Source organism: Muntiacus reevesi, chromosome X (genome assembly GCF_963930625.1).
Source record: "Muntiacus reevesi chromosome X, mMunRee1.1, whole genome shotgun sequence".
In the NCBI taxonomy this organism is placed as follows: domain Eukaryota; kingdom Metazoa; phylum Chordata; class Mammalia; order Artiodactyla; family Cervidae; genus Muntiacus; species Muntiacus reevesi.
Window position 1 is genome coordinate 80127943 of NC_089271.1, and position 72089 is coordinate 80200031.

Consider the following 72089-nt stretch of genomic DNA (forward strand, 5'->3'; position numbering starts at 1 on the left):
CCATTACATAAATATTCAGTTTCCTTTGATCTTCTGATGTCAGAACTAACAATCAACCTAATTACAAGAGGTAAATGCTTTAGTAATAGTGAGAAAATATTTCCGTTACAATGGGAAAACACTGTAGTTTTAGAGGAAAAAAACAGTTCAGTACCTTAAACTAGTCAGTCAGACAGACCTCTTGTTAGATAGTTTTCATATTTTAACAAATGAGAGAAGATGCTTCGAAGCAATCAAATGAGTCAGATAGTGCATATATTTTAAAGCATACATGAATCTATATTTCTCAAGATATAAGACTGTTGCCATTCATGTAATGAAAAGCACAGCAGATTAGGACTTCAAGATAAAATGAGGGCTGTCCAATTAAATTTCAATCTCAAATTAACAATGAGTAATTTTCTAAATAATTTTCTAAGTTTCTTTTATATTGATATAATATTCAAATTTAGCTAAGTATCCTGTGCTTTTATTTGCTATATCTGGCAACCTTGCAGTAGCAAGGATTCACAGATCCCTTAATTTGGCTTCAACTGCACTAATGTACATCTGAATATTTGCTTCTTAATATCAATTGTTATACTTTTTAGCCCTAGAATTTCCATTTTGTTTTTGTTATAGATTTTGTTTCTCTAATTCTCTAGTCTATTTTCTTGGAAACATCAGCTATAACTCTTTTTAAGCTTGTGTCTAGTAACTTCAATATTCTGTTATTTCATTCTATTTTCTGTCTTGTTTTGTGCTATTGGTTTTCAATTATCTGACCTTACTTTCTGGCAACAACTTTTTAAATGCTAAATACAGTGTTCTGTGTATATATGTAATTTCTTATGTGTATTAAAAATCATTAAAATTTTGGTTGATGATGCTATTTCATTCCGCAAAGATTTGTATTTTTCCGAGCTGGCAAATAAAGTTAGAAAAGATAGCTTTGATTCTTAGAATGCTGTTCTATAGGTGTTTGATTCTAAATTTAGGATGAAGGCCTTCCTAGACTTCAAAAGAATAAAGTCTTTAATTCCAATTCTGGTTTCCTCAGACCACACAGTTGCCAAATTCTCCCTAAATATTTTGGGTCTTAAGAGCTATATGCAGGGCAGAAGAAGAGACGCAGAAGTACAGAACAGACTTTTGAACTCTGTGGGAGAAGGTGAGGGTGGGATGTTTCGAAAGAACAGCATGTATATTATCTGTGGTGAAACAGACCACCAGCCTAGGTGAGAAGCATGAGTCAAGTGCTCGGGCCTGGTGGGCTGGGAAGACCCAGAGGAATCGGGTGGAGAGGGAGGTGGGATGGGGGACCGGGATGGGGAATACGTGTAACTCTATGGCTGATTCATATCAATGTATGACAAAACTCACTGAAAAATAAAAAAAATAAAAATAAAATATGTTCAGTCTAATAAAAACTCATCTCCTAAAAAAAAAAAAATTATATACCCAAAATTGTGGGGTATGTTGTAAAATTGTGTACCTTGTATTTCTCAGAAACTCTTGTCACAGCTGCAGTTTTGCATGTATTTATGTGACTGATATCTATTTCCCAAATTATACAGTCAGCTTTTCCAGAAGAGCAGGGTTTTTGTTGATTACAATTTACCTCAATGCTTGAAATAAAATAGTTACTCAATATATAGCAGTAGAAAAAATTAAACAATGTGATAAGAAAATAAAGAAATGAGGCAAGCACTTTGGGAGACAAGAAATACAGAAACAGCATGTTATTATCTTTATTATTTGGAGCCCATAGGATTCCACCAGGTCATCATAAAAAGAAAAACTGCTCAAGTTCTAGAGTTAACACAAGAAGACTAAATAAATTACAGGAAGACAATTCATATAGATGAATATAGGGTTAGATATTTCTTCATCTGGGGATAAGTTCATTCCTAGAATATTGGGACATAGAGGGTATGTATTCTAGTACTGAGGATGCAAACTATTAGAGTGTGACTCTGAAAGAACCGATTAGAAGGTAAAGCATCTTTGGTGAGTATTAATCTCTCCCCAAGACTCAGAAATTCTTGCTCTTTGACTAAAAACATATACCCTAGTATTATACTCTTTTCTCAGTTATCTGAAATTCCAGCAGTATATAGATTTTCTTAAATAGTTTACATTATTTTTAGGGAATAAAGGCCAAGTTAGATAAATTAGTTGACTAATGCCTTTTGCTGATTGTTAAGAGGTATATTTTAAGTGCTGCACTCAAGGAGCTACAATTTCAAATGACTAGTATATTTGCTAGAGTTTAGATGCAGGAAAAAACAAAATGGACTAGGATGGACAGGGAAATTTTCACGGAAGATGAAAAATACAATAGAAATGAGAAGATATTTTAAGAGAGGAATGATATAAACAAAGACCTAATTCTATTAAGAGCTCATGACATCCATAGTTTAAGTAAAAATGCTAGTTTTTTCATATTTAGTCAGTTTTTCATATTATTTCTGATTCTAGACACTCAAAGAGAAAACAGGGAAATAATTCGATTTCTTCTATAACAAAAGAGTGTTGACAAGTGTTAAAAGTTCAATTAAACTCTAGAATAGCAGATATGGATTCAGAAATGAGAAATAAATGTACCTATTTCCTTCCAGAAAAAGTCAAAAATCGATACAAAAAAAATCTCTTCAAAAAAGAAAAATGTCATTTTGTCAATATCTGAGAACCAAGAGTCTTTGTTGTAGTTGCTGCTATGGAATATACTATATTTTAGTAAACTACATTAACAACTCATCCAGATAGCACAGTCCAAGGATAAATATGTTCCTGCTGATACCCTCCTTTATATATTGAAAATATTTATTTCATTCTAACCTAACTTCTCTGTTGAACTATCTCCATTCCTGTACTACTCTTACTTCTATGATGGAATTAACTTAGCTCCCCATTTATATTTCCAATGGCTTTTTCAACTAATTTTTCCATAATAATAAAACAATATGGCAAACCATAAACATTACACAGAATGGAATTACACTTTGAAAAGATGTAAGAGTACTAAAAATATAAAATTAAGATGTGTGTGTTCAGTATCTCAGTCATGTCCAACTCTTTGCCATCCCATGGACGAATTAAAGACTGCCAGGCTTCTCTGGCCTTGGACTCCTCCAGGCAAGAATACTGGAGTGGATTGCCATTTCCTTCTCCAGGGGATCTTCCCAACCCAGGGGTCAAATCCATGTATCTTGCATCCCCTGCAATAACAGGCAGATTCTTTACCACTGGGCCACCTGGGAAGCAGCAAAATTAAGATATTTTATTTAAATGTAAGCTGTTGATTTAGTTATAAGGCTCTAGCTCTCCTTTTCTTCTTAAATTGGTCTAAGTATCTCAATAAAAGTTTATTTAAATATTATCTAATTAAGTCTAAAAGATGCTTACATGTTCTCTTAAAAAATTAAAGATATTAAATATTTCTCAACATTATAACAACTAACATTATCTTACTTTTCTCAAAAATTGTCTCCTTAAACTTAGATAAATTAAGATCCTAATTTTTTCCCCAAAGAATCTGAAATACTTTTGCTATTTTTGCCATTACCTTGTGTGTAAATAGGTTTTTATGAATAAGTTGCACTTAAATTTCTGCAAGATTTCTTCTATATCATTTTAGTAAAACTTTTGAAATCATCTGTCAAAAGTAGGGGAACTTTGTGTAGAAATATGGCTTTTAAAGAAAAGGCATTATTTATTTTGGTGCTATCAATTGGTCAGCACTTTCCAATTAAAAAAAAAATGCATTTGCCTGTATATTTGTGGAGCACCTATTATGCCAGGCATGGATGTGGTAGTCGTTTGAGAGGAATAACCCAGTAACAACATAGTCTTCTTTAAAGGTCACAAGCATTGTAGGGACCATTAGAACCCTGCATACATCTTTCACTTTGGATGCCTAGAAATACTTTTTCTTACATAGCTTTAGTAGTTTCATGTGTGATACACCTGATTTAATTTTGAAAATAAATATTTTCAAATATATTAATGACATCTGCTAAGATAGGTAATAGTTTGCCTGTGGAGAAAGTAACTGACAACAGGGCATCAGTCAGACTCTCCTGCCCCACTCTCTCACCATCTCTTACTTTATGTTCTGTAAACAATGATATTGCTGACCTTGGTAGCACTGGGCCTGCACACCCACTTGGCCATGGGCCACTATTTTGTATCTCTTAATATATCAGTAGTCTTTGAAGACTCCCTGCTGCTACTGCCCAGAGGAAAGAAATATGTTTGCAGTCCCCACAGCTCCTCGAGTCTTCTTCCAGATTCCCTGGTTGTACCTTATCTACTTTGGGTTTAGTAAACAGTGTGAGTACCAAGACATTGCCCATGCTGTCTCAATTTTAACAGCTACAGTGCCACAATTGAGGAAACCCCTCCCAGGATGATTGATTATTCTCTGCGTACCATCCAAGATTAGAAACATTTGCTAGCATATGAGGGTATCTATACATCCATAAAATAAAATAGTAGTCACCTTTACTGGTAACACAATACCTGGCAGATAATAAAAGATCGTAAATAAATAACAAAATAACAAACTCTTGCCACTTCTCCAAAATTTACAGAAAGCGATTGAGCTTTACTAGGAAGTCAACCTTTGCATCTTTGATTATGATAGAAACGGGAGTGATAAAAGAGCTACTTTGATATTACACAGATTAAAAATGTTGGCTGGTTAATCTGATAATGAAAATCAAAAAACAAAAGAAAGAAAATGGCTTGCAACTATGCTGTTCACTTACATATCAACACTCATATATTTTATAATATGATCTCTATTGCTAAACATACGAGAGCAATTATCTCGTCATTGTTGTTCATTCAGTTAAACACTTACCTTTTTAATTTTTTAATAATATTATTTATTTATTTATTTTTGGCTGTTCTGGGTCTTCATTGTTGCCAGGCTTTTCTCTAGTTATGGTGAGTGGTGGGGAGCTACTCTCTAGTTGTGATGCACGGACTTCTCATTGCAGAGGTTTCTCCAGTTGCAGAGCATGGGCTTTAGGACATGCAGGCTTCAGTAGTTGTGGCTCCAGTCTCTAGAGCACAGCTCAATACTCTTGTCACACAGGCCTAGTTGCTCTGAAGCATGTGGGATTCTCCCAGATCAGGGATCAAATCCATGTCTCCGGGATTGGACAGCAAAATCTTATTACATGTATTTTTCTGCACAGGTAAAACATTACAGGCCATACAAGTAAACCAGAAAAAAAAAGTGAACTGATATTTGGCTTATAAGGGTTTATTATGCTCCAGCCTTTAAAGCATAATGTATGGAGGGGAAAAACAAATTTTCCTTATATACTGTAAAAAGAGTAAGAAGCAAAATAAAATATTGTCAACTTTAAAAAAATAATGTCGAAATGTATTTTATTTCCCATTTTTTCTTACTATAGCATACTACAGAGCTTCTTTTCTAATGGATTTTCCTGGAAACTTTTGTTAAGCATTTCATCCAGCCTGAGCAACTTGAATAATTTTATTCTGCAATTCCATGCCTTCAGATTCATGTAAACACTTGTAAATTGGTCTTCTCATCTTCCCTTGCTTAAAAATTTCCTCCATGACAACTGTCTCCTGAGATCAATCTGCATTTGGGGGTATTTTAATTAGGGGCATTAAGCTAGTGTTTGAAACTACCCTCAATTAAACTTTGCCTAATATTAAAAATAAATGGTTTTATTGAACACCTTACATGTGTTAGAAAATCAATACTGATAGTGATAATGGAAACATATTTATTAAGTTTTCTGATGAGAAGTTTAAAATTAAATTCATTCATTGCCACAACTAGAAAAAACTAAGCAATAACAGTTAATAAAAGAAATGTAGCATTATTCACTGACGCTTTTATAGTAAAGGAATAATTTTATATTCAATTAATTACAACTTAAAAGTAACTTTTACAACAGAGAAAATCATAAATTGCTAAAAAATTGTAATATATCAAACTAGTGCTGTAATTTTTAATATGTACATAATATATAATAATAAGATTCTAGTAAGATGTGTAATTATACTACAATTATGAGATTAAAATGACATTTTTAGACTATAAAGCATTTTAATCTGCTCCCTTATTTGTCTTGACTGATAAATTACCATGTTCTAGATATCTAAAATATTGGGAGATAAAAAAGATTACTTGTAGTTTTTTTTTAAATGTATATTGTATGTCTTAGTAAATTCTGTATTCTATCATGATCTTAGCATCATGGTCGCAGGCTTCATAAACCTCATGGGTCATTTAGAGGTCTGTAAATTAGCAATTTTATCAGACACAAATAGCCTTTGCCTACATTCAAAGGTTTAAAACTATAAAAATAAGAGGATGAAACTTACAGTTTCTAACTATTAATATTCAATAATAATGCATTTCGGTGGTTGTCAATATCACCTTGTTTCCAGTCTTTCTCAAAGCTTAAGGGAATTGTTTCAGAAGCTTTATCTCATTTTGCATTCAACTGCCAATTTTCATCTTATCTAAGCAGAACATAATTTTCAAAATTATCATATGGAAAATAATATTGCTTTAATATATGAAAACCATGCAAAGGATGAACAGCCAGTGAACAGGAAATGTGAGGCAACAATATGAGAAGGGAGATATCAGCCTGAGTGTTTGAAAAATAACAAATTAAAATGTCACTTGACTCTTCACTATATTCTCTCTCTATCACTATGTTCCTTCCCTAAACCTTTCTCACGAATTGTGCAAGCTTATGGGAATCAAAGCGAATTACAAGGTGGCTGCTATACTTCCCTAACCACAGACCTTGCATGATTTCCACGGACCACGCAGAAGCTCGCCGGCTGCAACGGACATTGCAGAAGCATGGCCGTGAAGAGCTACCCCTTGCCCAAAGTCAGGGGTAGTGACCGAGAGCGCCAGGCTGCAACAGCGCAGGAGTGGCGGCTGAGAGGAGCTTCCCCACGTCCGAGGTAAGGGGCGGCGGCCTAGAGGAGCTTTCCCATGCAGGGTGTCAGGGGCGGTAGCGAAGAGGAACTACCCCACCACAGAGGTCAGGGGCCCCGCGCGAGAGGAGCTACCTCACCTCCAAGTAGCGGTTGCTGTGCGGGCGCAGGAGGGCTGAGGAGCTACTCCACGTTCAAGGTCAGGAGGGGGGGGGGGCATGAGAAGATACCCCTCGTCCAAGGTAAGGAACAGTGGCTGTGCTTTGCTGGAGCAGCCCTGAGGAGATACACCACGTCCAAGGTAAAAGAAACCCAAGTAAAACGGTAAGTGTTGCAAGAGGGCATCAAAGAGCAGACACACTAAAACCACAATAACAGAAAAGTAGCCAATCTGATCACAGGACCACAGTCTTGTCTAACTCAATGAAACTAAGCCATGCCATGTGGGGCCACCCAAAATGGTCAGGTCATGGTGGAGATGTCTGACAGAATGTGGTCCACTGGAGAAGGGAATGGCAAAATACTTCAGTATTCTTGCCTTGAGAACCCCATGAACAGTATGAGAAGGCAAAATGATAGGATACTGAAAGAGGAACTCCCCAGGTCAGTAGGTGCCCAATATGCTACTGGAGATTAGTGGAGAAATAACTCCAGAAATAATGAAGGGATGGAGCCAAAGCAAAAACAATATCCAGTTGTGGATGGCATTGATGATAGAAGCAAGGTCCGATGCTGCAAAGAGCAGTATTGCATAGGAACCTGGAATGTTAGGTCCATGAATCAAGGCAAATTGGAAGTGGTCAAACAGGAGATGGCAAGAGCGAATGTTGACATTTGAGGAATCAATGAACTAAAATGGACTGGAAAGGGTGAATTTAACTCAGATGACCATAATATCTACTACTATGGGCAGGAATCCCTTAGAAGAAATGGAGTAGCCATCATAGTCAACAAAAGAGTACAAAGTGCAGTACTTGGATGCAATCTCAAAAACGACAGAATGATCCCTATTCGTTTCCAAGGTCAACCACTCAATATCACAGTAATCCAAGCCTATGCCCCAACCAGTAATGCGGAAAAAGCTGAAGTTGAACGGTTCTATGAAGACCTACAAGACCTTTTAGAACTAACATCCAAAAAAGATGTCTTTTTCATTATAAGGGACTGGAATGAAAAAGTAGGAAGTCAAGAAACACCTGGAGTAACAGGAAAGTTTGGCCTTGGAGTACGGAATGAAGCAGAGCAAAAGCTAATAGAGTTTTGCCAAGAGAATACACTGGTCATAGTAAACACCCTCTTCCAGCAACACAAGAGAAGACTTTATACATGGACATCACCAGATGGTCAACACCAAAATCAGATTGATTATATTATTTGCAGGCAAAGATGGAGAAGCTCTATAGAGTCAGCAAAAACAAGACCAGGAGCTGACTCTGGCTCAGATCATGAACTCCTTTCTGCCAAATTCAGACTTAAACTGAAGAAGGTAGGGATAACCACTAGATCATTCAGGTATGACCTAAATCAAATCCCTTATGACTATACAGTGGAAGTGAGAAATAGATTTAAGGGACTAGATCTGATAGACAGAGAGCCTGATGAACTATGGACAGAGGTTCGTGACATTGTACAGGAGACAGGGATCAAGACCATCCCCATGGAAAAGAAATGCAAAAAGGCTAAATGGTTGTCTGAGGAGGCCTTACAAATATCTGTGAGAAGAACAGAAGCAAAAAGCAAAGGATGAAAGGAAAGATATTCCCATTTGAATGCAGAGTTCAAAAGAATAGCCAGGAGAGATAAGAAAGCCTTCCTCAATGATCAATGCAAAGAAATAAAGGAAAACAACAGAATGGGAAAGACTAGAGATCTCTTCAAGAAAATTAGAGAGAGACCAAGGGAACATTTCAGGCAAAGATGGGTTCTATAAAGGACAGAAATGGTATGGACCTAATAGAAGCAGAAGACATTAAGAAGAGGTGGCAAGAATACACAGAGGACTGTACAAAAAAGATCTTTATGATCCAGATAATCACAATGGTGTGAGCACTCACCTAGAGCTCTTCCTGGAATGTGAAGTCAAGTGGGCCTTAGAAAGCATCATTAGGAGCAAAGCTAGTGGATGTGATGGAATTCCAGTTGAGCTATTTCAAATCCTGAAAGATGATGCTGTGAAAGTGCTACACTCAATATGCCAGCAAATTTGGAAAACCTAGCAGTGGCCACAGAACTGGAAAAGGTCCGTTTTCATTCCAATCCCTAAGAAAGGCAATCCCAAAGAGTACTCAAACTACTGCACAATTGCACTCATCTCACACACTAGTAAAGTAATGCTCAAAATTCTCCAAGCCAGGCTTCAGCAATATGTGTACCATGAACTTCCAGATGTTCAAGCTGGTTTTAGAAAAGGCAGAGGAACCAGAGATCAAATTGCCAATACCCGCTGGATCATCAAAAATGCAAGAGAGTTCCAGAAAAACATTTATTTCTGCTTTATTGACTATGCCAAAGCCTTCAACTGTGTGGATCACAATAAACTGTGGAAAATTCTGAAGGAGGTGGGAATACCAGACCATGTGACCTGCCTCTTGAGGAACCTGTATGCAGGTCAGGAAGCAACAGTTAGAACTGGACATGGAACAAAAGAGTGGTTTCAAATAGGAAAAGGAGGACATCAAGGCTGTATGTTGTCACCCTGCTTATTTAACTTATCTGCAGAGCACATCACTAGAAACGCTGGGCTGGAAGAAGCACTAGCTAGAATCAAGGTTGCTGGGAGAAATATCAATAACCTCAGATATGCAGATAACACCACCCTTATGGAAGAAAGTGAAGAGGAATGAAGATCCTCTTGATGACAGTGAAAGAGGAGAGTGAAAAAGTTGGCTTAAAGCTTAACATTCAGAAAACTAAGATCATGGCATCTAGTCCCATCACCTCATGGGAAATAGATGGGGAAACAGTGGAAGCAGTGTCAGACTTTATTTTTGGGGCTCCAGAATCACTGCAGATAGTGACTGCAGCCATGAAATTAAAAGATGCTTACTCCTTAGAAGGAAAGTTATGACCCATCTAGATAGCATATTAAAAAGCAGAGACATTACTTTGCCAACAAAGGTCTGTCTGGTCAAGGCTATGGTTTTTCCAGTGGTCGTGTACGGATATGAGAGTTGAACTGTGAAGACAGCTGAGGGCCAAAAAAATTGATGCTTTTGAACTGTGTTGGAGAAGACTATTGAGTTTCCCTTGGACTGCAAGGAGATCCAACCAGTCCATCCTAAAGAAGATTAGTCCTCAGTGTTCATTGGAAGAACTGATGTTGAAGCTGAAACTCCAATACTTTGGCCAACTCACGCGAAGAGTTGACTCGGAAAGTTCCCTGATGTTGGGAGGGATTGGGCGCAGGAGGAGAAGGGGAAGACAGAGGATCAGATGGCTGGTTGGCAACACCAACTCGATGGGCATGAGTTTGAGTAAACTCTGGGAGTTTGTGATGGACAGGGAGGCCTGGCATGCTGCGATTCATGGGGTCGCAAAGAGTCGGACACGACTGAGTGACTGAACTGTACTGAACTGTACATATATACTATCCCATCTAATCCTTAAAACATTCCTTTGAAGCAAAGCATATTATATAGAAATTATAATGTATTTTTTGTATCATTGTGTATTATAGCATAATTGTGTACTATGCATTACACTATACAGTATACTATACATTATACAGTATACTATATTATTGTATACTTTTATTCTAAATTTCCTAAAGAATAAGCTGAGTTTGGCAATTCCAAATTCAGTGCTGTTCAATGCAAAATGTGTTATTTTTCTTTTATACTAAAATTGCTCAATGTTTATTCTAGAGTTTATGGTAACAGAAACATTAATATGTAGAGTAAGTAATAGCTTCTGTTAAAATAATACAATAATGGTTTTCTATCTATAGTTCTTTTGTTCCTTTATGTAAATTTTTCTTAAGTATTTTATTCTTTCCATTCCAATGGTGGATGGGATTGTTTCTTTACTTTCTCTTTCTGTTTTTTTCATTGTTAATATATACTAATGCAAGGGATTTCTGTGTACTAATTTTATATTCTGTAAATTTGCTATATTTATTGATTAGCTCTAGTAGTTTTCTGTGGTACATTTAGGGTTTTCTAAGTAGAGCATCATGTCGTCTGCAAACAGTAAGAGTTTTACTTCTTTTTTTTTTTTTTTTCCAATCTGGATTCATTTTATTTCTTTTTCTTCTCTAATTGCTGTGGCTAGGACTTCTGAAACTATGTTTAATAATAGTGATGAGAATGAGCACCCTTGTCTTATTCTTGATTTAAGAGGAAATGCTCTCAATTTTTCGCCATTGTGAATAATGTTTGCTGTGGGTTTGTCATTTATAGCATTTATTATGTTGAGGTATGTTCCTTCTATGCCTGCATTCTGGAGAGGGTTTTATCACAAATGGGTGTTGAATTTTGTCAAAGGTTTTCTCTACATCTATTGAGATAATCATATAGTTTTTATCTTTCAGTTTGTTAATACAGTGAATCACATTTATTGATTTGTTAGTAATGAAGAATCCTTGCATCCCTGGAATAAAGCCCACTTGGTCATGATGTATGATCTTTGTAATATGTTGTTGGATTCTGTTTGCTAGAAATTTGTTGAGAATTTTTGCATCTATTTTCATCAGTGATATTGGCCTGTAGTTTTCTTTCTTTCTGACATCTTTCTCACGTTTTGGTTTTAGGGTGATGGTGGCCACATAGAATTAGTTTAGGGGTTTCCTTTCCTCTGCAATTTTATGGAAGAGTTTGAGTAGGATAGGTGTTAGCTCTTCTCTAAATTTTTCATAGAATTCACCTGTGAAGCCATCTGGTCCTGGGCTTTGTTGGAAGATTTTTGATTACAGTTTCGATTTCCATGCTTGTGATGAGTCTGTTAAGATTTTCTATTTCTTCCTGGTTCAGTTTTGGAACCTTATACTTTTCTAAGAATTTGCCCATTTCTTCCAAATTGTCCACTTTATTGGCATATAATTGCTCATAGAATTCTCTTCTGGTCTCTTATATTTCTGTGTTGCCTGTTGTGATATCTCCATTTTCATTTCTGATTTTATTGATTTGATTCTTCTCCCACTTTTTCATAATGAGTCTGGCTCATAGTTTTTCTATTTTATTTATCTTCTCAAAGAACCAGTTTTTAGTTTTGTTGATCTTTGCTATAGTCTTGTTCATTTCTTTTTCAGTTATTTCTGCCCTGGTTTTTATGATTTCTTTCCTCTTACTAACTTTGGGGTTCTTCTGTTCTTCATTTTCTGTTCTTCATTCAATATGATAAGACAGCTTTCAATGCAAAGGTGTAAAGTTAGGTTGTTTATTAGATGTTTCTCTGGTGATGAGATATCAAAGATGACACAAACAGATGTAGAAATAATACCATGTTCGTGCATTGGAAGAATCAAAATAGTGAAAATGAGTATGCTACCCAAAGCAATCTGTAGATTCAGTGCAATCCCTATCAACCTACCGATGATATTTTTTCACAGAACTAAAACAAATAAGTTCACAGTTTGTATGGAAACTCAAAAAAAAAATCTCAGATAGCCAAAGCAATCATGTTAAAGAAGAAGGAAGATGGAGGAATCAACTTTCCTGACTTCAGACTATACTATTAAGCTACAGTCATCAAGACAGTATGGTACTCGCATAAAGACAGAAATATAGATCAATGGAACAAAATAGAAAGTCCAGAGATCAATGCACATACATATGGACAACTTGTCTTTGTCAAAGGATGAATAAATATACAATGGATAAAAGACGATCTCTTTAATAACTGGTGCTTGGAAAACTCGTCAACCACCTATAAAAGAATGAAACTAGAAAACTTTCTAAAACCATACACAAAAATAAGCTCAAAATGGATTAAATATATAAAGGTAAGATCAGAAACAATAAAACTCAGAGGAAAACATAAACAGAACACTGTTTGATATAAATCACAGCAAGATCCTCTATGATGCATCTCCCAGAGTAATGGAAATAAAAACAAAATTAAACAAATGGAACCTAACTAAACTTAAAAGCTTTTTTCACAGTAAAGGGAACTATAAGAAAGGTGAGAAAACAGCCTTCAAGATGGAGAAAAATAATAGCAAATGAAGCAACTGACAGAATTAATCTCCAAAATATACAAGTAGCTCAGGTAGCTAAATATCAAAAAAATGAACAACCTAATCAAGAAGTGGGTCAAATAACTAAACAGACATTTCTCCAAAGAAGGCATACAGATGGCTAATAAACAAATGAAAAGGTACTCAACATCACTCATTATTAGAGAAATTCAAATTAAAACCATAATGAGGTACCATCTCACACCAGTCAGAATGGCTGCCATGAAAAAGTCTACAAACAATAAATGCTGGAGAGGGTATGGAGAAAAGGGAACCCTCTTACACTGTTGGTGGGAATGCAAACTCGTATAGCCACTATGAAGAACACTGTGGAGATGCCTTAAAAACCTGAAAATCTAACTGTCATATGACCCAGCAATACCACTGGTTGGCATGCATACTGAGGGAATCAGAATTGTAAGAGACATATGTATTCCAATGTTCATTGCAGTACTGTGAACGATAGCTAGGACATAGAGACAACCTAGATATCCATCGGCAGACAAATGTATAAGGAAGTTGTGGTTCATATACACAGTGAGATATTACTCAGCTATTAAAAAAGAACACATTTGAGTCAGTTATAATGAAGAGGATGAAACTGGAGCCTATTATACAGAGTGAAGTAAGTCAGAAAGGTTAATACCAATACAGTATATTAACTCATGTATATGGAATTAAGATAGACAGTAATAACCATACTATATGCAAGGCAGCAAAAAGACACAGATGTAAAAACAGACTTTTGGCTATGTGAGAATGTGAGAGTGGGATGATTTGAGAGAATCATTTGAGCTTTGAAACATGTATATTACCATATGTAAAATATGATAAGACAGCTTTCAATGCAAAGAAATAGGGGAAAACAATAGAAGCGGAAAAACTAGAGATCTCTTCAAGAAAATTAGAGATACCAAGGGAACATTTCATGCAAAATGGGCAAAATAAAGGACAGAAATGGTACAGATTTAAGAGAAGCAGAAGATATTAAGAAGAGGTGGCAAGGATACGCAGAAACTATACAAAAAAATGATCCTTATGGCCCATATAACCACGATGGTGTGATCATTCATCTAGAGCCAGATATCCTGGACTGCAAAATTAAGTGGGCCTTAGGAAGCATCATTATAAACAAAACTAATGGAGCTGATAAAATTCGAGTCAAGTTATTTCAAATCCTAAAATATTTTGATGTGAAAATGCTGCACTCAAGTAAGATTAGATCTCAATTACAGGAAAAAAAATTGTTAAAAATTCAAACATATGGAGGCTAAATAACACGCTTCTGAATAACCAACAAATCATAGAAGAAATCAAAACAGAAATCAAAGAAATCAAAAAAGAAATCAAAATATGTATAGAAATGAATGAAAATGAAAACACAACAACCCAAAACCTATGGGACACTGTAAAAGCAGTGCTAAGGGGAAGGTTCATAGCATTTCAGGCTTACATCAAGAAACAAGAAAAAACCCAAATAAATAACCTAACTGTACACCTAAAGCAATTAGAGAAGGAAGAAATGAAGAACCCCAGGGTTAGCAAAAGGAAAGAAATCTTAAAAATTAGGGTAGAAATAAATGCAAAAGAAACTAAAGAGACCATAGCAAAAATCAACAAAGCTAAAAGCTGGTTTTTGAAAAAATAAACAAAATTGACAAACCATTAGCAAGACTCATTAAGAAACAAACAGAGAAGAATCAAATTAACAAAACTAGAAAGGAAAATGGAGAGATTATAACAGACAACACTGAAATACAAAGGATCATAAAAGACTACTACCAGCAGCTCTATGCCAATAAAATGGACAACTTGGATGAAATGGACAAATTCTTAGAAAAGTATAACTTTCCAAAACTGAACCAGGAAGAAATAGAAGATCTTAACAGAACCATCACAAGCAAGGAAATCGAAACTGTAATCAAAAATCTTCCAGCAAACAAAAGCCCAGGACCAGATGGCTTCACAGCTGAATTCTACCAAAAATTTAGAGAAGAGCTAACACCTATCTTACTCAAACTCTTCCAGAAAATTGCAGATGAAGGTAAACTTCCAAACTCATTCTATGAGGCCACCATCACCCTAATTCCAAAACCAGACAAAGATGCCAGAAAGAAAGAAAACTACAGGTCAATATCACCGATGAACATAGATGCAAAAATCCTTAACAAAATTCTAGCTAATAGAATCCAACAACATGTTAAAAAAATCATACACCATGACCAAGTGGGCTTTATCCCAGGAATGCAAGGATTCTTTAAAATCTGCAAATCAATCAATGTAATACACCACATTAACAAATTGGAAGATAAAAACCATATGATTATCTCAATAGATGCAGAGAAAGCCTTTGACAAATTTCAGCACTCATTTATGATTAAAACTCTCCAGAAAGCAGGAATAGAAGGAACATGGCTCAACATAATAAAGGCTATATATGACAAATCCACAGCAAGCATCACCCTCAATGGTGAAAAATTGTAAGCATTTCCCCTAAAATCAGGAACAAGACAAGGGTGCCGACTCTCACCACTGCTATTCAACATAGTGTTGGAAGTTTTGGCCACAGCAATCAGAGCAGAAAAAGAAGTTAAAGGAATCCAGATAGGAAAAGAAGAAGTGAAACTCTCACTGTTTGCAGATGACATGATCCTCTACATAGAAAACCCTAAACACTCTTCTAAAAAATTACTAGAGCTAATCAATGAATATAGTAAAGTTGCAGGATATAAAATTAACACACAGAAATACCTTGTATTCCTATATACTAACAATGAAAAAACAGAAAGAGAAATTAAGGAAACAATACCATTCACCACTGCAACAAAAAGAATAAAATATTTAGGAGCATATCTACCTAAAGAAACAAAAGACCTATACATAGAAAACTATAAAACACTGATGAGAGAAATCAAAGAGGACACAAACAGATGGAGAAACATACTGTGTTCATGGATTGGAAGAATCAATATTGTCAAAATGGCTATTCTACCCAAAGCAATCTATAGATTCAATGCAATCCCTATCAAGTTACCAACGGTATTTTTCACAGAACTAGAACAAATAATTTCACAATTTGTATGGAAATACAAAAAACCTCGAATAGTCAAAGTAATCTTGAGAAAGAAGAATGGAACTGGAGGAATCAACCTGCCTGACTTCAGACTATACTACAAAGACACAGTTATCAAGACAGTGTGGTACTGGCACAAAGACAGAAATGTAGACTAATGGAACAGAATAGAAAGCCCAGAGATAAATCCACGAACCTATGGACACCTTATCTTTGACAAAGAAGGCAAAGATATACAGTGGAAAAAAGACAACCTCTTTAACAAGTGGTGCTGGGAAAACTGGTCAACCACTTGTAAAAGAATGAAAATGGAACACTTTCTAACACCATACACAAAAATAAACTCAAAATGGATTAAAGATCTAAATGTAAGACCAGAAACTATAAAACTCCTAGAGGAGAACATAGGCAAAACACTCTCCGACATAAATCACTGCAAGATCTTCTATGACCCACCTCCCTGAATATTGGAAATAAAAACAAAAATAAACAAATGGGACCTAACAAAGCTTAAAAGTTTTTGCACAACAAAGGAAACTATAAGTAAGGTGAAAAGACAGCCCTCAGATTGGGAGAAAATAAGAGCAAATGAGGAAACAGACAAAGGATTAATCTCAATAATAAGCAAGCAACTCCTGCAGCTCAATTCAAGAAAAATAAACGACAAAATCAAAAAATGGGCCAAAGAACTAAACAGACATTCCTCCAAAGAAGACATACAGATGGCTAAGAAACACATAAAAAGATGCTCAACATCACTCATTAATAGAGAAATGCAAATGAAAACCACAATGAGGTACCATTACACACCAGTCAGGATGGCTGCTATCCAAAAGTCTACAAGCAATAAATGCTGGAGAGGGTGTGGAGAAAAGTGAACCCCCTTACACTGTTGGTGGGAATGCAAACTAGTACAGCCACTATGGAAAACAGTGTGGAGATTTCTTAAAAAACTGGAAATAGAACTGCCATATGACCCAGCAATACCACTTCTGGGCATACACACTGAGGAAACCAGATCTGAAAGAGACACGTGCACCCCAATGTTCATTGCAGCACTGTTTTTAATTGCCAGGACATGGAAGCAACCTAGATACCCATCAGCAGACGAATGGATAAGGAAGCTGTGGTACATATACACCATGGAATATTACTCAGCCATTTAAAAAATTCATTCGAATCAGTTCTAATGAGATGGATGAAACTGGAGCCTATGACACAGAGTGAAGTAAGCCAGAAAGATAAAGAACATTACAGTATACCAGCACATATATATGGAATTTAGAAAGATGGTAATGATAACCCTATATGCAAAACAGAAAAAGAGACACAGAAGTACAGAACAGACTTTTGAACTCTGTGGGAGAAGGTGAGGGTGGGATGTTTCGAAAGAACAGCATGTATATTATCTATGGTGAAACAGATCACCAGCCCAGGTGGGATGCATGAGTCAAGTGCTCGGGTCTGGTGCACTGGGAAGACCCAGAGGAATCGGGTGGAGAGGGAGGTGGGAGGGGGGAATCGGGATGGGGAATACGTGTAACTCTATGGCTGATTCATATCAATGTATGACAAAACCCACTGAAAAAACAAACAAACAAACAAACAAACCACACTAAGAAATTTATGACAAACATAATTAAAATTTATACAACTTTTTGTAAGACAAATATAAATTTTTAATATAAATTTATTTATATTAATGGAGACTAAAGAAAAAAAAGAAGAAAATGCTGCACTCAACATGCCAGCAAGTTTGGAAAACTCAGCACTGGCCACAGGGCTGGAAAAGCTCAAATTTCATTTCAATCCCCAAAATGAGCAATGCCAAAAAATTATTCAGACCACCACCAATTGCACTCATCTCATATGCTAGCAAAGTAATGTTCAAAATTGTCCAAGCCAATCTTCAGCAGTACATGAACTATGAAGTTCCATATGTTCAAGCTGGATTTAGAAAAGGCAGAGGAACCAGAGATCATATTGCCAACATCTGTTGGATAATAGAAAAAGCAAGTAAATTCTAGAAAATCATCTATTTCTGCTTTATTGATTACAACAAGGCCTTTGACTGTGTAGATCACAGCAAATTGTAGAAATCTTAAAGAGATGGGAATATCATCTTACCTTACCTGCCTCCTGAGAAATATGTGTGCAGGTCAAGAAGCAACAGTTAGAACCAGATATGGAACAACAGGCTGATTCCAGATAGGGAAAGGAGTAAGTCAAAGCTGTATATTGTCACCCTGTTTATTTAACTTGCATGCAGAGTACATCATGCAAAATGCTGGGCTGGATGAATCACAAGCTGGAATTAAGATTGCTGGGAGCAATAACAATAACCTCATATGCATAGATAACAACTCCCTTATGAAAGAAAGTGAGGAGGAAAAAAAAGAGCCTCTTGATGAAAGTGAAAGAGGAGAGTAAAAACCTGGCTTAAAACTCTACATTCAAAAAAGGAAGATCATGGCATCCAGTCCCTTCACTTCATGGCAAATTAGATGGGGAAACAATGGAAACAGTGAAAGTCTTTATTTTCTTGGGCTCCAAAATAATTTCAGAAATTAAATAACTCCATGAAATTAAAAGACATTTGCTTCTTAGAAGAAAAACTATGACCAACCTAAACAGCAAATTAAAAAGCAGAAACATTACTTTGTCAACAAATGTCTGTCTAGTCAAAGCTATGGTTTTCCAGTAGTCATGTATGGATGTGAGACTTGGACTATAAAGAAAACTGAGTGCCAAATAATTGATGCTTTTGAACTGTGGTGTTGGAGATGACTCTTGAGAGTCCCTTGGATTTCAAGGAGATCAAACCAGCCAACTCTAAAGGAAATCAGTCCTGAATATTCGTTGGAATGACTGAGACTGAGCTGAATCTCCAATAATTTGACCACCTGATGCAAAGAACTGACTCATTGGAAGAGACCCTGATGCTGTGAAAGATTGAAGGCAGTGGGAGATGGGAGCGACAGAGGATGAGATGGTTGGATGGCATCACCAACTCAACGGGCATGAGTTTGAGCAAGCTCCAGGAGTTGGTGATGGACAGGGAAGCCTGGTGTACTTCAGTGCATGAGATCACAAAGACTTGGACATGACTGCGACTGAACTGAACTGAAAATAGATGACCAATACAAATTTGACTCTTGAAACAGGGCACCCGAAGCCAGTACTCTGGGACAACACAGTGGGATGGGATGTGGAAGGAGGTGGGCAGGGGATTCAGGATGGGAAGACACATGTGTACCCATGGCTGATTCATGTCAATGTGTAACAAAAACCACAACAATATTGCAAAGTAATTATCTTCCAATTAAAATAAGTAAATTAATTTCAAAAATAATACAATACTATCAGAAAAGAGTAATTTGCTTAGTTAATATTCACTTTGTGATTTCAAATTATCTGGCGAGTTCTTTAAAGTCTCCTGAGCTGAAAAACCATCAAATGCTGACCATACACAAATTTGTATATCCTGCGTGGCCCTCATCTATAAGATCAATAAAATAGATACTCTTATTCAAATTACCTGTACTTCTCCAGTTAAACACCTAAGAATCATCTCTAGCTTAATTGTCAAAAACAATCAACTAATTGCCTCTGCTTATCAAACACCATGCTTCCCCTGATTTATTCCCTATAATCAGGGTAAGCCTACAACTCATCGTTCAAACAGAGGTACTTTTGAGATTGAGAGAGGGAAGGTTAATAATCTATCTCAGTAAAAGGTAACTTTTTATTCATTTCTAAAGCTTAAACTATTGAAATCACTTCTGTGAACTTTTAATTTCATATCCTGTGTTCAGTCTGTCAGCAAATATTGTCAGTTCTGTATCAGAATTAGATTATTTTTCACTACTTCCAGAATAACACATGCTGTAATATAATCCATTTTCTGTACCTTCTCTAAAATATCCTTGCCTCCACACACAGCTCTCTAAAATATATTTTAAGCACAGCATCTGATATAATCCTTTTAAAATATAAATCATGATCATGTCATTCAAAATACTCTTATAGTGTCCCATAATATTCAAACATAAGCAGATTTTATAAAGTGGACACAGTCCTACACTAGCTGCTCCTCTTCCAACCTATTGTCTCTTTGACATCAGTTGCTGCTACTCTCTTACTTGCTTGCTCCTCTTCAGTCATATTGCTCCCTTGCTTCTCTTTGAATATTTCAGGTCTTAGATTCCCTGTGCTGTTTCCTCTCTCTACAACTTTCACCACTCATTCAAATCTGTGTCCCAGTGAAACTTTCTAAGTGTCCTTTCAAATCCCTATTCAAAATTGCATTTGTGACAATTAGGCATTCTACATGTTTTACTCATCTGTTCACCATCTACAACTAACTACTACAATGATAACTCCATAAAGATGTGAGTTTTTGTCTATTTTCTCCCTACTGCCAAGACCCAAAACAATGCTTACAATCACAAAATATTTTTAAAGAAGTAATTAATTGACAAGCTTTATATTCAAATTAAATAATATCTGCACCAGCAAATAAGTGTGGGTTAAAAATTATAGATATGAAATTGAATTTTAGTATAATTATATTTTTATTTTATTAAGTGATGAAGACAGTACCTACACTATGTCATGTGACTGCTTTTCTCTTCTGCCTGGTAAAATGGAATTTTTTTTTCCCCATTTTAAGTAATAAAAATATCCATTCATATACAACTTCAAACTCAATTCTTGCATAGGTAAGTTCTACAATGTAAATAATACAGAATACCAATACAGATTTACTTACTTTCTCTCTTGTGATTTTTTTCCTATTTAGAAAGAACTACATAGTATATATGTGTGGCTCTTTTTTAGCTTCTATTTATTTGGAATTGATAAAGAAACTCACTAATCACTGCAGCATTGTGATTAACTGAATTCAGGTATGAGTTAATGTGTTCTCCCTTGGACAGCAAGGAGAACAACCCAGTCAATCCTTAAGGAAATCAATCCTGAATATTCATTGGAAGGGCTGATGCTGAAACTGAAGCTTCAATGTTTAGGCCACCTGATGTGAAGAGCCAAATTATTGGAAAAGACCCTGATGCTGGGAAAGGTTGAAGGCAGGAGAAAGGGACAACAGAGGATGAGATAGTAGGATGGCATCACTGACTCAATGGGCATGAGTTTGAGCAAATTCTGGGAGATGGTGAAAGACAGGGAAGCATGGGGTGCTGCAGTACATGGGATTGCAAAGAATTGTATATACTGAGTGACTGAAAGCAACAACAAATGTGTAAATATAGTGCTACATGATAAGGAATTTCTAGCAGCTTCATAACGAGTGCATATGTGTTAGTATCTTCTGAACTTGGTCTGATATATAAAACTGTAACATTATACTAAACAAATGTTTCTCAGTTAGTTTTCAAATAGGACAAACTCCCTATGACAATGTTTTTCAATAAAAATTTTAAAAATGGGCATTTAACAAGGTTCACAGAATCCAACAACATATTAAAAAGATCATACATCATGACCAAGTGGGCTTTATCCCAGGAATGCAAGGATTCTTTAATATCCGCAAATCAATCAATGTAATATACCACATTAACATTTGAAAGATAAAAATCATATGATTATCTCAATAGTTGCAGAGAAAGCCTTTGACAAAATTCAACATCCATTTATGATAAAAACTCTCCAGAAAGCAGGAATAGAAGGAACACACTTCAACATAATAAAAGCCATATATGGCAAACCCACAGCAAACATTATCCTCAATGGTGAAAAATTGAAAGAATTTCCCCTAACGTCAGGAACAAGGCAAGGGTGACCACTCTCACCACTACCATTCAACACAGTTTTGGAAGTGTTGGCCACAGCAATCAGAGCAGAAAAATAAATAAAAGGAATCCAGATAGGAAAAGAAGAAGTAAAGCCCTCACTCTTTGTAGATGACATGACCCTCTACATAGAAAACCCTAAAAGAGCTAATCAGTGAATATAGTAAAATTACAGGATATAAAATTAACACACAGAAATCCCTTGCATATCTATACATTAATAATGAGAAAACAGAAAGAGAAATTAAGGAGACAATACCATTCACCACTGCAATGAAAAGAATAAAATACTTAGGAATATATCTACCTAAATAAAACTATAAAACACTGATGAAAGAAATCAAAAAGGACAAAAATAGATGAAGAAATATACCGTGTTCATGGATTCAAAGAATCAAAATTGTGAAAATGAGTATACTGCCCAAAGCAATCTATAGATTCAATGCAATCCCTATCAAGCTACCAATGGTATTCTTCACAGAACTAGAACAAATAATTTCACAATTTGTACAGAAATGCAAAACCCCTCAAATATCCAAATCAATCTTGAGAAGGAAGAATGGAACTGGAGGAATCAACCTGACTGACTTCAGGCTCTACTACAAAGCCACAGTCATCAAAACAGTATGGTACTGACACAAAGGCAGAAATAGAACAATGGAACAGAATAGAAAGCCCAGAGATAAATCCATGTACCTATGGACACCTTATCTTTGACAAAGGAGGCAAGAATATACAACAGAGAAAAGACAAGCTCTTTAACAAGTGTTGCTGGGGAAACTTGTTAACCACTTATAAAAGAATAAAACTAGAACACTTTCTAACACCATACACAAAAATAAACTCAAAATGGATTAAAGATCTAAATGTGAGACCAGAAACTATATAACTCTTAGAGGTTCATTTTAAAGAATATAAAACAATAGGCTCATACTGTAATTTTTACCACTTAAATGAATTATAGCTTTGATTTCTTAAAACATTAGCATATTCAAAAAAATTCTTACTTCCAAAGGTATAAAAGTAAGTAATGAATCAAAGAAAGCATTGTGGCAGTCTTGCTACAGGAAATAAGAAACATTGGCCTCAAATCAGTGTTTCTACTGATAGGTAAAAACATGTGATTTGCATTTTTAAGAGAAAATAATGACATCATATTTCAAATATATGTATTTGAAATTAAATTCACCCATAAATTTTATAATGGCAATAATATTAAGTAATAACTGTAATGCCAAAGTGTGTAAAGCGTAACAAAATCCATTATTCCCAATGTAAATATATTATAAAACAGCACCAAGTAATGAAAATCAAAATGAGGAAAGATAAAAGCAATGCTATGTTCTTTATTTTTCCCCTAAATATCATATTCATTTATATACTCTTTATTTTCATTTATTTTTGTTAGTTGGAGGCTAATTACTTTACAATATTGTAGTAGGTATTGTCATACACTGACATGAATCAGCCATGGAGTTACATGTATTCCCCATCCCGATCCCCCCTCCCACCTTCCTCTCCACCCGATTCCTCTGGGTCTTCCCAGTGCACCAGGCCTGAGCACTTGTCTCATGCATCCAACCTGGGCTGGTGATCTGTTTCACTATAGATAATATATATGTTTCGATGCTGTTCTCTCAAAACATCCCACCCTCTCCTTCTCCCACAGAGTCCAAAATTCTGTTCTGTACTTCTGTGTCTCTTTTTCTGTTTTGCATATAGGGTTATCATTACCATCTTTCTAAATTCCCTATATATGTGTTAGTATGCTGTAATGTTCTTTATCTTTCTGGCTTACTTCACTCTGTGTAATAGGCTCCAGTTTCATCCATCTCATCAGAACTGATTCAAATGAATTCCATGGTGTATATGTACCACAGCTTCCTGATGCATTCCTCTGCTGAAGGACATCTAGGTTGCTTCCATGTCCTGGCTATTATAAACAGTGCTGCAATGAACATTGGGGTGCATGTGTCTCTTTCAGATGTAGTTTCCTTGGTGTGTATGCCCAGGAGCGGGATTGCTGGGTCATATAGCAGTTCTATTTCCAGTTTTTTAAGAAATCTCCACACTGTTCTCCATAGCGGCTGTACTAGTTTGCATTCCCACCAACAGTGTAAGAGGGTTCCCTTTTCTCCACATCCTCTCCAACATTTATTGCTTGTTGACTTTAACATAGTAGCCATCCTGACTGGTGTGTAATGGTACCTCATTGTGGTTTTGATTTGCATTTCTCTGATGATGAGTGATGTTGAGCATCTTTTCATGTGTTTGTTAGCCATCTGTGTGTCTTCTTTGGAGAAATGTCTGTTTAGATCTTTGGCCCATTTTTTGATTTTGTCATTTGTTTTTCTGGAATTGAGCTGCAGGAGTTGCGTGCATATTTTTTTTTTTGAGATCTCAAAACTCATTACTGGGCACTCCATTGCACTCCAGAGAGAAGAAATCTAGTTCCACACACCAGAACACCAACTCAAGCTTCCCTAACCAGGAAACCTTGACAAGCCAATCATCCAACCCCACCCACTGGGTAAAACCTCCACAATAAAAAGGAACCACAGACCTCCAGAATACAGAAAACCCACTCCAGACACAGCAATCTAAACAAGAAGAAAAGGCAGAGAAATACCCAACAGGTAAAGGAACATGAAAAATGCCCACCAAGTCAAACAAGAGAGGAGGAGATAGGGAATTTACCTGAAAAAGAATTTAGAATAATGATAATAAATATGATCCAAAATCTTGAAAACAAAATGGAGTTACAGATAAATACCCTGGAGACAAAGATTGAGAAGATGCAACAAGTGTTTAATAAAGACCTAGAAGAAATAAAAAAAGAGTCAATTAAAAATGAATAACACAATAAATGAGATCAAAAACACTCTGGAGGGAACCAAGAGTAGAATAACGGAGACAGAAGATAGGATAAGTGAGGTAGAAGATAAAATGGTGAAATAAATGAAGCAGAGAGGAAAAAAGAAAAAAGAATCAAAAGAAATGAGGACAACCTCAGGGACCTCTGGGACAATGTGAATCTCCCCAACATTTGAATCATAGGAGTCCGAGAAGAAGAAGATAAATACTCTTAATAGTTAACCTTTTATAATATATATTGCTTTAAGAAAAGCTGGTTAATATTTTACCCACTTTGTGTTTGATAAAATCTTAACACAAATAGAATTTTCATTGATTTCCTAAGGAGGAACCAGGGATCCAGACACAAAACAAGAGATATTATTCTTGGAGAGAGATCTCACAATCCATTTAGCTTCTATTGCCAAGGAATTTCAAGAACTGATTTGTCTGGGCAGAGTCTTATCTCTCCAGGATTGGCTTAGGTGTGGTCTAAATGTGCAGTTCAGCTGACCTCTTAAGGTCACTTCCAGATTTATGAGATTGTGAAATTCCTTAAGGCCATTTCTTTTCCAGGCTAACATACACTGTTTCCACTTTGCTTGACAGAGATGAAAAAAGCCTCTGTTCACGTTGGAAAGAAAGCAGATCACTGAAAACTGTTTTTTTTTTTTTTTTTTTCCTGTAAAACTGAACAATTCAGAACTCTTTTGATTAATGCAACACTGCTAAGAGCAGGCCTCCCCAATGTGTTACTATGATATTCAAACCATGCCACATGCTGCTGAAAGATTCCTTTCTAAATGCCATAGGATGGGTTGAAACATGTTCTCCCCAGGCAATTCTTTCTGGAACAATGAGGGCCTACTATGATTACAAAAAAAAACAAAAACAAAAAACAAAAAAAAAAACCAGTTTTGCTTATCTCTTCCTCTGAATTGCATTGGTCCCAAAAGATAGGTTTCTATAATTTTACTCTGACATAGATTTATTTTCCTCTGCAAATATTTGAAAGTGAGGGTTATGTCTCAGGTGAATACAGGTCTACTCTAATCACAAAGTATAATCAGAATTCTTGATAATCTGACCCCTAAACTGTTATCACTATTGTAACTTCCTCTTAAAAGTTCCTAGTAGACTGAGATGGAAACACCATGACTTTCTTGATGAAAATATCAACTATAGCTTGCTTGTACAATCTACTCATCTATTTCAAAAATAGTGAGAAACTGCATCTTAAAAAACCATTCACATATGTTATTGGCAAGCAACACTTTCCCATCTCTGTAGCATATATTTAATTTCATGGAAACATATATCATTACTAATAAAGTATGACAATAAAACAGTGATATAATTTAATGAAAAAACAAAATTATCATTGCTTTGTTTTAAAAAATACTACATTAAAAATATAAAACATTGTCTCTTTTAAGCAAATACCAAATGAATTCAAAATAACTGCATTATTCCAATAATCCTGAAAACCTGTCTAAAGTTTATGATTTTATATTATATCACTTGGGGCCTCCAAGGTGGTGCTAGTAGTAAAGAACCCACCTGCCAATGCAAGACACATGGATATGGATTAGATCCCTGGGCCAGGAAGATTCCTTGGAGAAGGGCATGGCAATCCACTTCAGTATTCCTGCCTGGAGAATCCCATGGATGGAGGAGCCTGGTGGACTACAAGTCAACAGGGTCACAAGGAGTCAAACATGACCGAAATGACTTAGCACATACTCACGCAAGGTATCACTTATATATGGAATCTAAAATGCAACAAAAATGAACATATTTATGAAAAAGAAACAACACACAGACATAAAGAACAGACTTGGGGTTGCCATGGGTGAGGGGAGGATTGGGAGTTTAAGATTAGCAGATGCAAAATATTATATATACAATGGAGAAGCACAAAGGTTATACTGTATAGCCCTGGGAACTCTATTCAATATCCTGTGATAAACCATAATGGAAAATAATATGAAAAAGAATACATCTATGTATAAATGAATCACTGTTGTGCATAGAAATAAAAATAACACCAAATCTATAATTCAATAAATTTAAAAAGTTTTCAGTAAAATTAAAGTAGCTTTAATCTATATTTTCTTAGCCTAAGAAAATTTATTATGGCATAAACAAATGGGCATATGTAGAGTTCAGTTCAGTTCAGTTCCATTGCTCAGTCATCTCCGACTGTTTGCGACCCCATGAATCGCAGCACGCCAGGCCTCCCTGTCCATCAGCAACTCCCGGAGTTTACTCAAACTCATCTCGAATGAATCGGTGATGCCATCCAGCCATCTCATTCTCTGCTGTCCCCTTCTCCTTCTGTCCCCAATCCCTCCCAGCATCAGGGTCTTTTCCAATGAGTCAACTCTTTGCATGAGGTGGCTAAAGAGTCAACTCTTTCAGTTTCAGCATCAGTTCTTCCAATGAACACCCAGGACTGATCTCCTTTAGGATTGACTGGTTGGATCTTGTTGCAGTACAAGGGACTCTCAAGAGTCTTCTCCAACACCACAGTTCAAAAGCATCAATTCTTTAGCGCTTAGCTCTCTTCATGGTCCAACTCTCCCATCCATACATGACCACAGGAAAAACCACAGCCTTGACTAGATGGACCTTTGTTGGCAAAGTAAAGTCTCTGCTTTTTAATATACTCTCTAAGTTGGTCGTAACTTTCCTTCCAAGGAGTAAGTGTCTTTTAATTTCATGGCTGCAATCACCATCTGCAGTGACTTTGGAACCCCCAAAAAATAAAGTCTGACACTGCTTCCACTGTTTCCCCATCTATTTCCCATGAAGTGATAGGATCAGATACCATGATCTTATTTTTCTGAATGTTGAGCTTTAAGCCAACTTTTTCACTCTCCTCTTTTACTTTCATCAAGAGGCTTTTCAGTTCCTCTTCACTTTCTGCCATAAGGGTGGTGTCATCTGCATATCTGAGGTTACTGATATTTCTCCCAGCAATGTTGATTCCAGCTTGTGCTTCTTCCAGCCCAGCTTTTCTTATGATGTACTCTGCATATAAGTTAAATAAGCAGGGTGACAATATACAACCTTGACCTACTCCTTTTCCTATTTGAAACCAGTGTGTTGGTCCATGTCCAGTTCTAACTGTTGCTTCCTGACCTGCATACAGGTTTCTCAAGAGACAGGTCACGTGGTCTGGTATTCCCATCTCTTTCAGAATTTTCCAGAGTTTATTGTGATCCACATAGTCAAAGGCTTTGGCATAGTCAATAAAGCAGAAATAGATGCTTTTCTGGAACTCTCTTGTTTTTTCAATGACCCAGCAGGTGTTGGTAAGTTAATCTCTGGTTCCTCTGCCTTTTTTAAAACCAGCTTGAACATCTGGAAGTTCACGGTTCACGTATTGCTGAAGCCTGGCTTGGAGAATTTTGAGCATTACTAGCGTGTGAGATGAATGCAGTTGTGTGGTAGTCTGAGCATTCTTTCGGATTGTCTTTCTTAGGGATTGGAATGAAAACGGACCTTTTCCAGTTCTGTGGCTACTGCTGAGTTTTCCAAATTTGCTGGCATATTGAGTGCAGCACTTTCACAGCATCATCTTTCAGGATTTGAAATAGCTCACCTGGAATTCTATCACCTCCACTAGCTTTGTTCCTTGTGATGCTTTCTAATGCCCACTTGCCTTCACATTCCAGGATATCTGGCTCTGTTAGCAGTTTAAATTATATAAACTTAGACCAGGGATTCATGTATACGTATTTAAGAATGGCAAATCAAAAGTGCCTTTAAAAAGCTAGTTCATTGCTAAAGCTTTTTATTTATCTTTAATAATTTTGTATCATTATGTATGATTTTTTTCCAAATATTTGACTCAGATAGAAAAGACTGTATCTGAGTTTGCTCCCAGCTATTCAGCCTACAATATTTCTTCTCAGTTTTTCCCAATATCTTCAGCATCCTTGGTGTTTATTTTTTAATATTTTGTATTTTTCTTGTGGTTAAACACACATAACATTACATTTTCATCTTAAGCATTTTAATTGTATAGCTCAATAGTGTTAAATATATTCACATTGTTTTGCAATAGAACTCTAGGACTTGTCCACTTTGCAACACTGAGTTTAATAACTATTTTTTATCCCATGATTATTTTCACTATAAAAGGGAAATGCTTTCTATCTTTTAAATTATTTTTAAGAATTAAATTTATGCCTTCAACTATCAGTTTTACCTTAATCTACTTCCCCCTTAACACAAAATCATGAATTCATATAATGGCATCAATTAATCCAAAGTACTTTGTCTCCAATCATTGCGGAGGATAAATATAAAAGTTACTTTTCTCTTTGAGTTAGTTCTCTCCTATCTTCTTAGAGTCAGCAACATAAATTAAACTATACTCATGTATGTATTCCTTCTAAGCATTAAATTAAGACAGAACTTCACTGTCCAGGCCACATTCGAAACAAACTATTTTCTTTCTATGGTTGTAACTTCCCCTTGCTTATTCGGTCTGATACTAGACCATGTTTCATCCATCTATTCTGTTTTGCAGCATGTTTGAGAAGAAAAGTTAACCAAAGAGTTTTAAAAATAAAGTTCCACTCTTGACTTTATCTATTTAATTTCTTTGTTTAATCGTGCTTTTAAATATTTGAAGTATTTAAATTGAAATATTTCAACACATTTTGGTATCTCCTGTTTAATATCTTCCTATCACCCTCTCTATGCACTGACTTGTACCAAAAAAATCAATATCTAAACTTTTATACTCTTGATTTTGACACACTTTCCCACTCTGCTCTTTTAACCACAATGAAAGCTAGTGTTTCCAACTCCAGCCCTTCTTGCTTCATTGACTTCCTTTCATCTCCTTACCTTGAGGTCTCAAGGCAAATTAAAGATTGATTAAAACTGGCTTTAATGCCCTTTTAAATTCATCCCAGAAAACAAAAACAAAAATACCCCATAAAACTAAGTTTTATCATAGGCATTCTTATCTTAATAATGGAAGAACTCAAGTCAGTTTCTAGGTATAAGGACTCTAATACTTACAACTAATCAAAAGATTGGACATTAAAAATTTCCAGTTGCTAAAAAAAAAAAAAATTCCAGATGCTAACATAATACCCTTGTGAGTTTAAACAGTCATGTCTTGTCATTTCCAACTGATGAGCTAAGGCAGGCACCTGAACAACTGTTGAAGGAGAGGCAGAATGTTAAGACAGCTTGTCCCAATTGCTGAATGTTGCTTTTCCTGAGTCTCTTATTAAGTGATCATATTCTAGCTGTATGTATTATATAAAATCACATCCACACCCACTAAGTAAGCAGCACTGATTTTCATAGAAGAGAATGTAAGTTTCACCATTACTATTCCAACAGACCTGTCATATTAATAACATAGTGAACAAATCACATATGGAGGTTTTTGATTCTTGAGTTAGGTTAATTTCAATTTCCCTAAATCATTGGTTATATATGATAAAGCAAAATTGAATTCAGATTCAATTTAAGTATTTGAATATTTATATGATGATCACAATGGTAGATGATAGGAGAAAAACCAAAAGAAATTATAATACAAGGACATTTGTCTCAAGGTTATAAAAGACAGGTAAAGAAACAAGCATAATTATTTAAAACAATATATGTCCTAGAAGGTAGTATTTCATTCAGTGTTAGAATGTTAAATGCATAAAGAAGTACTAGTGACATTAAGAAACAAAAAGAGTTATGAAGTTACTACAGAAAAATTTGGTAAAGGAGGGGAAATATATTCTGAAAAAAGTTAAGCTTTGGGGTTAATAGCAATTATATTTTGTCTGACTAGAACAAAGTGTTTTCACTGGTATTAGTGAGAGACAGGATGGGTAAGTCAGTATATAAAGAGCCTTGAATACTAGTCTAAGAAATAGGTCTTAATGTGATAAGCATTGAAGTAAATGAATCTCACAGCAGAAATGGAGTGATAGTATCATAAAAGGGACATTTTGTTCTCACAGAAGCACAAGAATGCTTAATAAAGTTGTACTGTTCCATTCAAACTAGTTCATGAATATTTAAAATCTTCTGTTTTGATTAATGCCCTTGTTTTTCCTAAATGGTTTTAAAATGGTACAAGGTACAAAGTAATGTTTCTTTTTCACTGGGGGAAGAAGTTCTATCTGTACTGTGATAGGATAATCTTCCTAGGCCAATGTAAAAGGAGCTCAAAGGTCAGACTTCTATGTGCTCCTTAAGACTTCCAAAGTGATTAAAGAATTTATGTAAAGTCATACCCTTCATAAAATTATTTTAGATTGCAAAATATATGCATCTGAAGGGGCTTCCTAAATTGCTAAAGCCATTATGTTTGCTTAGGTTTCAAAAAGTCTTGTTGTTGAAAGCTGGCATATAATGTCAGGACATCTGTAACCTTTGTTTCCGTTTAAACACTGTGTTTTTAGCAAGTCATTTCTGCTGGTTTCCATGCTTGTTCTTCCTCGTGGAAAACTCTCTAGATTCAAGATCTAAAAAACCAATTTTTTTGCTTATTTAAACCTCTATCTGGTATCTACAATCTCATTATCCTTCTTCATGCTCCTTTAGTCTAACTTTTGATTGCACCTGTGAAAATAGTTTATAATGGAGAGGTATTATAATACCTGCTTCTCACCACCTTGCAATCATGTATAAGAATAAATATTATAGCAGAACTGAAGGCTGACAGCTCTTCTGAAAGAAGTGTGTTTTGTCTGTTAGAAAGATGTCTGTAGAAATGAGCACAGAATAAAATCTCTTCTGGCAATTATTCTTTCTAAAATATTTGCCTTAAACATATAAATATTTAAATTAAAACATAATAACTACTAACTGCATTAAATAAGTCTATCATAAAAGACTCTCAAGTATTTTTCAAAAAGTCCAATTAATTGCTATTAAAATAGCTCTGTGTGTGTGTGTTTTCATGCATGTATGTGACTATAAATTTACACCACCTTTTTGAAATCTACTTAGTACCCAATAGTTACAGTTAATTTGTCATTGAGTTACCATTTCACTGATATTTAAAGGACATTTTCTCTCCAGTGTTCTCACTGTCTTTTCTTTTTTTAATTTGCCATTAGGCAAATTTTACTTAGTTATAAAGTAAAATTTGACTAAATTCCTAATTTTATTTTTGCAGGAACACAAATTCTGTGAATTGATCCATATCATTCTATCAACAAAGTATCTTTTCCTTTTAGATTTTTTATTTTTTTTATTTTTTATTAAAAATATGGAAAGAAAATATTTCCTTGAGGATTAATTTATTTGAGTTAAAATTGACTTAATTTCTGAAACATTCAGCTATTATATAATTTACTTGAGACAATACAGACATAACATTTTATCTCAGGATATTTAATATGAAAAATAGTGTAGAAACATAAAAAAAAGGGCTATGTTAAAATGTTACCCATGTCTATAGAAACATCTTATGTCATTGATCACTTGGCCACAATTTTTTTTGTGCACTCACATATATATGTGAATCTTCTAATCTGTTTTTTTTTTCTTACTGTTGTATGAAAATCTTATGAATTATGATTTTCTTACTATGGAACTTTGATCTTGCTTATCCTGCAACATATGACAAGCAAACAATTATCTAGATTGGCTTTAATTGTGGCAAAGTGTGGTTGACTACTGAAAGAAAAAGTGAAAATTACATGTTTTCCACCTTTCAAATGTATTCTTTAAGTGAAGTTTTCTCCATTTTTCTCCTGTTTTTCTAGCTTTGGTATAGGCAAGTAGTGAATTTTAAAATAATGCAGAGCATAATATGCAATGTGACAAGATGTCTTTTCAATCCCTGCCCTCAACTTCTGTGTCATTCTAGCCATCATCACAGGTTAAATATATGACCCTTTTAAAACACTAAATAAGCACTTCCCCAACTAAACTTCCTGGCTTCCCTGTAGGCTCAGATGATAAAGAATTCACCTGCAATGTAGAAGACATCTGTTTGAACCCTGGTTCAGAAAGACACCCTGGAGAGGGAATGGCTACCCACTCCAGTATTCTTGCTTGGAGAATTTCATGGACAGAGGAGCCTGGCGAGCTACAGTCCATGGGTTCACAAAGAGTCAGGCAGGACTGACTGACTAACATGTTCGCTTTCAACTAAACTCCATGGTCCAGAATTTTAACACATTACCCACTCCTCTTTGTACAAGACATCAGAGGTTTAGATTGGAAGTTCAGTTCAGTCAGTTCAGTAGCTCAGTTGTGTCCGACTCTTTGCGACCACATGACTTGCAGCACGCCAGGCCTCCCTGTCCATCAGCAACTCCTGGAGTTTACTCAAACTCATGTCCATCGAGTCGGTGATGCCATCCAGCCATCTCATCCTCTGTCGTCCCCTTTACCTCCTGTCCCTAATCCCTCCCAGCATCATGGTCTTTTCCAGTGAATCAATTCTTCACATGAGGTGACCAAAGTATTGGAGTTTCAGCTTCAGCATCAGTCCTTCCAATGAACACCCAGGACTGATCTCCTTCAGGATGGACTGGTTGGATCTCTTTGCAGTCCAAGGGACTCTCAAGAGTCTTCTCTAACACCACAGTTCAAAAGCATCAATTTTTTGACCCTCAGCTTTCTTCACAGTCCAACTCTCACATCCATAAATGACCACTGGAAAAACCATAGCCTTGACCAGAAGGACCTTTGTTGGCAAAGTCATGTCTCTGTTTTTTAATATGCTGTCTAGGTTGGTCATAACTTTCCTTCCAAGGAGTAAGCGTCTTTTAATTTCATGGCTGCAATCACCATCTGCAGTGATTTTGGAGCCCCCAAAAATAAAGTCTGACACTGCTTCCACTGTTTCCCCATCTATTTCCCATGAAGCGATGGGACCAGATGTCATGATATTAGTTTTCTGAATGCTGAACTTTAAGCCAACTTTTTCACTCTCCTCTTTCACTTTCGTCAAGAGGCTTTTTTGTTCCTCTTCAATTTTTGCCATAAGGATGGTGTCATCTGCATATCTCAGGTTATTGATATTTCTCCCGGTAATCTTGATTGCATCTTGTAATTCATCCAGCAGGCAATTCTCATGATGTGTTCTGAATATAGTTTAAATAAACATGGTGACAGCAGACAACCCTGTCCTACTCCTTTGTCAATCCTGAACCAATCAGTTGCTCTATACAGGATTCTAACTGTAGCTTCTTGACCAACAAACAGGTTTCACAGGAGACAGGTAAGATGTTCTGGTATTCCCATCTCTTTAAGGGCTTTCCACAGTCTGTTAGAATCCACACAGTCAAAGTCTTTAGCATAGTCACTGAAACAGATAGATGTTTTTTCTGGACTTCTCTTACTGTCTTTATGATCCAGAAAATGTTCACAATTTGATTTTTGGTTCCTCTGCTTTTTCTAAACCCAGCTTGAACATCTGGACGTTCTTAGTTCATGTAATGCTGAAGTCTAACATGCAAGATTTTAAGCATGACCTTAAAATCCACTGGATGATGGAATGGCAACCAAACCACCCCTGTATACTTGCCATGAGAACTTCATGAACTGTATAAAAATACTAATAAATTAATGAGTTTTATATTGTTCTTGATACTGTTCTTAGTCCTTTACATTGGATATCTTATTCAACCTTCACAAAAACTCTTTTTAGATTTTATGAAGGAGACAATATGTAATATGTAGGCTAATATTAAATGATATACTTAAGAAATAAATAGAAAGGAAACATTTAAATAAAATTTACTTGACAATGATAGAGCATGTTGATATTAAAATTTTTAAAATTCACTACATACAATGTCAGGCTTAACTGGTGACTCAGCTGGTAAAGAACCTGCCTGCCAGTGCAGGAGGTGCAAAAGACATGGGTTCAGTCCCTTGGTCAGGAAAATTCCCTGGAGAAGGAAATGGCAAACCACTCCAGTATTCTTCCCTGGAGAATCCCATGGACAGTGGAGCCTGGTGGGCTACAGTCCATGGGGGTCAAAAAGAGTCAGGCATGACTGAGCATGCATGCAAACACACACACACACACACACACACACACACATATATATATATATAATTTCAAAAGTTAAAAAAAAAAACAGGTATGCCTATGTCATTACTTAAATCCAATTCCAAGGCCTTCTGTAGCATTTTCATTTAGTGTTCAAATCTTTGTGATACAGTAATTATTATCCCCACAGGTGAGCACACTGAAGTTCAGAGAGTATAAGTCACTTGAACTAAGCCAAATAACTCTCTAACCTTTTAACTTCCACTTTTAATATACTCTCATTCTCCATTTTATTAGTTCATTATTTATCTTCTATTCTAGTTCTATTCTCAGTCATTCAGAGTAGTAATTCAATATTTCCTACCCATTTACTCTTTTCACTTTTATGTTGAATCTGTCCACTTATGAGTCAGAGTTCAACAAAATGTACCTTTGATACCACTTTTCATAATATCATTTCTAATCACATACTGGATTTGGAGGACATGTTACAAAATATTCTGTGCCTCACAGAGTAAGAAATATGTGTCAGAACCCATAGGTTAAATATGCTGCAGCAACTTTTCTCTATTCTCCAATTGGGAGAAAAACAATTACATTTTACATACAATTCAGCGATCTTCAATCACATCCTGAGAGCTAAAAAGTAAAAGGACTAATATTAAATTCCTGACAACTGTAAAAAATCAGCATATTATATATAAGTCTTTGGAGCATGAAATAAAGGTGTATGTTGAAAATGGGGGAAAAAGGAAGTGCATCACACATAAATGGTAGTGGTTTTTCCTATAGCATTTCAATCTGAAGGTTTGCTTTGTAGCTGTTTTAAATGTTTGCAGTAGCTGATTTAACTGTCTCTAAGAGACAAACTAATGCTGTAACTGCATCAGAATGATTTTAGCCTAATACTGGCTCTGCCTCTTAATGTTTGGTCTTAATTTGCTAAATCGAGTGATTAAGCTTAAAGTAAATTTAATTAAAAAGGGAGAAGAGTAAAATAAGAAAGTGCTGGTGAAAACAGGCTGACTTACTAGTCCAGTGTATTTAAGCACATACACTCATATGTTTACGGCTTGAATATTGGCCAAATAAAATTTTATGAACCCTAGAAAATAATAGCCACTAACTCTAAGGGTATTATACTTACTAAATATAGTCTTTAGATCGAGGGTACCCTCATGACCAGTAAATAGGCCTGATTGTTTAAATATTGGCTCGTAAGCTATGTTATGTTTTGCTACATCATGAAGTTTGTTGCTACATCTAATTTCCTCAATAAAGATTTTTCAAAATAAATTCAACTAATTTCCTGCAAGGTTAAATGTCTATAATGATTTTAAAAATCCTTGTATGTATATAGTACCATTCAAATTAAAAGCTTTATCTTAGGCACCATTTAATTAGCTTTCAAAATTTTTCAGGAAAAAATATGATTTGTGCTATACTGAGGGTGAAATTCTAATGTCTGCTGGTTCTCCCCCTTATTTCCTATGAAATTGAGGAACTATATTTTTCCATTATTAATTTATGCTTGCATTCCACAACTCATCTTGAATAGAAACATGTGCAAGACAGTGTGCTTTGTTTCGTGATAGGTACCAAAGAGAGCTAAATGCAAATAAGACTATTTTAAACCCAGACTCTGCCACTTAACTGTGTGAATTTAGTTTTTTTTTTTTTTTTAATTTTAATTTCTTTGGTCCTCAGTTTTAAATTATGCAAAAGAGAGACAACAGTGCCTCCTTAAATGGTTTGTGTAGATATTAAAATGTACATTATATGGAAATGTGTAACACAGTGCTGGGCACAGAAAGATAGCTAAATACACATGAGTCTGATCACATTCAGTATCACATTCAGTAGATGATATCGGCATTTAGGAAAATATCATCTGAATGATCGATAAGATTTTAGTCAGAAGGAGTTGATAGGATACCATTTCCATTGAGAGGAGAGCATGTGGAATCATGTAAAATAGAAAAACATGGAGTCTCTTCAGGAATTTTAGGGGGAGGACTTGAATAGAGGCTATGAATAAGAGACTGGGGAAGTAAATTGGATAGTTAGATGGAGATTAGATCATGTAGTTTGGGCCTACTTTGTTAACTAAACATAAGATTTGAATGTTTGTAAACATGGAAGAGTAATAATGAGAGCTGGATTGGTAACAGGGAGATACTGAAATAATCAGGCTAATATAATACCTCAGGTATAAATGATTAAGGGCCTGGAACAGGAAGCTGGAAATGTGAGAATAGTGATCAAGATTAAAGATAATGATTAGTGAGCTATCTTCACACAGGTTCAAAGTATGATATGACCTGGCCCTGACTGTCTCACTAGGGACATTTCCTGTGCCTCCATAGTCCCTCTTAAAGCTCCAATAAGAATAAATTCTCTTCAGCAGTTTAAATGCTTTGTTCTTGTCTACATGCTCTATACTCCCATTCCGAAGTATTTTTCATCCATTTATCCAACTGAAAATCTTCATCCATCCTTCAAGCATCAGTTCAGGCATCAGGCCCTCGGAAAAAAAACCTCCCCTATCCTACCTATACAAACTTCATTATTCTAGCTACTTCTTACCCTTCTATATCATTTTTTTTCAAGGGACTGGGACCCAGCTACACACATTCAGTTAGAAAAGTCAGAAACATATCCTTGGGATTTCTTTGGCAGTCCAGAAGTTAGTACTCTGTGCTTTCACTGCAGGGGATCCAGATTCAATCTCTGGTCAGGGAAATCAGATCCTGCAAGCTGTCTGTATCATTTTTAATACTGATGGCATTGCCTTCATTACACTCTTTTTCATTTCTTACTTTATGCAGATTATTAAAATGTTTATCACACAGTAGTACCTTAATAATATTTGTTGAAGCCATAGCACTATATATTTATAGCAGCTTATAATTTACCATGTTTCAACACACTGTTTTCAACATTTTACATGTACTAATTCACATAATCTTAACTTAGGAAACTCTTTAAACTAGTAATAATTATCTCCATATAACAGTATAACTCAGGCAGAGAGAGAACAAAAAGCAAGAGCAATGTTTCAGGTATAGAAAATCTTGAAATCAAGCATTCAAGCTCAGGCATTCTGGATTCAAGTCACCTTCTGTTAACAAATATAAAATATTCACACTCCTAAATGAAACTGTGAAACACATCAAGAAGGGAAATTGGTCAAAGTAAATCCTTGGTTAATTATTATAGTCAGGATAGAGAAGTAGACATCAAAGTAGAAATATTCAACAAAGTGGGAGAAAAATAAGGTTAGTATAGTATTGTGGAACTAAAGAAAATGTTCCTTTAAAAAAATAAGAACATGAGAGAGATTAGCAGTGCAAGAAAAATAGTTGTTAATTGATCATCCAGGTCTTGAAAGAAGTGGAAAGGAAGAGAAACAAGACCACAGAATCAGTCTTCTAAATGTAGATGGCCAATCATTCCTCAGAGATGGGAAAGGAAGGGGGGAAAAAAAGAATACTATTGGAAAATGCACAGAAATATTGTAATGGAGGATCATCAAGTAGACTCATGTACAAAGATCCTTATTACGTCAGAAAAGTTGTAGGAAAGATCATCTGCTAAAATTGTCACTGAATGCAAGTTCATGTGCCCAATGCACAGTAAGGCCAAACAAACCAAAATGTAATATGGAGTAGAGAATAGTTTACTGCAGGGTCATGCAAGAAGACATGTGACTGATGCCCCCCAAACTCTGAACTCCTCAAAACAATTTAATAAAGCACTTTTAAAGGCAAAGTGAGGGAGAGATATGGTTAGTTGTTGCAAACTTCTTGGTGTCAGAATTCTTTGCTGTTAAAGGTTGAAGGCAGGAGGAGAAGGGGATGGCAGAAGATTAGATGGTTGGATGGCATCACTGACTTGATGGACATGAATTTGAGCAAGTTCCAGGAGTTGGTGATGGACAGGAAAGCCTGACATGCTGCAGTCCATGGGGTCACAAAGAGTCGAACACGACTGAGCGACTGAACTGACTGACGGATAGACGTCCATGTAAGTCAGGTCATAATGCCCCTGTAAACCTCCAATAAAGCAAATGTTATTCTCGGTCCTGCAACTTTTTATCTCTATATTAATGAACTCAAAGGTAAGTCAGGTCATAATGCCCCTGTAAACCTCCAATAAAGCAAATGTTATTCTCGGTCCTGCAACTTTTTATCTCTTTATTAATGAACTCAAAGGTCAGAGCCTTGAGAATGGGCTCTCCTGCTTATTTCAGGCTTTAGACAGCATTCTTTTACAAAAGGTGCAGAGCCAGCATGACTAAGCATAGGAACTGAACAAATCTAATATGGAATCAGATTTGGTCTTCCTTATTACAAAAGTGATGAAGACTGGTTAGACTGGAAATTTTTAAAGAGGAAAAGACTTGGGGAAATCTCTACAAGGAATGAAACAAGAAAAGCCATAAACTAAGTCATGTACTAGAAAAAATTTAATTGTTAATATCTTAAAGGAAAAGAGGTGTTGAATGGTACAAAACCTAAATAGTGACTATACTATATTTGAAGTGAATAATAATAACTAGAACTTAGAAAATATGTTGTAATATCCAAAGATAATATTATGGGAAGGGGTAAAGGAAGAATAGATAGAGTTCTGAAGTCCTTTGGAGTAGAAAAATACAAGCAAATTGTTGAGTTATATATAATTATTTATATCTTTATGGTGGAAAACTCAAGAACATATGGCACAGGTGCATTTCATGGGCTCTAAATAATTAGGGTCTAGGCTTCAGATGTACAAGATGAGCCTTAAATACCTTGTCATCCCATAAAATGCAGAATTAATCAAATGCTACAGTATCAAAATAGAAATGCTAACATAAAAAAGGTCCTACTGGGCAAAGATGAGGAGCTCATTTAAGTATCAATAAGAGTAATAGTTACAACATATTTAAATACATCAAATATTGCCAAGCTTATATTTAAAAAACAAATAAAAACCTCATTGATCACTTGTGGAGGATGCTAAACACCATTTCATTATTATGAAATCCCAAATCTTAGTAAATAAATAAAGATGTTTATCCTTCCTTTTCTATATACCCTTCATCTTCTCAGTATTACCAAATGTGAGTTGAGAAGTCTGTGTATATTTAACATCCCTATGATATAGTCTTGCCTGCCTCCTGGAAAAAATGGTACATACAATTTATGTGTATGTGTGTATATTTATATATGCACATAATTTATAGGAAAAAGACTATAATAAGAAAAGGTGAGGCAATATGTAGGGAGGTTAAACCCAGACACAGGGAAACTGCACAGCACAAAACCTGATTACTTCAGCAAGACAATAAAATGAAAGAGGAATGGAGGAAAGGAGGCAGCAAGGAAAAGAGATGGTAAGAGAACTTGCATATTTTTAAAAACTTAAAATACATATCACCAATCAAAATAGGGTGAATCTATTTAAATATTAACTAAACAAACAAAAAAAAAACCTTTAAAATATTAAAATGCAGTGTGATAAATGAGAAAAGTGTCTGCCTGCATTGTGGGAAACCCAGATTAGATCCCTGGGTTGGGAAGATCCCCTGGAGAAGGAAATGGCAGCCCATTCCAGTCCTCTTGCCTGAAAAATTCCATGGACAGAGGAGTCTTGTAAGCTACACTCCATGGGGTTGCAAAGAGTCAGACATGACTGAGGCACTTCACTTCAAATGAGAAAAAGCACTGGGTTATGTTAATATTTAGAAGTTAGTGTTAATATTTCAGGTGTGATAACAGTATATTTTAGTTATTTTAGTAATTATTTTATTTCAGAGATACATATTGAGATAACTGCAAATGAAATGATATGGCATGTGAATTATACTTCAAGATAATCCTACAGAGAGCAGGGAATAGTTGTTCAGGTTAAACATCTCACCTGAAGTCATATATCTAGTGTGAATCTGATAGCCAAGAAAGTAAAAAAGTAAGTACAGTTCTGTATAGTACCAAGATTTGGCAGTGGGAGCAGGAAAATGGTCTGCCTATATCATTGAAGTTTAAATAGATAAAACAAAAAGAATATTTGAATATGGTTATGCATGTCAAGCTAGCACCCAGATTAAAAACTGAGAGGGAATTCTAGTAACAGAAAGGAATCAATCATACAGATCCCAATGAAGTACATGTTTAGTATATAGCTAGATTTAACTTTCCTTATTCAAGAATAAATAAACCTTATGACAAAGAACAACATGAAGTCTATAATAAGATACTGTTATATTAAGAAAGTAACTATTTCTATGAAAAATAAAAATTATAAAATCTATTTAAAATTATAAAAGCTATACAAATTATAAAACTTTACAAAATTATTTACAAAAGAAAATAGGAAAATATTGGACTGCATGTTCTGTTCCTCATAAAATAAATGGAATTATGCATATTATAAACAAGATGGCAAATAAGAAAGAAAAGGAGGTATAAGATATAAATTAGGCTGTGTAGAAACTAAAACCTGTAGTAAAATTAAAATCCACAATAGAAACATTTGAAGATAAGAATCAGCATTTTAGAAAATCAAAATTGTGATGATGATCATGATGACATAGTGCAAACCAGAGATACTTTCTCAGAAAGTAGAGGAAAATAATAAGAAATACAAGACAGAATATGACAAAAAAACAGAGACCCAGTTTATGGCTAATTAGTGTCCCTGACTGAAATGAGCCAAAACAAATACAGCAGAAGTGACAAGCAAGTACAATCTATTAAATTTTCCTAACAATCACAATCTTAATATAAACTAAGCTGGCAAAAATATAGCCAAGAAATGACCTTCAGAAATTTGAATACCATGAAAAAATATCCAATATAATATGTGAAAACTCCAAGCTGTGACACCAAAGTTATTATATCAATTTCTAATCAGAACTTTGTTTAGTTTGTCTGCTAAAAATGTTTTAAAATTTTATAGCAGTACTGAAGAGATAAAATTTTTCTGCTGATGCCTGTTTTGCTATTTCATCCAGTAGTTAATAATCAAATTTACTAAACTAATAAATTATTTTTTAATTTTAGCTTAGATTAATACATGTTTTGTTGCTGTTCTTAGTCACTAAGTCATGTCCAACTCTTTATGACCCCATGAACTGTACCCCACCAGGTTCCTCTGGCCATGAAATTCTCCAGGCAAGAATACTGGTGTGGGTTGCCATTTCCTTCTCCAGGGTATCTCCCTGACCCAGGGATCAAATCCAAGTCTCCTGCATTGCAGGCAGATTCTTTACCATCTGAGCCACCAGGAAAGCCCAAAATACTTGACAGTAATTATGAATCTAGAAATAACGCAAAGCTCCAGAATACTTTCCTTCAGAATTTAATTACACGGAATCTGGTGAACCAACTCTACTTTCATCAAACTAAATAAATATTTGTATTTCTGAATTAAATTAAATATTTAAACCGAAATTACTGTTGAAATCTAATTTTGAATAAAAGTAATATAAAAGTTGCTTTCCTTCCAAACTATGTCTAAATATTCATAAGTTTACTTTGCATATAATTTTGTTACTGACTCAATCAACTATAAAATGTTGCCTTTGAAAAGTTACTAGAAAAAAAAAAGAAAAGTTACTAGATAAAATGTATGGCAAAAACCACTACAATATTGTAAAGTAATTAGCCTCCAATTAATAAAAATAAATGAAAAAAATGTGAAATTTCTTTTTCAAATCAAGCACTATGTAAGCTGTTGAGCATTCTTCTCAGACAGAACAGTTTCATTGAATATTAAGATATTCTGAAGTAACTAAGGCCAGCAGTTATGTTCTTATTCAGTCAGGAAACACTATTAGCCAAAAATTAGTATCTCCTTGATTTTTTTTTTTTTTTTTTTTTGAGAGCAGGTAGTTTCTCATGAGGAGGAGGAGAAAGAAAAGAGGCAGTTGGCATAAGCTGCAGGTGGCTGATGAGGGGGAGTGCCATTTGGGAAGCACAGTAGGTGGCTTGGACTCCTGAGAAAGAGGTGACAGTTGGAGACAGCAGCAGGTGTTTGCTATGAGGGAGAAAGACCTCTCACCAGAGTTGTCAATGACTGTTTTTGAGCGTTTTCACTGCAAAAAATCTGGAGTTTGGCATTTTAACTGACAGCACCAGATATGCCTAAAAATACTTATGAAGCCTAACTACTTACAGGCTGAAAAAATTAAAAAGGCATTATTTCTGCTAATGATTGAATCCAAATCTCAACAATTTGCAAAATGTTAAAGATGGGTTTATATTGTATATTTTCAATTGCAAATTTTCTTGAAAAATCAATTGTTTTGAATATTTTAAATAGAATAAAATTTGAGAATGTGAAAGGTAGGATCATAAATTTAATCAATAGTTAGGAGCAGTATTAAAGTTCTTACTCAAATTGGTTTCTAAATGAACAAACTCCAAGCCACCATGATTATTTTTATGGTGCATAAATTAACGATTCAAAGTGTTATCTATCTATTATCTAAAAGTAAAATTATAAAGCAGTGACCTAACTGTAGTTGACCCACAGGAGACTAAATTACCATAATTTCTATTTGAGAATTATTAGGACCATTGAAGTAGCTTCCACAAACAATGCTGGGAGATTTGGGGGACTTAAAATTTGAAAGGTAAGCAGCATAAAGTTGATATTAGCAATATCCTCTTTTCAGGTTTGAATAACTTTTTTATAGCATATATTGAAGCTGTGAAATGATCATAGAATATTCAAACATATATAAAATACTATGGGTATGTTCCATAAATACTGGACAACACTTCTGGGCAATTATGTATTCTATCAAGATTGTATTCATTGGCAGCTTTGGTCTGTGTATAAAACTATCAAATATCAATGAGAACATATTAATACAAAGGCCAGTAAAGAAGCCTTGTAAATTATCCACTTTAGCATGTTCCATAAGCAGAGACTCTTGTTCAGAAACACCAGCATGTAGAGGTAAAAGTCCAGCTAGGATGTGTTTAAATATTTATTTGGTAATCACTAAATACAAAGGAGCGGAATTATGAAATTTTTGTTTGATAAAACAGTAACATTTCTAGTTAACAATTAGCAATAGAGTGTGTAACTATTGCTTAGTTTGTATAAAATAAAAACTGAAACTGGGGAAATGAAAATATGATAAAAAGAAAACTGAGGGATAAACAAAGTATGATGATAAAAATCAATATTTTTGAAGTTTTTATTACAAGTTCTACCCAAGTAAGCTATTAAAAAAAAAGTTCCCTAGGGAAATCAATCAATCTGGCAGAATAAGTAAATGGAGAATTAACTTTGCCCCCATGGACACATAAAAAATACATTTATATGTGGAATAATTCTCACTGAATACTAACTGGAACCTGGTAGAAGGGATCCTGTAAAATTAATGTTGTGAGAATCTAGCAGCAAGAGAAGAAAAGTGATCAGGTCAAGACATGTGCCCCTGGAAGAAGAGTCTAAGGAAAAGGAGAATACACAGGCAGACATCCACCCGGGGATTCCCTGGTGAGAGTCAGACTGAGTGCTCCAATCTTGGGGTTTTATGCAGGGAAGATGAGCCCAGTTGGTTGGTTGGAAGACAGATGGGACTAAATTGAGGGCTGTGGAAAGCCTGGCCTCCACTTGTGAGGATCATGAATACTGCCATACCCACAAGGCAAGGCAGAGAAAAATCTCCTGTAAGGGCTGCTAGGTTTCCTGCTATTGCCTCTGATTCTACACTGGCCTGAACAGAACAAATGCTACAGCCACACAAAGGATCACCTCCTGATACACACCAAAAGTCCACAAAAGCACCCCAGCTCTGCAGTGTGGCTCCACAATAGAGTGGGGGCAATAGAGGCTGGGGACAAGGATCATCTGTGAGGGTAAGAAGGAAACTCATACCCAAAAAAGTGTCAGAGTGGAAAGAGGAAAACAAAGGTGAGCTGCTGGAAAAGCAATGCATCAGGGAAAGCTCATACTCTTTTTGTGGTCAACGAGAGCCAAGAGCCCATATAGAACCCATTTGCTTCAGCCCTACCATGCATCTGGGACATATGTCCCAGTGCAGGGACAGAGGAAAACACAAACTTAAAGGCAATAGAGCCAATTCATATGCAACACTCAGGGTTTTAGCTCCAGGTACTTGCTATTAGATACCAATCCTAAAAGGGCCATGATAGCCACTGAGAAGAGGGGAAGTCCCATCTCAAATCCAGCTTCAGTTGAGCCCCTCCACCTCCAGCCCCACACCCGACCAAGGTGCTAGCTGACAGCAAACCCCAAGGAAAGATGGGATTTGCATTCACATCAACTCCACCTCACCCATGAAGTCTGTACAGGGAGCACCCACATATAAGAATGCTCCTTCAAGGCTACAATAGGTAGCTCTTTCATCTAAATACATAGAGGCAGAGAAAGTCAATCAAAGTTTAAAGGTAGCCCTCTCTCAACTGAAAGAGCAAGAGGAAAAATCTGAAAAAAATAAATTATAAAACAACAATAAACACCTCACCAGATAAAGAACTCAAATCATTCATGATTAAAATGTTAACTGAATTAAGAGAAACATAGATCTGAATTATAATAACTTTAATAAGGAAATAAAAATATTATAAACACCCTATCAAAAATAAGCAATTCAATGGCAGAAATAAACACAGTAGAAGGAATGAATAGCATAGTAAGAGACATAGAAGAATGTGCAAGAAATCTGGAAGATAGAAGAAAGGAAATCACCCAATCAGAACAGCAAAAAGAAAAGCAAATTTGAAAATGATAAACAAAACTGGAACACTTTCCTGCCCATTAGCCGACATGCTGCCCAAAGCTATGCCAAGCTCATAGACACCTCAAAACATACTGCTGGAAACAGCATGGCCCTTCAGAGAGACAAGATCCATCTCCATCCACCAGAACAGAGGCACAAGTCCCTGCAACAAGGAAACCTTCAAAAGGCACTGGTCAAACCCCACTCATGGAGGGCAGACTCAACAACTACGAGGAACTATGACCTTCCAACCTGTAGAAAGGAGACAAAAAAAAAGCAGTATATTAAAATGAAAAGACAGAGAAACATGCAGCAGGTGTAATAACATGGTAAAAACCCAAAATACCAAAAAATGAAGAGGATGAAAGCAATCTATCTGAAAAAAGAATTCAGAGTAATGACAATAAAGATGATTCAAAATATTGGAAATAAAATGGAGACACAGATAAATAGGCTGGAGGTACAGATTGAGAAGGTATGAGAAAGGTTTAAGAAAAAAAAAAAAAAAAGAAGGACCTGGAAGAAATAAAGAATAAACAATCAGCAATGAAGAGCACAATAACTGAGATTAAAAATACACCGGAGGGAACCAATAACAAAATAACTGAGGCAGAACAGGTAAGTGAGCTGGAAGATAGAATGCTGGAATCAACTGAAGCAGGACAGAATAAAGAAGAGCAAATAAAAAGAGATGAGGACATTCTCAGAGACCTCCACGACAACATTAAGCACATCAACAATTGAATTATAGGGGTCCCCAAAAGAGAAGAGAGAAAGAATTTGAGAGGATTATAGACAAAATGATGCTGAAGCTGAAACTCCAATACTTTGGTCACCTGATACAAAGAACTAACTCATTGGAAAAGACCCTGATGCTGGGAAAGATTGAAGGCAAGAGAAGACAGGGACAGCAGAAGATGAGATGGTTGGACGGCATCACGGACACTATGGACATGAGTTTGAGCAAGCTCAGGGAGTTGGTGATGGACAGGGAATCCTGGCATAATGCAGTCCATGGGGTCACAAAGAGTTGGACATGACTGAGTGACTGAACTGGACTGATAGACAAAAACTTACTTAATATGGGAAAGGAAATAGTCCAAGAAGCCCACAGAACCCCATACAAGATAAACCCAAGGAGAAGAATGCCAAGACCCATATTAATCAAAGTAATAAAAATTAAGCACAGAGAACAAATATTAGAAGCAGCAAAGGAAAATGAAACAAATAACATACAAGGGAATCCCCAGAAGGTTAAAAGAAACTCTGCATCCCAGAAAGGAGTGACAGGATATATTTAAACAGATAAAAGTAAAAACCTCAAAGCAAGATTAGTCTATCCATCAAGGATCTCATTCAGATTTCAATGAAAAATCAAAAGCTTTACAGACAAACAAAAGTTATGAGAATGCAGCACCACCAAACCAGCTTTACAACAAATGCTAAAGAAAATTCTCCAGACAAACAACACTAGAGAAAGAAAAGGCCTACAACAACAAACCAAAAACAATAAAGTAAATGGTAATAGGATCATGTGTGTCTGTGCGTGAGTGTGTGTGCACACTAAGTCACTTCAGTTGTGTCTCTCTGCAACCCTATTGACTGTAGTTCACCAGACTCCTCTGCCCATGGGATTTTTCAGGAAAGAATACTAGAGTGGGTTGCCATGCCCTCCTCCAGGGGATATTCCCAACTCAGGGATCAAACACACATATCTCATGCTTCCTGCATTGGGAGGTGGGCTCTTTACCACCAGCACCACCAGGAAAGTCCAATAGGATCATGCACATCAATAATTATCTTACATGTAAATGGACTAAATGCTCCAACTGAAAGACACAGATTGGCTGAATGGATACAAAAACAAAACCCCTATAGATACTATCTACAAGATACCCACCTCAGACCTAAGGAAACATACAGACTGAAAGAAGTGAGGGGCTGGAAAAAGTTATTGAATGCAAACCAAAATCAAAGGGAAATGGGAGTAACAATATTCATATCAGATAAAATATACTTTAAAATAAAGACCATTAGAAGAGATAAGGAAGGACACTACATAAAGATCAAGGCATCAATCCAAGAAGAAGATATAATAATTAAAAATATATATGTACCCAATAGAGAAGCACCTCAATACAAAGGGCAAATGCTATCGACTATTGAAGGAGAAAACAACAGTAACACAATAAGAGTGATGGAGGTTAACATCCCACTCACACTAATGAATAGGTCATTCAGACAGAAAATTAATAAGGAAACACAGCTTTGAATGAACCATTGCACCAGTTGGGCCTAATTGATATCTACAGGGCATTTCATCTCAAAACTGTAGATTGCACATTTTTCTCAAGTGCACATGGAACATTCTCCATGATAGATCGAATCTTGGTCTATAAACCAAGCCTTGGTAAATTTAAGAAAATAGAAATGATTTTAACCATCTTCTCTGATCATAGTTCTATAAGATTCAATATTAACTACAGGGAAAAAAAACTATAACAAATACGAACACATGGAGGCTAAACAATACATTTCTGAATAACCAAGAGATCACTGAAGAAATTAAAGAGGAAATCAAAAAAAGTACCTAGAAGCAAATAACAATGAAAACATGGTATCTCAAAACATATGAGATGCACTAAAAGCAGTGCTAATAAGGAAGTTTATAGCAATACAAGCCTAAATCAAAAAACAAGAGAAGTATCAAATAAACAACTTAATTCTACAGCTAAAGCAACTAGAAAAAGACCAACAGCAACAACAGAACCAAAATTAGTAGAAGGAAGGAAATCATAAATATCAGAGCAGAATAAATGAAAAAGAAGCAAAAGAGACAAAAGAAAAGACTGATTAAACCAAAAGCTGGTTCTTCGATAAGGAAAACAAAATTGACAAACCATTAGTAAGACTTATCCAGATAAAAAGGGATAAGATTCAAATCAATAAAATTGGAAATGAAAAAGAAGAGACAACACAGAAATAAAAAGGATCATAAATATCTATTAGCAATTATATGAGAATCAAATGGAAAACCTCGAAAAAATGAACAAGTTCTTAGTAAAGTATAACCTTCCAAAACTGAACCAGAAACAAATAGAAAACATAAATAATCCAGTCACCAGCACAGAAACCCAAACTATAGCAAAAAACTTTCCAACAACAACAACAACAAAATAGCCCAGGACCAGATGGCCTCACAGGCAAATTCTACCAGAGGTTCAGAGAAAGCTAACATTGATCCTGCTAAAATTCTTGCAGCAAGTTTAAGAGGAAGGAAAACTCTTGAACTCATTTCATGAGGCAACCATGACTCTGAAACCAACACCAGACAAAGATGCCACATAAAATAAAATTACAAGCCAATATCACTGACGAATATAGATTTTAAAATCTCAACAAAATTCTAGCAAACAGAATGCAACAACACATTAAAAAAAGATCAAACATCATGGCCAAGTGTGCTTTATGCTAGTGATGCAAGAATTATTCAATATATGCAAATCAATTAATGTGATGCACTATATTAAGAATTTGAAAAATAAAAACCATGTGATCATCTCAATAGACATAGAGAAAGCTTTCCACAAAATTCAACATGCTTTTATGGTAAAACTCTCCAGAAAGGAGGCATAAAAGGAATATACCTCAACATAATAAAGGACGTATATGACAAACCCACAGCAAACATTATTCTCAACAGTGAAAAACAAAGCATTTCCTGTAAGATTAGGAACAAAACAAGGGTTCCCACTCTTGCAAGTATTATTCAACATAGTTTTGAAAGTTCTAACCACAAAAATCAGAGAAGAAAAAGAAATAAAGGGAATCTAGATAGACAAATAAGAATTAAAACTCTCAGTGTTTGCAGATGACATGATACTATACATAGAAAACCCTAAAGATGCCACCAGAAAATTACTAGAACTTATCAATGAATTTAGTAAAGTCACAGGATATAAAATTAATGCACAGAAATCCCTTGCATTTTTATATACTAACAATGAAATATCAGAAAGAGAAAGTAAGGAAATAGCCCCCTCCCCAAAAAAGGAAATAGCCCCATGCACTGTGAAACAAAAATAATAAAACGTCTAGGAATATGCCTACCTAAAGAGAAAAAAATACAGGCATGCAGAAAAGATACGAATGATGAAAGAAATTGGAGATGACACAAATAGATGGACAGACATACCATGTTCTTGGATTGGAAGAATCAATATTGTGAAAATGATTCAACTACCCAAAACAATCGATGAATTCAAAGGAATCCCTATCACAATGCCAATGCTATTTTTCACAGAACTAGGACAAGAACAACAACAACAATAAAATCACAATTTGTACGGAAAGACAAAAGAAACTGAATAGCCAAAGAAATCTTTAGAATGAAAAATGGAGCAAGAATAATCAACTTTTCTGACTTCATATTACACTACAAAGTTAGAGTCATCAAAAGAGTATGGTATTGACCCAAAAACAGAAACATAGACCAATGGAACAAGATAGAAAGTTCAGAATAAACCCACAAACCTATGGACACCTTATCTTTGACAAATTAGGCAAGAATATACAATGGAGAAAAAATATCCTCTTCAATAAGTGGTGCTGGGAATACTGGACAGCTACAAGTAAAAAGCACTCCTTTCCCAATTTGGAACCAGTCAATTGTCCCATGTCCAGATCTAACTGTTTCTTCTTGACTTGCAAGCAGTTTTCTCAGGAGGCAGGTAAAGTGGTCTGGTATTCCCATCTCTAAGACTTTTCCAGTTTGTTGTGATCCACTCAGTCAAGGGCTTCAATGCAGTGAGTGAAGCAGATGCTTTTTCTGAAATTATCTTGCTTTCTGAATGCTGGCAGTTTGATCTCGGATTCCCCTGCCTTTTCTAAATTTTGCTTGAACATATGGAAGTTCTTGGTTCACATATTATTGAAGCTTGCTTAGAGAATTTTGAGCATTAATTTACTGACCTGTGAGATGAGTGCAATTGTGCAGTAGACTCACCATTCTGGTCATTGCCTTTCTTTGGGATTGGAACGAAAACTGACCTTTTCCAGTCCTGTGGCCACTGCTGAGTTTTCGAAATTTGCTGGCATATTGACTGCAGCACTTTACCAGCATCATCTTTTAGGATTTGAAATAGCTCAGCTGGAATTCCATCACTTCCACTAGCATTATTCAAAGTGATGCTTCCTAAGGCCCACTTGATTTCACGTTCCAGGATGTGTGGCTCTATGTGAGTGATCACACCATCATGGTTATCTGAGTCATCAAGAATTTTTTTTTTTTGTATAGTTCTTCTGTATATTCTTGCCACCTCTTATTAGTATATTCTGTTTTTGTTTCCTCCAAATCATTTATGTCTTTTATTGTGCCCATCTGTGCATGAAATTTTCCCTTCAGTTCAGTTCAGTTCAGTCACTCAGTCATGTCCGACTGTTTGTGACCCCATGAATCGCAGCACGCCAGGCCTCCCTGTGCATCACCAACTCCCGGAGGTTACTCAGACTCATGTCCATCCAGTAGGTGATGCCATCCAGCCTTCTCATCCTCTGTCAGCCCCTTCTCCTCCTGCCCCCAATCCCTCCCAACATCAGGGTCTTTTCCAATGAGTCAACTCTGCACATGAGGTGGCCAAGGTACTGGAGTTTCAGCATCAGTCCTTCCAGTGGACACCCAGGGCTGATCTCCTTTAGGATGGACTGGTTGGATCTCCTTGCAGTCCAAGGGACTCTCAAGAGTCTTCTCCAACACCTCAGTTCAAAAGCATCAGTTTTTTGGCGTTCAGCTTTCTTCACATCCATATATGACCACTGGAAAAACCACAGCCTTGACCAGACGGACCTTTGTTGGCAAAGTAATGCCTCTGCTTTTTAATATGCTGTCTTGGCTGGTCATAACTTTCTTTCCAAGGAGTAAGTGTCTTTTAATTTCATGGTTGCAGTCACCATCTGCTGTGATTTTGGAGCCCCCAAAAATAAAGTCTGACACTGTTTCCACTGCCCCCCCCATCTATTTCCCATGAGGTGATGGGACCAGATGCCATGATCTTAGTATCTCTAATTTTCTTGAAGAGATCTCTAGTCTTTCCCATTCTATTGTTTTCCTCTATGTGTTTGCATTGGTCACTTAGGAAGGCTTTCTTATATCTCCTTGCTATTCTTTGGAACTCTGCATTCAGATGGATATATTGTTTCCTTTCTCCTTTGCCTTTTGTTTTTCTTCTTTTCTCAGCTGTTTGTAAGGCTACAAAAGACAACCATTTTGCCTTTTTGCATTTCTTTTTCTTCTGGTTGATTTTTATCACTACATCCTATACAATGTCACTATCCTCTATCCATAATTCTTCAAGCATTCTATCAGATCTAATTCCTCGAATCTGTCACTTCCACTGTATAATTGTAAAGGATTTGATTTAGCTCATATCTGGTGGTCTTGTGGTTTTCCCTACTTTCTTCTATTTAAGTCTGAATTTTGCAATAAGGAGTTCATTATCTGAGCCACAGACAACTGCTAGTTTTGTTTTTGCTGACTCTATAGTGTTTCTCCATCTTCCACTGAAAAGAATGTAATCTATCTGATTTCAGTATTGACCATCTGGTGATGCTGAAGCATAGAGTCATCTCTTTTGTTGTTGGAAGAAGGTATTTGCTTTGAGCAATGTGTTCTCTCAGCAAACTTCTGTTAGTCTTTGCCCTGCTTCAATTTGTACTTGAAGGCCTAACTTCCCTGTTACTTCAGGTATTTAATGACTTTCTAATTTTGCATTCCAGTCTCCTATGATGGAAAGGACATATTTTTTGGTGTTAATTCTAGAAGGTCTTGTAGGACTTCATAGAACATCTTTGGCATTAGTTTTTGGGGCATAGACTTGGATTACTGTGATATTGAATGGTTTTCCTTGGAAATGAATAGAGATTATTGTGTCATTTTTGAGATTGCACCCAAGTAGTGCATTTTGGGTTCTCCTGTTGATTATGAGTGCTACTCCATTTCTTCTAAGGGATTCTTGACCACTGTAATAGATGTAATGGTCGTCTGATTTAAATTCACCAATTCTGGTTCATTTTAGTTCCCTGATTCCTAACATATCTATGTTCATTTTTGTGACTTGCCATCTTCTGTTTGATAACTTCCAATTAACTTTGATTCATGGACTTAACATTCCAGGTTCCTATGCAATAATGTTCTTTACAGCATCGAACTACACTTCCATCACCAGTTAAATCCACAACTAAATGTTGTTTTTGTTTTGGCTCAGCTTCTTCATTCTTTCTGGAGCTATTTCTCCACTTTTCTCCAGTAGCACACTAAGCACCTACCGACCTAGGGAGTTCATCTTTTAGTGTCATATATATTTCCCTTTCTTAATGTTCATGGCCTTGTCTAACTCATTGAAACTATGAACCATGCCATGTAGGGCCACCTAAGATGGACAGATCATGGTTAGTGGTTAGTTCTGACAAAACATGGTCCACTGGAAAAGGGAATGTCAAATAACTTCAGTATTCTTGCTTTGAGAACCCCATTAACAGTATGAAAAGTCAAAAAGATATGACACTGAAAGATGAATTCCCCAGGTCAGTAAATGCCCAAAATTTTCATCATGTACAAATAATATGATACTACATAGAGAAAATTAAAAGATTCCATACAAATGCTACTGGATTTGATAAATTTAGCAAGGTTGCAGGAGACAAGATTAATGTGTGCAAATTCCTTGCATTTCTTTACACCAATAATGGAGCATCAGAAAGTAATGTAAAAAAAATACATCTTAAAAGTTCACCCCCAAAACATGATATTTAGGAAAAATCTGGCCAAGCAGGAGAAAGACTTATATCCTGAGAAATATAAAACATTAAGGAAGGAAATTAAAAATTATTCAAAGAAATGGAAAGATATTCTATGCTCTTGGATTGGAAGAAATAGTGTTAAAATGGCCATATTAACAAAAGCAATCTTCAGATTTAAGGTGATTGCTGTCAAATTATCCATAACGTTTTTCATAGAACTAGAAGAAACAATACTAAAATTCACATGGAAGCACAAAAGACCCAGAATCACCAAAGTAATCCTGAAGAAAAAGAATAAAGCAATAGGCATAAGCAGCCCATGATTCAGACAATACTTCAAAGCTACAGAAATCAAAATAGCATGGCATTGGCAAAAAATAAAAATAAAAAATTATAATAGATATATGGATCAATAGAACAGAATGGAGAGCCTAGAAATAAACCCATACACCTATGATCAATTAAAATTTGACAAAGGAGCCAAGAATATACGAGGGGAAAGACAGTGGTGTTGAGAAAGTTGGATAGTCACATGAAAATCTATGAAGCTAAAATATACTCTCTCACCATATACAAAAATAAACTCAAAATGTCTTGAACACTTAAACATAAGACATGACGCCATTAAACTCCTAGAAGAAAATATAGTAAGACATTCTCTGACATAAATGTTTTCTTAGGTCTGTCTCCCAAGGAAATAGAAATAAGAACAAAAATAAATAAATGAGACCTAATCAAGCTTACACACTTCCATGCAACAAATGAAACAAAAAGAAAAGGCAACAGAAAGGTAGAATATATTTGCAAATGACACAACTGGCAAGGGCTTAAATTCCAAAATATGCAAACAGAACATATGACTCAACAACAACAGAAAACAAACAAACCTATCCAAAATGGGCAGATCTAAATAGACATTTTTCCAGAAAAGTCATGCAGATGGCCAACAGGCACATGAAAAGATGTTAAATATCACTAATTATTAGAGAAATGCAAATCAAAACTACCATGAGGTACCATCTCACACCAGTCAGAATGGCCATCATTAGCAAGTTTACAAATAACAAATGCTAGAAAGGAAGTAGAGAAAAGGGAAGCCTGCTACACTGTTGGAGGGAATGTAAGTTAGTGCAGCCACTGTGGTAAACAGTATGGAGGTCCCACAGAAACTTAAAAATAGAATTACCATATGATACAATAATCATACTCTTGGGCATATATCCAAACAAAGCTGTAATTCAAAACTATATATGCATCCTTATATTCATAACAGCACTATTCACAATAGCCAAGACATGGAAACAACATAAATGTCCACCATCATATGAATAAAGAAAATGTAATATATACATAAACAATGAAACATTAATCAGTCATTAAAAAAATAAATAAATATAGCCATGGATGTAACTAGAGATTATTATACTAAGTGAAGCAAGCCAGAAAAAGGAAGACAAATGCTATATGATATAACTTACATGTGGAATCCAGTAATGTCTAACTCAATGAAACTAAACCATGCTGTGTGGGGCCACCCAAGATGGTCGGGTCATGGTGGAGAGGTCTGACAGAATGTGGTCCACTGGAGAAAGGAATGGCAAACCACTTCAGTATTTTTGCCATGAGAACCCCACGAACAGTATGAGAAGGCAAAATGATAGGATACTGAAAGAGGAATTCCCCAGGTCGGTAGGTGCCCAATATGCTGCTGGAGACCAGTGGAGAAATAACTCCAAAAAGAACGAAGGGATGTAGCCAAAGCAAAAACAATACCCAGTTGTGGATGGAAATAGTGAAAGAAGCAAGGTCTGATGCTGTAAAAAGCAATATTGCATAGGAACCTGGAATGTTAGGTCCATGAATCAAGGCAAATTGGAAGTGGTCAAACAGGGGACGGCAAGAATGACTGTCGACATTCTAGGAATCAGCGAACTAAAATGGACTGGAATGGGTTAATTTAACTCAGATGAGCATTATATCTACGACTATGGGCAGGAATCCCTTAGAAAAATGGAGTAGCCATTATAGTCAACATAAAAGTCTGAAATGCAGTACTTGAATGCAATCTTAAAAATGACAGAATGATCTCCATTCATTTCCAAGGCAAATCATTCAATACCACGATAATCCAAGCCTATGCCCCAATCAGTAATGCTGAAGAAACCAAAATCAAATGGCTCTATGAAGACCTACAAGACCTTTTAGAACTAACATGAAAAAAGATGTCCTTTTCATTATAGGGGATGGGAATGCAAAAGTAGGAAGTCAAGAAACACCTGGAGTAACAGGAAAGTTTGGCCTTGGAGTACAGAATGAAGCAGGGCAAAGGCTAATATAGTTTTGACAAGAAAAAGCACTGGCCATAGCAAACATCCTCTTCCAACAACACAAGAGAAGACTCTACACATGACATCACTAGATGGTCAACACCGAAATCAGATTGATTATATTCTTTGCAGCCAAAGATGGAGAAGCTCTATACAGTCAGCAAAATCAAGACCAGTAGCTGACTCTGGCTCAGATCATGAACTCCTTATTGCGAAATTCAGACTTAAACTGAAGAAGCAGGGAAAACCACTAGACCATTCATGTATGACCTAAGTCAAATTGATTCTGACTATACAGTGGAAGTGAGAAATAGATTTAAGGGACTAGATCTGATAGACAGCCTCATGATCTATGGACAGAGGTTCATGACATTATACAGGAGACAGGGATCAAGACAATCTCCATGGAAAAGAAATGCAAAAAGGCTAAATGGTTGTCTGAGGAGGCCTTACAAATAGCTGTGAAAAGAAGAGAAGTGAAAAGCAAAGGAGAAAAGGAAAGATATTCCCATTTGAATGCAGATTTCCAAAGAATAGCCAGGATAGATAAGAAAGCCTTCCTCGGGGATCAATGTAAAGAAATAGAGGAAAACTACAGAATGGGAAAGACTAGAGATCCCCTCAAGAAAATTAGAGTTATCAAGGGAACATTTCAGGCAAAGATCGGTTTGATATAGGACAGAAATGGTATGGACCTAGCAGAAGCAGAAGACATTAAGAAGAGGTGGCAAGAATACATAGAAAAACTATACAGAAAAGATCTTCATGAGCCAGATAATTACAATGGTGTGATCACTCACCTAGAGCCAGACATCCTGGAATGTGAAGTCAAGTGGGCCTTAGAAAGCATCACTACGAACAAAGTTAGTGGATTTGATGGAATTCCAGTTGAGCTATTTCCAATCCTGAAAGATGATGTTGTGAAAGTGCTGCACTCAATATGCCAGCAAATTTGGGAAACTCAGCAATGACCACAAGTCTGGAAAAGGTCCATTCTCATTCCAATCCCTAAGGAAGGCAATCCCAAAGAATTCTCAAACTACCCCACAGTTGCACTCATCTCACATGCTAGGAAAGTCATGTTCAAAATTCTCCAAGCCAGGCTTCAGTAATACGTGAACCGAGAACTTCCAGATGTTCAAGCTGGTTTTAGAAAAGGCAGAGGAACCAGAGATCAAATTGCCAATATCTGCTGGATCATCGAAAACACAAGAGAATTCCAGAAAAATATCTACTTCTGCTTTATTGACTATGCCAAAGCCTTCGACTGTGTGGATCACAATAAACTGTGGAAAATTCTGAAAGAGATGGGAATACCTGACCACCTGACCTGCTTCTTGAGAAACCTGTATGCAGGTGAGGAAGCAACAGTTAGAACTGGACATGGAACAGCAGACTGGTTCCAAATAGGAAAAGGAGTATGTCAAGGTTGTATATTGTCACCCTGCTTACTTAACTTATATGCAGAGCACATCATGAGAAATGCTGGGCTGGAAGAAGCACAAGCTGGATTCAAGAGTGCTGGGAGAAATATCTATAACCTCAAATATGCAGATGACACCACCCTTAGGGCACAGAGTGAAGAGAAACTGAAAAGCCTCTTGATGACAGGGAAAGAGGAGAGTGAAAAAGTTGGATTAAATTTTAACATTCAGAAAACTAAGATCATGGCATCTTGTCCCATCACCTCATGGGAAATAGATGGGGAGACAGTGGAAACAGTGTCAGACTTTATTTTTTTGAGCTCTAATATCACTGCGGATGGTGACTGCAGCCATGAAATTAAAAGACTCTTACTCCTTGGAAGGAAAGTTATGACCAACCTTGATAGCATATTAAAAAGCAGAGACATTACTTTGCCAACAAAGGTCCATCTGGTCAAGGCTGTGATTTTTCCAGTGGTCATGTATGGATGTGAGATTTGGACTGTGAAGAAAGCTGAGGGCCAAAAAATTGATGCTTTTCAACTGTGGTGTTGGAGAAGACTCTTGAGAGTCCCTTGGACTGCAAGGAGATCCAACCAGTCCATCCTAAAGGAGATCAATCCTGGGTGTTCATTGGAAGAACTGTTGCTGAAGCTGAAACTGCAATACTTTGGCCACCTCATGCAAAGAGTTGACTCACTGGGAAAAACCCTGATGCTTGGAGGGATTTGGGGCAGGAGGAGAAGGGGACGACAGAGGATGAGATGGCTGGATGTCATCACCGACTCGATGGGCATGAGTTTGAGTAAACTCCGGGAGTTGGGAATGGGCAGGGCGGCCTGGCGTGCTGTGATTCATAGGCTTGCAAAGAGTCGGACACAACTGAGTGACTGAACTGAACTGAACTGAACTGATATGTGGAATCTAAAATATGACACAAGTGAAACCATCTAGGAAACAGAAACAACGTCATGAGCATAGAGGACAGACTGGAGGTTGCCAGGAGGAGGAGACTGAGGGAAGGTTGGAATGGCAGGTTGAGGTTTGCATATGTAATCTTTTTTATACAAAATGGATAAACAACAAGATCCTACTGTATAGCACAGAGAATTATATTCAATATCCTATAATAAACTTAATAGAAAAAATATTTTAATGTATATACATATATATAACTGAATCACTTTGTTATACAGAAGTAATTAATGCAACATAAATCAACTATATTTCAATGAATATAATAATAATGAAAAAATAAATTGAAGCATATTATAAAGCTATAATTATCAAAACTGTTTGTTCTGACACAAAACAGACCCACAGATCAATGGAACTGAATAGAGAGCCTAGAAATAAACCTACATAATTTTGGTCAAGTAATCTGTTACAAATGAGGCAAGATTATGCAATGAAGAATAGATATTGTCTCCAATAATTTGTGTTGAGAAAAGTGAAAACTTACATTCAAACCAATGAGATCGGATCATTTCCTCACACTATACCCAAGAGAAGCTCAGAATGAATTTAAAACCTAAATACAAGCCCAGAAACCACAAAGGTCCTAGAAGTAATAATTGACATATCATTCTTTGACATAAATCATATCATTATTTCTGGGAATCTCTCTAATGCAAAATAATTAAGAGCATTTATAAATAAATGAGACCTAATTAAGCATAAAAGTTTTTGCCCTGTAAAAGAAATCATTAACAAAACAAAAGACAACCTACAAAATGTGAGAATATATGTGTCAAAGATATGATTGACAAGGGGTTAGTAATATTCAAAATATATAAATAGCTTATACAACTCAATATAAAAAAAAGAAATAATCTAATCAAAATAGGCAGAATATCTCTATAGATATTTTTCCTAAGAATATGGAAACAGGTACAAGAAAAGGTATTCAATATCACTAATATAGATAAAAGTAAATCAAAACCACAATGAGGTATAGCCTCACACCAGTCAGAAAGACTATCTTCAAAAAGGCTATAAATACACATGTTGGAAAGGATGTGTAGAAAAGGGAACACTCATGCACTGTTGGTGTGAATGTAAATTGGTTCAACAACTATGGGAAACACTAAGGAGGTTCCTCAAAAGACTGAAAATAGAATTGATCCATCAATTCCACTCCTGCTCATATATCTGGAAAAAATGAAAGCACTGATTTAAAATGATACATGAACCACAATATTCATGGCAGTGCTATTTATAACAGCCAAGATATGGAAGCACCTCAAATGCCTAGCAGCCAAAAATTAGATTAAGCTATGATTTGTATACACATATATATGTATATATATAATCATGTGTATATATGCATGAATAGAGAATTAGAGAATTCCCTGGTGAATCAGTAATTAAGAATCCACCTGCTAATGTAGAATAAACATATTCGATCCCTGGGTTGGAAGATCCCCTGGAGAAGGAAATGGCAACCCACTCCAGGATTCTTGCCGGAAAAATCCCATGGATAGAGACCCTGGTGGGCTACAGTCCATGGGATCACAAAAGAGTCAGACACAATTTAGCCACTACATAACAACAGATATTGCTCAATTATTAAAAATGAAATATTGTCATTTGAAGAAATATGGATGGACCTACCTAACAATTAATTATTCTTAGTGAAATGTTAGACAGAGAGCGACAAATACTACATAATATCACATATATGGAATCTACAAAATATCACAAATGAATGTATATTCATAACAGGAACATAGTCATAGATTAAAAAGAACAACTTAGTGCTTACCAACGGGGACAGGGAATGGAGGAGGAGCAAATTGGGTGTATGGGCTTAACAAATACAAACTACTATATATAAAGTAGATAAGGAACAAGGATATACTGTATAGCACAAGGAATTATAGTCAGTCTCTTATAATAATCTATAATGGAATATAATCTGAAAAAAAATACTGAGTTGTTATGTTGTATACCTGAAACTAACACAATATTGTGAATAAAATATACTTTGATTTTAGAATGAGAGGGAGGGAGATGGAGGGAAGGAAATAAACAGAAAATAAACAAGAGTAAGGCTTTCTCTGGGACTCAGAACTTTTAATTTATTGTAAGCTTTTTCAGAATGATTATTCAAGTAAAAGCAACTTCCAAATATTCCCAGCCTTCAAAACAAAGTTTAAATAATAAAATCTCTACTTCATATCTGTGAAGTTCATTAACCTCCACATTCAGCTTTCTCAAAAAACAGCCACAACTAAACATTGTAAATCAGGAATGCATTTTTCAGATAGCAATACAGAAGACCAGTAGTAAAACCGGAACTAGTATCGGTATTTATGGACTCTTGGCTCCAGACTACTTCCACTAAGTCAGAGAGGTTTCTTAAGTATGGAATTGCAAGGAATTGGGGAAAGAGGTCAGGTGCAGGGTGGAAAGCAGGGGATGGTCTGAAAAATCTTAAAAAAGAGGACGAAATAAAATTTGAAAAAAATTAAAACATGCATTATCTATAGAGTTGAGTTCAAACAGTCTAAAACATCAAATGTGATTAAGTAAAATATGAGTAATAAAGAAGAATTTTGTTTTTAACTGTGACATTGGTGTAGATACTGTATGTGCATTCTCTTCTTTTATGGCTAAAATAGGAGAGGAGAAAAGCATCAAGTGTGATGCATAAATCCTATGTTTTCTAAAAGCTCTTAGGATGTTACTTTTTCCCCAGAAGGCAGATGTTTACAATGAAAAATGTAGACATTTCAATAGTCTGTTTTTTTTTTTTTCTTTAGAAAATTACAGGTGACCTGAAAAGAAATGAAATATATTTTGGTGCATTACATCTACTGGGAGATCACTTAAAGCAGTAGGAAGAAGTACAGTTCCCGAGGTTCTGCTCTTAGAAGATGAAGAGTATTAAGTGAACTTTTCATTTGGTCTACTCTGAGGGCTTCTCCTCCTCAGTGTGATTAATGCTCTCTTCACTTGAGTAGAAATTCTCCTGGAGGAAGTTTTCAATAAGTACGGTTTGTAAACTTGTCATGTACAAAATGGAATATGTGTTATCTAGTTTGAACTGAGCATACTTGTGAGCATACCAACTGCTTCCTTTTCACCTTAGCAAGGGATATCCACACAAGAATCAGTTCAGTTCATTCGCTCAGTCATGTCCGACTCTTTGCGACCCCATGAATCACAGCACGCCAGGCCTCCCTGTCCAAAACCAACTCCCAGAGTTTACTCAGACTCATATCATCGAGTTGGTGAGGACATCCAGCCTTCTCATCCTCTGTCGGCCCTTTCTCCTCCTGTCCCCATTCCCTCCCAGCATCAGGGTCTTTTCCAATGAATTAACTCTTCGCATGAGGTGGTCAAAGTATTGGAGTTTCAGTTTCAGCATCAGTCTTTCCAAAGAACAGCCAGGACTGATCTCCTTTAGGATGGATTTGTTGGATCTTCTTGCAGTCCAAGGGACTCTGAAGAGACTTCTCCAACACCACAATTCAAAAGCATCAATTTTTTGGCCCTCAGCTTTCTTCACAGTTCAAATCTCACATTCATATATGACCACTGGAAAAACCACAGCCTTGACCAGATGGTCCTTTGTTGGCAAAGTAATGACTCTGCTTTTTAATATGCTATCAAGGTTGGTCATAACTTTTCTTCCAAGGAGTGTCTTTTGATTTCATGGCTGCAGTCACCATCCACAGTGAATTTGGAGCCCCCCCAAAAAAAAAAATTAACACTGTTTCCACTGTCTCCCCATCTATTTCCCATGAGGTGATGGGACAAGATGCCATGATCTTAGTTTTCTGAATGTTAAGCTTTAATCCAACTTTTTCACTCTCCTCTTTCCCTGTCATCAAGAGGCTTTTCAGTTTCTCTTCATTCTGTGCCCTAAGGGTGGTGTCATCTGCATATTTAAGATTATTGATATTCTCTCAGCAATCTTGAATCCAGCTTGTGCTTCTTCCAGCCCAGGGTTTCTCATGATGAGCACTGCATATAAGTTAAGTAAGCAGGGTGACAATATACAACCTTGACATACTCCTTTTCCTATTTGGAACCAGTCTGTTGTTCCATGTACAGTACTAACTTTTGCCTCCTGACCTGCATATAGGTTTCTCAAGAAGCAGGTCAGGTGGTCAGGTATTCCCATTTCTTTCAGAATTTTCCACGTTTTATTGTGATCCACAGGAAGGCTTTGGCATAGTCAATAAAGCAGAAATAGATGTTTTTCTCGAACTCTCTTGCTTTTTTGATGATCCAGTGGATGCTGGCAATTTGATCTCTGGTTCCTGCCTTTTCTAAAAGCAGCTTGAACATCTGGAAGTTTTCAGTTCATGTATTACTGAAGCCTGGCTTGGAGAATTTTGAGCATGACTTTCCTAGCATGTGAGATGAGTGCAATTGTGCGGTAGTTTGAGCATTCTATGGGATTGCCTTTCTTGGGATTGGAATGAAAACTGACCTTTTCCAATCCTGTGGCCACTGCTGAGTTTTCCAAATTTGCTGGCATATTGAGTGCAGCATTTTCGCACCATCATCTTTCAGGATTGGAAATAGCTCAACTGGAATTCCATCACATCCACTAGCTTTGTTCCTATTGATGCTTTCTAAGGCCCACTTGACTTCACATTCCAGGATGTCTGGCTCTAGGTGAGTGATCACACCATTGTAATTATCTGGCTCATGAAGATTTTTTTTTTCTTTTGGTATAGTTTTTCTGTGTATTCTTGCCACCTCTTCTTAATATCTTCTGCTTCTGTTAGGTCCATACCATTTCTGTCCTTTATCGAACCGATCTTTGCCTGAAATGTTCCCTTGATAACTCTAATTTTCTTGAGGGGATCTCTAGTCTTTCCCATTCTGTAGTTTTCCTCTATTTCTTTGCATTGATTCCCGAGGAAGGCTTTCTTATCTATCCTGGCTATTCTTTGGAACTCTGCATTCAAATGGGAATATTTTTCCTTTTCTCCTCTGCTTTTCACTTCTCTAGTTTTCACAGCTATTTGTAAGGCCTCCTCAGACAACCATTTAGCCTTTTTGCATTTCTTTTCCATGGGGATGGTCTTGATCCCTGTCTCCTGTACAATGTCATGAACCTCTGTCCATAGATCACGAGGCTGTCTATCAGATCTAGTCCCTTAAATCTATTTCTCACTTCCACTGTATAGTCAGAATGGATTTGATTTAGGTCATACATGAATGGTCTAGTGGTTTTCCTTGCTTTCTTCAGTTTAAGTCTGAATTTGGCAATAAGGAGTTCATGATCTGAGCCAGAGTCAGCTCCTGGTCTTGTTTTTGCTGACTGTATAGTGCTTCTCCATCTTTGGCTGCAAAGGATATAATCAATCTGATTTCGGTGTTGACCATCTGGTGATGTCCATGTGTAGAGTATTGTCTTGTTTTGTTGGAAGAGGGTATTTGCTATGACCAGTGTGTTCTCTTGTCAAAACTATATTAGCCTTTGCCCTGCTTCATTTGTCCTCCAAGGCCAAACTTTCTTGCTACTCCAGGTGTTTCTTGACTTCCTACTTTTTCATTCTAGGCACCTATAATGAAAAGGACATCTTTTCTGGTTATTAGTTCTAAAAGGTCTTGTAGGTCTTCATAGAACCGTTCAACTTTGGCTTCTTCAGCATTACTGTTTGGGACATAGTCTTGGATTACCGTGATATTGAATGGTTTGCCTTGGAAACGAACAAAATCATTCTGTCCTTTTTGAGATTGCATCCAAGTACTGCATTTCAGACTCTTTTGTTGACCATGATGGCTACCCCATTTCTTCTAAGGGATTCCTGCCCACACTAGTAGATATAATGATCATCTGAATTAAATTCACCCATTCCTGTCCATTTTAATTTTCTGATTCCTAGAATGTTGACATTCACTCTTGCCATCTCCTGTTTGACCACTTCCAATTTGCCACAACCGCATAGTAAAGTGTATTCCAAGGAAACAAATACCACTAAAGAAAGCCCTACAAACATGACATACTAATAACCTAATGGTTCCAGATAAAGATACCTCTCTTGACCAATGATTGTGCTTTAAAGTATGAAACATTTGTTATTAAAACCAGATAACTGAGTCTCTGTGAAGTTAATTTAATTATTTCAGCATATTGTAATTTATGAATTGATTAATATTTACCAATTAGTGAAACAAGTGTAGACAATCAATTCCTTAGAGACATTAGTCATGGGAAGGAGTCTGGGCAAAGGAAATGTTTAGATTATAAAATGACAAAACAAATCCTTGAATTAAGTAGAGTTATTTGGTAGCATGCTAAAAATTCAGATTTTTAATAATTAAGAGAGAAAGAAGATGTGCCCCTCTCAAAAATCAATTCACTTGCAACAAAATACATGACTCTAACTTAAATATTTATCTTAACTTTCCAAAATTTTTTCTTACGTATTAATTCCTCATATGTTAAGTATATAATTGTGGTTAAATTATTTAGCCTCTTTGCACTTCAGTTTACTTACCTGTGAAATGGAGATATTAGTGTATAAATCATAGCTACTGTGAGGGTTTAATGAGGTGATACACATAAAGTATTAGGGTTTTTTTGTAAGAAAGTAAGTACTTGTTATTTATTCATTGTTATTTTGTACAAGATGAAATTATTGTTAGAGTCAAAGAGAAAGGAAAATAGCAAGACTTAATATACAACATTTTATTTTATGTATGGCAGATTCTTTACCATCTGAGTCACTAGCAAAGCCCCAAGTTCATACAGTAATATATAAAAATAACATAGTTTGATTTCTATAAAAGAATAAAGTAGTTCAAAATTTTCATAGTATTTGCTTTTAGCAGTGTATTCTTTTAAGAAATAATTTAAAGCTACAGTAGTAAAAACAGCAAGGTACTGATACAAAAGCAAACATATCAATCACTGGAAAAGAATAGAATGCCCAGAAATAAGCTTACACATTTGTGGTCAATTAATCCAAGACAAAGGAGAAATAATCTACAATCAGAAACAATGGGCAGAATGTCCAAACAGACATTTTAAAAAGAAGATTTACAGATGCCCAACAGCCACATGAAAAGATGTTCAATATAGTTCATTTTATTAGAGAAATGCAAATTGAAAGAATAATAAATGGCTATCATCAAACTGTCTATAAATAACAAATGCTGGAAAGGGTGTGGAGAAAAGGGAACCCTTGCATTGTTCATGGGAATGTAAATTGGTGCAACCACTATGGAAAGCAGTATGGAGGTTTCTCAAAAAAGAAAACTGAAAGTAGAACCATTATTTGGTTCATCAACCTCATTCCTGGGCATAGATCTAGAATATACAAAAAAAATAATAATAATAATTCAAAAAGATACATGAACCCCTGTATTTGTAGCAACATAACTTACAATAATATATGTAAGCAACACAAGTGCCTATCAACAGGTAAATATATAAAGAAGATGCCTTATAAACATACAATGGAGCATTACTCAATCACTAAAAAATAAAATTCTGGTATTTGCTGAAGCATGCTTAGGTGTAGAGAATACTAATTTTAGAGAAATTAGCCAGAAACAGAAAGATAAGTTCTGTGTGATATCCCTTATATGAGCAATTTAGAAATAATACAAGGGAATGAACATGCCAAAAAGACAGAGACTCATAGATATAAAAAACAAACCAATAACTACCAATGGGGACGGGAAAGGAAGGAAAGGCAAATTCGGGATTAAGAGCTACAAACTACAAATAGATAAACAACAAAGTTATGTTGTACTGCACAGGGAATTATTGTTATCTTGTAACAACTTTTAATGGAGTATAACTTCTAATGGTGTATCACCTATAAAACTACTGAATCACTATGCTGTGCACATGAAATAAATGTAATATTGTACATCAACTCGACCTCAATAAAAGATTAATGAATGAATGGATTAAATAATTTGCCTTATTGACATTAATAAACTCTTATTTCAAAAGACTTTCAAATACCCAATAGGTACATGAAAAGTTGCTCAGCACTACTAATTATCAGGGAAGTTCAAAACAAAACCACAGTGAGATATCACCTCATACCTGTTCAGTTCAGTTCAGTGACTCAGTTGTATTCACCTCTTTATGACCCCATGGACTGCAGCATACAAGGATTCCCTGTCCTTCATCAACTCCCGGAGCTTGCTCAAACTCATGTCAGTAGAGTTGGTGATGCCATTCAACCATCTCATCCTCTGTCGTCCCACTCTCCCGCTGCCTTCAATCTTTCCCAGCATCAGAGTCTTCTCCAACGAATCAGTTCTTCCCATAAGGTGGCCAAAGTATTGGAGCTTCAACTTCAGCATCAGTCCTTCCAATGAATATTCAGGAACTGATTTCCTTTAGGATGGATCTCCTTGCAGTCCAAGGGACTCTCAAGAGTCTTCTCCAACACACAGTTAAAAAGCAACAAATCTTTGGCGCTCAGCTTTCTTTATAGTCCAACTCACATCCATACACGACTACTGGAAAAACCATAGCTTTGACTAGATGGACCTTTATTGGCAAAGTAATGTCTCTGCTTTTTAATATGCTGTCTAGTTTGGTCATAGCTTTTCTTCCCAGGAGTAAATGTCTTTTAATTTCATGGTTGCAGTCACCATTTGCAGTAATTTTGGAGCCCTAAAACATAAAGCCTCTCACTGTTTCCATTGTTTCTCCACCTATTTGCCAAAAAATGATGGGACCAGATGCCACGATCTTAGTTTTTGAATGTTGAGTTTTAAGGCAGCTGTTTCACTCTCCTCTTTCACTTTCATCAAGAGATTCTTTAGTTCTTCTTCACTTTCTGCCATAAGAGTGGAGTCATCTGTGTATCTGAGGTTATTGACATTTCTCCCAGCAATCTAGAGTCTCACTTGTGCTTCATCCAGTCCAGCATTTCTCATGATGTACTCTGCATATAAGTTAAATAAGCAGGGTGACAATATACAACCTTGACTTACTCCTTTCCCAATTTGGAACCAGTCTGTTGTTACATGTACAATTCTAACTGTTGCTTCTTGACCTACATACAAATTTCTCAGGAAGCAGGTAAGGTGGTCTGGTATCCCCATCTCTTGACGAATTTTCCAGTTTTTTGTGATCCACACACTCAAAGGCTTTGGGATAGTCAATAAAGCAGAAGTTGGTGTTTTCTGGAATTTTCTTGCTTTTTCGATGATCCAATGGATATCGGCAATTTAATCTCTTGTTCCTCTGCCTTTTCTAAATCTAGCTTGAACATCTGGACTTTCACAGTTCATATATTGTTGAAATCTGGCTTGGAAAATTTTGAGCATTACTTTGCTAGCATGTGAGATGTGTGCAATTGCGCTGTAGTTTGAACTTTCTTTGGCATTGCCTTTCTTGGATATTGGAATGAAAACTGGCTTTTTTTTTTTTTACTGTAACTTATTCTTTATTTTTTTTCCATTTATTTTTATTAGTTGGAGGCTAATTACTTTACAATATTGTAGTGGTTTTTGTCATACATTGACATGAATCAGCCATGGATTTACATGTGTTCCCTATCCCAATGCTCCCTCCCGCCTCCCTCTCCATCCCATCCCTCTGGGTCTTCCCCGTGCACCAGCCTTGAGCACTTGTCTCATGCATCCAACCTGGCCTTTTACATACCTATTAGGAGGGCTATTAAAAGTAAAGACAAAAGATAGTAAATATTCGTGCAAATATGGAACAAAGGGAACAGGTGTACACTGTTGGTGAAAATGTAAATTGAAGCAGCCACTATGGAAAATAATATATGTGCGTGCATGCTAAGTCACTTTGGTTATGTCCCACTCTTTGCAAACCTATGGACTGTTGCCTTTCAGGCTCCTCTGTCCATGGGGTTCTCCAGGCAAGAATACTGGAGTGGGTTGCCATGCCCTCCTCCAGGGTGGAAAATAGTATGAAGGTTCCTCAAATAATTAGACTTGAACTGATTCAACAATCTCATTTCTGAGCTTATATCCAGAGAAAAAGAAATCAACATGTCAAAAAGATATTCACATTCTTGTGTTCATTGCAATGTTATTCACAAAATCTAAGGAATGGAGACAACTTAAGTGTCCCTCAACAGATGAATGATTTAAGAAAATGTGATATATATCTCCAAAGGAGTATCATTCATCCTTGTAAATGAAGGAAATTCTACCATCTGTGACAACATGGGTGAACCTAGAGGGCATTATGATAAGTGAAATAAATCAGACAGAGACAAATACTGAAGCATGATAACTATATTTAGTAATACAGTACTATGTACTTGAAATTTGCTGACAGCAGATCTTACGTATTCTCACCGCAGACGTGAAACTGGGGTTAACCATGTGAGGTAATGGATATATTAATGACATCAATCTTAGTAATCATTTCTCAAGGTATGTTGTTGTTGATCAGTCCCTCAGTCATGTCCGACTTTTTGTGACCCCCATGGGCTGCAGCACGCAAGGCTTCCTTGTCTTTCACCATCTCCTGGAGTTTGCTCACACTCATGTCCCTTGAGTTGGTAATACCGCCCAACCACCTTGTCCTCTGTCGTCCCCTTATCCTCCCTTCTCTCTTTCCTAGCTTCAGGAACTTTTCCAATATGTTGGCTCTTCTCACTAGGTACTCAAAGTATTGGAGCTTCAGCTTTAGCATCAGTCCTTTCAATGAATATTCAGGACTCATTTTCATTGTGATTAATCTCCTTGCAGTCCAAGGGACTCAAGAGGCTTCTCCAGCACAACAGTTCAAAAGCATCAGTTTTTCAGTGTTCATCTTTCTTTATGGTCCAACTTTCATGCCCGTACATAATTACTGGAAAAATCACGTGTGTGTGTTTGTCGCTCAGTCATGTTTGACTCTTTGCAACCCCACTAGGCTCCTCTTTCCATGGGATTGTCCAGGCAAGTATACTGGAGTGGCTTGCCATTCCCTTATCAGAGGATCTTCCTGACCCAGGGATCAAACCCTGGCCTCCTGCCCTGCAGGCAGGAAAATGCAGAATTTTCCTGCATTGCAGGAAAAAACATATCTTTGACTATACGGACGTTTGTCAGCAGAGTAAAGTCTGTTTCTTAATACACTGTCCAGGTTTGTCATCCTTTTTCTTCGAAGGAGCAATTGTCTTTTAATTTCATGGCTCCTGTCACCATCTGCAGTTATTTTGGAGTCTAAGAAATTTAAGTCTGTCACTGTTTCCATTGTCTCCCCATCTGCTTTCTGTGAAGTGATGGGACTGTATGCCATGACCTTAGTTTTCTGAATGTTGAGTTTTAAGCCAACTTTTTCACTCTCCTCTTTTACTTTCATCAAGAGATTCTTTAGTTCCTCTTCCCTTTCTCCCAATAGGGTGGTGTTATCTGCATATGTGAGGTTATTGATATTTCTCCTGGCAATCTTTATTTCATCTTGTGTTTCATCCAGTCCATCATTTCACATGATGTACTCTGTATATAGCTCAGACGGTAAAGACTGCCTGCAATGAAGGAGAACCTGGTTCGATCCCTGGGTCATGAAGATCCTCTGGAGAAGAAAATGGCAATCCTCTCCAGTATTCTTGCCTGGAGAATCCCATGGACAGAGGAGCCTGGCAGGTTGCAAATAATCGGAAATGACGGAGTGACTAACACTACTACTACTCTGCATATAAGTTAATAAGCAGGATGACAATATACAGCCTTGACGTACTCCTTTCCCAATTTTGAACCAGTCCATTGCTCCATATTCAGTTCTAATTATTGCTTCTTGTCCTGCATACAGGTTTCTCAGGAGGCGGGTAAGGTGTTCTGGTATTCCTATCTCTTTAAGAATTTTCCATAGTTTGTTGTGGAAATCAAAGACTTTAGCATAGTTAATGAAGCCTAAGTAGATGTTTTACTGGAATTTTCTTGCTTTTAGTATGATCCAATGGATGTGAGAAATTTGATCTCTGGTTCATCTGCCTTTTCTAAATCCAGCTTGTAAATCTTGAAGTTCTCAGTTCACATAATGTTGAAGCCACCATTTAAGAATTTTGAGCAATGTATATGTATATCAAATAATCATGTTGTATACTTTAAATATATGGAATTATATGTAAGTTATCATGCAATTAGCCTTGAGGGGGGAAGGAGAGAATCAGAAAGGAAAGGTATTTCAGATTTTACTTGACACCATTGTAATAATTTTTTCATTGGATTATTACTGCTTGTGAATCTAACACCAGTAAACAATAGCCTGTATTTGATAGGAATCAAAATACTGCCTCTGTTTTATGAGTTGTTCAGAAAACTCTATACTCAGAGTGGGAAGAGAACGGGTTAAAACTACAACCTTGACATTTCTCAGAGGTTATTGACACAAATGACTTTCTATTCCTTTCTCCCTTCCTCATTTTTTTAAACAGATTAGAAAAAATGTTTGGAGTTAGTGACTAGTAGCAGTAGCGGAGGTTCTCTCATCTCTTAAACCCTGAAGGTGTTTAGCCCCAAGTGGCAACTGTCTTTTGAGAAGTGGTTTTCAGCATGTGGATCCAGGGCCACCATTAACAACATAACCTGAGAATACAGGGAAAATGCTGTTCCCTTGATGTACTCAATTAGAATCTTGGAGTAGAGCAAAATGATCTGTAGCTTTAACAATTCCAGAAATTGATGCTGATATGCAACAAAGTTAGGTAAACCACTACTTTAGAGTGTAAAATGCTTACACCATTGTTTACTGTAGCTGAAGGCCTTAGTTAACAATTTGTGGATGAGAGGAAGAGTATATCTGAAATCACTTCAGTTCAGGTCAGTCGCTCAGTCATGTCCTACTTTTTGCGACCCCATGAATTGCAGCACGCCAAGCCTCCCTGTCCATCACCAACTTCAGGAGTTTACTCAAATTCATACCCATCAAGTCGGTGATTCCATCCAGCCATCCCATCATCTGTCATCCCCTTCTCCTTCTGCCCCCAATCCCTCCCAGCATCAGGTTCTTTTCCAGTGAGTCAACTCTTCGCATGAGGTGGCCAAAGTATTGGAGTTTCAGTTTCAGCGACAATCCTTCCAGTGAACACCCAGGACTGATCTCCTTTAGGATGAACTGGCTGGATCTCCTTGCAATCCAAGGGACTCTCAAGAGTCTTCTCCAACACCGTAGTTCAAAAGCATCCATTTTTCGGTGCTCAGCTTTCTTCACAGTCCAATTCACGTCCATACATGACCACTGGAAAAACCACAGCCTTGATCAGATGGACCTTTGTTGGCAAAGTAATGTCTCTGCTTTTTAATATGCTATCAAGGTTGGTCATAACTTTCCTTCCAATGAGTAAGCGTATTTTAATTTCATGGCTGCAGTCACCATCTGCAGTGATTTTGCAGCCCCCCCAAATAAATTCTGACACTGTTTCCACTGTTTCCCTATCTATTTCCCATGAAGTGATGGGACAAGATGCCATGATCTTAGTTTTCTGAATGTTGAGCTTTAAGTCAACTTTTTCACTCTCCTCTTTCACTTTCATCAAGAAACTTTTCAGTTCCTCTTCACTTTTTGCAATAAGAGTGGTGTCATCAGCATATCTGTGGTTATTGATATTTCTCCCAGCAATCTTAATTCCAGCTTGTGCTTCTTCCAGCCCAGCGTTCCTCATTATGTATTCTGCACAGAAGTTAAATAAGCAGGGTAACAATATACAGCCTTGGCGTACTCCTTTTCCTATTTGGAACCAGTCTGTTGTTCCATGTCCAGTTCTAACTATTGCTTGCTGACCTGCATATAGGTTTCTCAGGAGACATATACACACATATATTTGTATAACCCACAGAGAAAGAGAGATAGATTTTATGCTTGCTGTGGAAATGAACAACGATCATTTTGTCATTTTTGAGATTGCATCCAAGTACTGCATTTCGGACTCTTTTGTCAACTATGATGGCTTCTCCATTTCTTCTAAGAAATTCTTGCCCACAGCAGTAGAGATAATGGTCATCTGAGTTGAATCCACCCATTCCAGTCCATTTTAGTTCGCTGATTCCTAGAATGTCGACGTTCACT